The 72,089-nt window shown below is 40.8% G+C and overlaps 1 protein-coding gene across 3 annotated transcripts; it reads right to left on the reverse strand.

Annotated features, from left to right (window-relative positions):
* Positions 1–200: 200 nt before the first annotated feature.
* On the reverse strand, positions 201–34,133 carry Fbxo33 (F-box protein 33). 3 transcript variants are annotated; one of them, NM_001399654.1, is made up of 4 exons: positions 31,311–31,919; positions 6,134–6,244; positions 4,263–4,948; positions 201–2,224 (listed from the first exon to the last, which is right to left on the reverse strand). In NM_001399654.1, exons 1-4 carry the CDS (start codon positions 31,748–31,750, stop codon positions 1,953–1,955), a joined length of 1,509 nt encoding a protein of 502 aa, NP_001386583.1. In that variant the 5' UTR covers positions 31,751–31,919; the 3' UTR covers positions 201–1,952. The 3 variants fall into 3 exon arrangements, with proteins under 3 accessions (NP_001386583.1, XP_038968165.1, XP_038968166.1); XM_039112237.2 differs by lacking the exon at positions 31,311–31,919 and adding an exon at positions 33,675–34,133 and having other exon boundaries at positions 203–2,224; XM_039112238.2 differs by lacking the exon at positions 4,263–4,948 and having other exon boundaries at positions 203–2,224; positions 31,311–32,074.
* Between the last annotated feature and the right edge of the window lie 37,956 nt (positions 34,134–72,089).

Genomic DNA, 72,089 nt, shown 5'->3' on the forward strand with positions numbered 1-72,089 from the left:
CTGAACTTCTGATCTTCCTATGTCTACTTTCCAAGAGCTGGGATTACAGGAGTGTACCACAGTGCTTGGGTCAGCATCTGTTTTTAAGCTTGCCTTTTCTAAAAGTGAAAGAGAATAAAAATCTCTAAGCTATGCAGCCTAAGCTTTTTACTTAAACATAAACACTTTGAGCGTTTTGTATACAATAAAATACATCATAATGCCCATTTTTTAATGCTTTATTCATTGATTAAAAGAATATACATTTAACATAAACCATACAACATCAGTCATCAGGTCAAACATTCAGCTGGTTTCCTTACAGTTTCTGTCAGGAGTTATTTTATCTGATCACATATACAAGATAAAATCTCACCACATCTGGCATTTACACACACTGTGCCAGTGGATTCACACTACTGATGTACATATAAAATCCGCATGGTATGTGCTCACTGGAGACAAAACAGTGCACACCTGTCAAAAGGTCATTTAATATAAGATGGTAAAACCATTTGTAAAACATATAAACTTTTTCCATAAATAGAATCATATCTGGACATCTGTTGCATAAATTGTGTTTCCAAAGCGTACAATAGAGCAGCCAGGTCTCAGCACTGCTGGGCACCCACGCTGGCTACTTACTTATTATTGCAGACTGTCCTTAACATTAAATGCACAACATTCGTACCACTTAAAACTTGGGTCAGGTGGAAGTCTCACAGAGACCACGTCTGTACCGCGGTTGCCCTGAAACAGTTAAGTTGGCTTTTAAAGCCTCTCAGATATAACAAGGTTTTAAAACATACTCCATGGAATGTTCTTCATGAATCATAGCAGCTCATACCTGTGATGGAACAAGCTTTTGGTTTTCCTTTCTTTCCTTTACATTCACTATTCACAGTGAAACAGGTGCATGTTTTTTTTCTTTTTTTTTCTTTTTTATGTTTTTTTCAGAGTTCTGAGGTTGCTGACTGAGCACAGCACAGCTGTGTACCACAGGTCGAAACTCGACCTTAAATATTACAATCTAGCAGTGTCTGCTGGCCGGAGCCGGCCAGCCCCTGCCAGCATGTGGGCACTTCTTCATGTAAGTCTATTCTTTGGCAGCTGACACTTGCGCTGACAGAGAGAATCCAGTGACGTGTTAGGGATTTCACGACTAATGTTGGCTTGCAGGCCTGTGCGTTTACAGTTCTGGACTCTGACTTGGCCTCAGAGGTTTCCCTGGAATGCGGTTCCTTTCCTCCTTTACTATTCTGAAATCTGGGCTAAACAAGCTAACTTGAATGTAACAGATGAAAAAAATTATGTCAGATATATTTAAAAAATCCAGCAATTTGAGTGTTCATGTCTATGTAAATACATTTAAAAGGGGATTAAGCAATGTCTAACTTATACTATATGAAATTCAGAATGGTAATTGGCAATATCAATTATTATATAGGTAATAAAAGTTAAACTCAGCTTTCTGTTAAAGATAACTCATTTGGGATACTATCTTTCTTTCTATTTCAAACAAAAATCAATGAGATGCTATCAGAATACATAGATGCAGTGCATTGCATACAAATCCACCAGGCTTATGGATATTTATATATATATATATATACGTATAAAAATATTTGGCTCCTGAGCTCTGGATTCTGACAAACAAAGAATAAAAATGTCAAAAAGGCAGAGTAACTCAGTGAAAAACAGTTAGCCAGTAACCTCAGATAATCATTGGCTGTATGTCCTTAAGATTTGCTAACAATCCCATTAACCGTGAAAGCCCTATACAGTGTCACTTTGAACTTCTAAAACCAATACCCGACTACGTTCTTTGATCAAGAAGTAGAATATACATTTATAATTCTATAAAGCTAATACTGATTAAACACAGCACAAAAGGATTAGTTTCCACTAATGAAAAAAACATAATGGGACCCTACTTGCATATGTAGCCACAGGAATTATACATTTTAAAAAAGCTAAATGTCTTCGCTGAAGCTTTGCATCTCTCTGTAAAAATGACGATTTGGTTCAGTGAAGACACTGAGTGATTCGATGTCCAAGACTGCGTGCCAAGACTGACCAAGGCCCAGGGATACCTGCTCAAGAAGGTTATGTACGGGATCCACATCCTGGTCGGCTAGTTCACCTTGGTCAAAATCAATGCTTTCTTCGGTGACTTCAAGCACTTTTAGGTCAGAGCCACGAAGACGAGCAATGGCAATGAGGTTGTGTGCCCACACGGTGTAACCTTAAAGAGAAGCAAAAGGCAACTCTGTCATTCTCTTCTGTCTCACTCTGTCTCTGTAAGTTAGTCTTTCCTCAGTAAGTAGTTCTTGTGAAGTCTCACATTTGTATTAACCTGTTGGGTCTTTTCCCCTTAGAACACACTGAGAATAAAGAAACACAATTACCTAGGAGAGTGTACTATCTTTAAAAACACCATGGAATTGTGACCTGTTAAGTGGTGTAGAATCTTATTCTGGTATTTCATTCAGCAAAACAGAAGACATTTAAAGTATATAAATAATAACTTTGGATAATGACCTATTACAAGGAACAAATTTCATTTCCAACAAAAGTCTCTATTAACAATATATAGTAGCCTGCAGTTTTTATTGTAAAAATCATTCTTTATGGTTTTTCATAGTCGCAAGTTCATGACACTTGAAACTTTAAAGTTACTGTTCATTGTCAGAAGTTATAGAAATACCTCAGAACAGAGGTCGGCTCTAAGAAAGGGTAAGGGAGACAGATGATAGGTAAGCTTTATGTATCTAACATCTTGAAAGAAGAAAAAAAATGTAATAAAAGGGCTGGTTTAAATTAACATTTAAATGACTTGATATATGCTGAACCCCATTTTATTTCATACCTTTTTTTGTGTGTACTGATTGTATAAGTGTGTATGCATGTAAATGTGCTCACATGTATGTGGATTCATGTGAATAGACCTGCCTGTGGAGGCCCCAAGATGATACTGGATATCTTCCCTGGTTGTTCTCTATACTTTATTCGTTGAGGAAGGATCTTGAAATCAAGCCAGAGCTCAACTGGCTAGTCTAGATAGCTTGATCCAGGGATTCTCCCTGCCTGAGTATGGGATTTGAGGTTCCCACCAAGCATGGCTGGCTCTATGTGGCTGAACTCTGGTCCTACATTTGCACAGTAAGCATTTAATTCACTGAACCATTTCCCCCAAGAGCCCCTTATACTTTTAATATGGACCTGTTTTTTGGTACTACCTGTTATGCACAGCCCAAATATGAGGATGTGAAAATCAAAACTGTAGGCTAAGAAAATGGTTTAAAAAACAACGTAATATGAACAACAAGGCCAACCAACCAGAGGTTCCAGGGACTAAGCCACTACCCAAAGTCTATACATGGACTGACCCTGGACTCTGACCTCATAGGTAGCAATGAATAGCCTAGTAAGAGCACCAGTGGAAGGGGAAGCCCTTGGTCCTGCCAAGACTGAACCCCCAGTGAACGTGATTGTTGGGGGGAGGGCGGTAATGGGGGGAGGATGGGGAGGGGCACACCCATATAGAAGGGGAGGGGGAGGTGTTGGGGAAACCGGGAAAGGGGAATAACAATCGAAATGTAAATAAGAAATACTCAAGTTAATAAAGATGGAAAAAAATAAATAGAAAACAACATAAGAGATAACAGAGTTTAAGATATTCTTTGCTTGTTTTGTTATTATTTTTAAAAATGTTCTCATTCTGTGTAGCTCAGGCAGGGTTAGAACTGACTTATGTAGCCCCAGGCTGGCCTTTCACACTCATGACAATCCTACACCAGTCTCTCAAAAAGTAAGATGATGATGTGTGATAGCATGCTGGTTAAGTAATTTTCATAGATAATTTTTGTAACTGTTTTTGAAATAAAACATTGTCTTAGTTTATCAGAATAGCAACTCCATTCAAATGAGAACAGTTTACACTCTAAGATGAATGCCTAAGAAATAACACGTACCTAACCAATAGTTACTTCAACAATACAGTAAATACACCAATGCTAGAATCTAAACGATGAGTCTGTAAATAAAAAAGCCATACTTTCCCTCTTCTGTGCTAAGTAGTTTAGTATCTTCTGACTGCAACGAATACACCCATGGCAGGTAGACACAATCTATTTACTTAGTCGTACAGAAAAAGCATTAGAGGAGTGCTCGGACAGAGCACTCAGGGTTGAGATACAACTTTCTACTTGTGATATATTTACTAGCATAAAATATTTTAGGCATGGTGTTAATATCAAACTATAGTGAACAAAAGCACATACCATGAATTGCCAAAAGAGTGAGCTTTGTGCACCGCCATGCCAATAAAACCAATGGATCTTCATTTCGGTTGTCACTAAGATCCGGAAAACCAGACGTATCAATCATATCATTCATCAATATAAAATGGGTGAGGAACTTGTCATACTGCCTGGATATAAGATCAACAATAGCCCCTGAGACACAAGTGACGTAGCTGTCAAAGTGAACCCTCTCAAGTGGTATACTGGGTTTCAGAATCTTTAGCATGTCTTCACTTTTAACATCAAAAGCCATTAGATAGACCCGGAGGCTGGAGCTCTTTCGTGACAGGGCCTTCCAGTGCTCATCGTTTGGCATGTTGTCTAATGACTTGAGCATCACTGAAGCATTGTGGACCAGAAGAGACAGTCGCTGCAAAGGCACATGGTTGCTGTCGGTCAGGACTCTCGCCATCTCAGCTGTAAAGTCACAGAAATCCAGGGCAAGTGAGCGCAGATTTACAAAGCGCTCTAGTTCGACTGCGGTGATGAGCGTGCTGTTACCAGGAATGTTGTTGTCCAGTAAACTCAGGTGTTCCATGGTGTTGGCAATGGAGTTAGACAGAGACGACAGTGATGATGGGGTTACTATTTCCAGCATAAACCCACAGGACAGCCATTTTAGTTGCCTACTATTGCTCAGTATTTCTTCAAACAGCTGCTGAATTCTACAAGGAAAATGTCACAATTTTGTCACTAGCACTCAGCATCAAATTTTTAATGGTGACTTTAAAAAATGGGCAATACATGGCATTCAATGTTGAAATACATTTTCCCTCAATAGTTGATTTCTATCCAACCTACAAATGCAATTAAAATTCACATTACAATATAATAAATAAGATATATACATTAAATATGTAGAAATGCTTCTTAAGAAAATTTAGTTTTTGGGCTGGAGAGATGGCTCAGCGGTTAAGAGCACTGACTGCTCTTCCAGAGGTCCTGAGTTCAAATCCCAGCAACCACATGGTGGCTCACAACCATCTGTAATGGGATCTGATGCCCTCTTCTGGTGTGTCTAAAGACAGCTACAGCATACTTATATATAATACATAAATAAATCTTAAAAAAAATTTAGTTTTTACTAAATATCATGGAAGGAAAGACTGATATGACTTATTTTATAACAAAGTCAAATGAAAAATTAACACCTCTTAATGTTAAGGGACTGTGTGCAAGAGAACTTTCTGCTGCAGGGAATCCACGTCTATTCTCTAGTTCACAACACCCGCGACTCTATTTCCAGGGGATCTAACTCCCTCTTCTGGGAGTTCCTTTGTGGGAACCAGACATATATGTGGTGTATATATACACAGTCAGGTAAAACACTCAAACACAAAGTAAAATATTAAGAATTTATACTCCAATAATTACCCAGCAAGCTATATGATTTATCATAAAAGGCTTATGCCATGGTGTCATATAACCATCACTAAATGTATGGTTAAGGCATTTCTAGGACATATAGTTTATCCCAACTCCTTCCCTCCCTCCCATGCTTCCTCCCACGTTCTCTCCCTTCCTCCCTGTAAGTTCGTCTGAGGGTCTCTCAATCAGACCAGAGCTTGCAGAATGTATTTACTGTATTGCTGAAGGACTGCTGGTCGGCTTTCACTGGGGATTTCTGGTCTCTCAGTGATTCCATTCCATTCAGTGTTAGAAAGACAGGTGTCTGCCCTGCCCATGTGACATTCACATGGAGGGTTCTTTACGATTATGGGTTAAGCGCTTAACTGCCAAGCCCCATATATTTTCAGAGAACAAAAATAATTCTTGATTGTGTCTTGTGATTTTCAGAAAGGAGCTAGATTAATTAACACAAGCCTCTGTAAGCTTACTGTATAACTTACTGCTTAATCTTCTTGCCGTCAGGGTCTACTCTGCTGAGGTATGTGCTGGACAGACTTCCTTGCTGCTGAACGACACTTATATCTCCAAAAAGACTAAACTTCTGGAGGTTCCTATAGGAGAAAATGGTTAAAATGATTTTCTAAATGTTTAATAATACATATACATACTAAAATATGTAGAAAAAACATTCTAGAAGGGTTTACACTTTCTAACTTGCTTAGAATCCAAATAAGCTTCAGACTGCTATACATATTCAGCCACACAGTATGGAGAAACAGCATATGTGTTAAAGGAAGTGGACCAGGTACAAAACTTGTACTCAAACTTTACTGACTGTGAAAAACAGTGACTGAAACCAATACTGAGCTCACAGGCTTTAGGTGCAAACAATGTGCAACACTGGGAACAGAAACACTTTAAGTCAATCATAAGAAATCAAATAAGCGGGAGGTGGTGGCAAACACCTTTGAACCCAACTCTAGAGAGGCAGAGGCAGGCTGTGCATTCAAGGCCAGCTTGGTCTTCAAAGCTAGTCCTAGGACAGCAACCAGGACTGTTACATGGAGAAACTCTATCTTGAGAAGCAAAAAAATCTAAACCAAGCAAGCAAGCAAGCAACCAAAACTTCTCAAACAGGAATGTAGGTAGGGATGGCCTCCACAAGCTCATGTATTTGAATATTTGGTCATTAGGGAGGAGAGTTGCGTGACAGGGATTGGGTGTGGCCTTCCTGGAGTAAGTGTAAGGAGGGTGGGCTTTGGAGCTTTAGTAGCCCACACCAGAACTAGTCAGTCTCTCTTCCTGGTGCCTGCTGGTTCAGATGGAGAACTCTCAGCTCCTCCCCAGCACCATGTGTGCCTGCAGGCTGCCATGCTCCTATGAGGATAATGGACTCAAGCTAGGAAACTGTAAGCCACCCCAATAAAGTGTTTTCCTTTATAAGAGTTGCTCTGGTCATGGTGTCTCTTCACTACTAACTTAGCTAAAAAAAAAATGGGGCTTTCTTTTTTTTTTTTGGGGGGGGGGTAAGAAATACACTTTAGATATATAAAGGAAACCTTCCCCAGTACTGTGACCACATTTGGGTAAGTCAAAGGCTATTTTTAAAAAATTATGTAAAAATCTTTAAAGTTTAAATTTCAGCTATAAAATACTTTTCTAACCACAAACTCTAAATACGATACTAGAAAACAAATAGTTAAGATACAAACTACTGGGGTTGGGGATTTAGCTCAGTGGTAGAGCGCTTGCCTAGGAAGCGCAAGGCCCTGGGTTTGGTCCCCAGCTCCGGAAAAAAAAAAAGAACCAAAAAAAAAAAAAAAAAAGATACAAACTCCTAAGTGGTAGTAGTAATCAGAAATTTCCTTAATAACATAAATAGGATAACTTTAATGATAACTGTTCAATCCATAAAAATGATTAAAACTAACAGTAGAACAATGACAAGGAAAATGTTTGCAAGATTAATAAAGAAAATACAGTTTTGTCTTTAAAAGTTTCAAATCAATCTTTCTAGTAACTCACAACAGCATCTCAGCGAAGGCTAGCATTTTATACTTAAAAAGTTCAAAGAAAATCATGAAGTAAAGACCCCAACATTGTCTCACATTAACAAAGGCTACAGAAAGCTGCACTTGCCAGAGGGCAGAGCTAGGCAGAGATGGTCTATACAGTGAGCACTATAATAGCCAGGACTACATACAAGAGCTTGTCTAAAAACAAAACAAAACCCCTAAAAAGGGAAATAAAGCAACAGAATGACATCCCAACCAAATCAAAACCGCAGAAACCAAAGGCAAAACCAAAGACCGAAGCAACCGGACAATGAGGAAAGTTACTCTAGGGGCCATCTCAAGGCTGCTGCCTGAAAACGGGATGTGCTCTTCCATCCCGGCTGTCTTGTTTGGCCTCAATGGGGTGGGGGTGGGGGTGGTAGGGGTTGGGGGAGGGGAGATGCCCAGGGTTGGGGACACCTGATCTAAGAAGGGGTGGGGGATGGGAAAAGGACTGTGGAAGGCGGTGACCTGGAAGTGGGCAGTGAGAGGGATATAGTGCATAAGTTAAAAAAAAAATTTCCTTTGAGAACAACTTCAGAGGGGCCCAATGAGTGTCACTGTATTTGTGTTAGCTCTGAAAGAATGTTCCAGTTTGTCATTTTTGTATTCTAATTTATCATAGATGGAATTTTAAAATGTTAATTTTTTAAAAGAAAAAACTTAAGTACTTATAAAAGAGAAAGTGTTTAGAGGATGAGATTTTTTTTTAAAGATTTATTTATTTATTATATATAAGCACACTGTAGCTGTCTTCAGACGCACCAGGAGAGGGCATCAGATCTCATTACAGATGGTTGTGAGCCACCATGTGGTTGCTGGGATTTGAACTCAGGACCTCTGGAAGAGCAGTCAGTGCTCTTAACCTCTGAGCCATCTCTCCAGCCCGAGGATGAGATTTTATGAAGTAAAAATTCTATCACTTTCCATTTCTGCTAGAGGAGTTCCACAATTGCAGCATTTCCCTCTTCCGGCCAACTTCCACTGTGACTATTATAGGCCCACAGGTGTGGGCAGGAAAGCGCACAGGCAAGAGATGTATACCTTTGCCAAGGCAAAATAGAAAGGACAGGAACTGTTTTTAAAACATGTATGTAAAAGACTGTGATTCAAAAATCTTTTAAACAGATGTGGTGGTACATGCTTGAAATTCCAGCATCTGGGAGACTAAAGGGACTGCCACAAACCCAAGGCCAAACTGCTCCACAGTGAATTCCAGGACAGCCTATCTCAGAAAAAGAAAAACAGGCAGACAAAAACAAAGCCAATAAAATACATATATATATCAGGTTTGAAGGAACATTGCAACTAACACAGATGAAAGATGAATTGCATATGAAAAGATTTTCATCATTATAATTTATCAGGGAGGAAGTTAAAGCCACAGTAAAAATGTAGTTTTACCCTGGAATGTCTAAAATTACAAGAATCACAACACCAAGTGTGGGCAAAGATATGGAACAACTAGATCTCACACCCAGCGTGCACATTTCACTCAAAGTGCAAAACGATACGCTCTGAAAATAGTCCATCAATTTACTAAAGACTTAAGATACAGGTCAATAATTCCAACTGAAAGAACTTACCCAAGAGAGATAAAAGCATGTATTCATATAAAGAATCAGATTCAAAAGCCCATAGCAACTTTATTCATAGTAAAAGAAAATTAGAAACAATTTAAATATTATCCAGCTGGTGAGTAAACACATCATTAACAAATTCATGCAATGGAATAACAATAAAAATGCTTGTATATACTATAATATGGACATAAAGCAAAAGTATAACAATTATATTTATTGTATTATCCTATTTATATGAAATTCTAGAACAATCAAACAGTAGGGCCAGGTCATTGTTTCCTTAGGGCTAAAGATAGTGAACAGAGTAAAATTTCTTTGCTAAAAAAAGTTCTACAAGTTGAATTTGGTAGTCATACAGCAGAATTAATCTTTAAACACCTCTTCAATTATACTCTTAAAAATGAGTAAGACGGGACCCTCACTCTTTCTGGTTTGCACTGGTGCCCGGAGCAGAGCCTCTGCTCTGGATCCCCTCCCACTCACCCAACACCCCAGTTGCACCTCCCCAGGTGTTCTGACACATTCAGGATCACAGGATCACCAGCTCACAGGAGGGATAGGCTCCAGTCAGAGACAGCAAAGGCAGTTAACATTAGAGATAACACAGGCTTACAGGAGGGTCAAGCCACTGTCAGATCCAGCAAGACAAGCTAACACCAGAGACAACCTGATGGCAAGAGGCAAGCGCAAGACCATAAGCAACAGAAACCAAGACTACTTGGCATCATGAGAACCCAGTTCTTCCACCACAGCAAATACTGAATATCCAAACATACCTGAAAAGCAAGAATCAGATATAAAATCACATCTCATGAAGATGATAGAGGGCTTTAAGAAGGATATAAATAACTTCCTTAAAAAAATACAGGAGAGCACAGATAAACAAGTAGAAGCCCTTAAAGCGGAAACACATAAATCCCTTAAATACAGGAAACACAATCAAACAGGTAAAGGAATTTAACAAAACCATCCAGGATCTAAAAATGGAAATAGAAACATTAAAGAAAACACAAAGGGAGACAACTCTGGAGACAGAAAAAACTAGGAAAGAGAGCAGGAGTCACAGATGCAAGCATCACCAACAGAATCCAAAAGGATAGAAGAGAGACTCTATAGAAGATATAATAGAAGACACTGACACAATAGTCAAGGAAAATACAAAAGCAAAACATTCAAGATATCCACAACAAAATGAAAAGACCAAACCTAAGAATAATATGTATAGAAGAAAGTAAAGGTTCCCAACTCAAAGGGCCAGCAAACATCTTCAACAAAATTATAGAAGAAAACTTCCCTAACCTAAAGAGATGCCCATAAACATAAGAAGCTTACAGAACTCCAAATAGATTGGAGCAGAAGAGAAATTCCTCCCGTCACATAATAGTCAAAACAACAAATGCACAAAACAAAGAATATTAAAAGCAGTAAGGAAAAAGGTCAAGTAACATATAAAGGCAGACCTATCAGAATCACACCAGATTTCTCACCAGAGAGTAGGAAAGCCAGAAGATCCTGGACAGATGTCACACAGATCCTAAGAAAACACAAATGCTAGCCCAGGCTACTACATCCAGCAAAACTCTCAATTACCATAGAGGGAGAAACCAGGTATTCCATGATAAAACCAAATTTAAACAGTATTTGTCCACAAATCCAGCTGTATAGAGAATAATAGAAGAAAAAGTCCATCACAAGGAGGGAAACTATATATCCCAGAAAAAGTAAGAAAGTAATCTTTCAACAAACCCAAAAGAAGATAGCCACACAAAAATAATTCCACCTCTAACAACAAAAATAACAGGAAGCAACAATCATTGGTCCCCAATATCTCTCAACATCAATGGACTGAATTCCCCAGTAAAAAGACAGACTAACATTCTATATACATAAACAGAACCCAGCATTTTGCTGCATATAGGAAATGTACCTCAGTGACAAAGACAAACAGTACTTCAAAGTAAAAGGCTGGAAGACAATTTTCCAAGCAAATGGTCCCAAGAAACAAGCTGGAGTAGCCATTCTACTATAATGTAAAATAAGACTTTCAACGAAAAATTATCAAAAAGATGGGGAAGGACACTACATAATCAAAGGAAAAATCCACCAAGATGAACTCTTAATTCTGAACATTTATGCCCCAAAAGCAAGGGCACCCACATTTGTAAAAGAAATGTTACTGAAGCTCAAAGCATAAATTGAACCTCACACAATAATAGAAGATTTCAACACCCCAGTCTCACCAATGGACAGATCACAGAAACAGAAATTAACCAGAAACAGAGTGAAACTAACAGAAGTTATGAACCAAATGGATTTAACAGATATCTATAGAATATTTCACCCTAAAACAAAAGAATATACCTTCTTCTCAGTACCTCATGGTAGCTTCTCAAAAATTGAGCATATAATCAGACATTAAACAAACCTCAACAGGTACAAGGACATTGAATTAATCCAATGTATAATACTGGACCACTATGGACTAAGGTTGGTCTTTAATAAAAACAAAATCAACAGAAAGTCCACATGGAAGCTGAACAACTATCTACACACTTTTAACTTGGTCAGGGAAGAAATAAAGAAATTGAAGACTTTTTAGCATTTACTGAAAACGAAGGCACAACAGACCCAAAGTTATGGGACACAATGAAAGCAGTGCTAAGAGGAAAGCTCATAGCTCTGAGTGGCTCCAAAAAGAAATTGGAGAGAGCATACACTAGCAGCTTGACAGCATACTTGAAGGCTCTAGAACAAAAGGAAGCAAATACACCCAAGAGGAGTGGACTGCAGGAAAGAATAAAACTCAGGGCTGAAATCAATCAAGTAGAAATAAAGAGAACTATACAAAGAATCAACAAAACCAGTTCTTTGCGAAAAATCAACAAGATAAACTCTTACCCGAACTAAGTAGAGGGCACGGAGATAGTATCCAAATGAACAAAATCAGGAATGAAAAGGGAGACATAACAACAGAAACTGAGGAAATTAAAAAAAAAAAAAATCAGATCCTACTACAAAATTCTATAGTCAACAAATCTGGAAAATCAAGATAAAATGGATGATTTTCTAGACAGATACCAGGTACTGAAGATAATCATCTAAACAGTGCCACAATCCCTAAGGAAATATAAGCAGTCATTATAAGTTTCCCAACCAAAACCAGTCTGGGGCCAGATGGTTTTAGTGCAGAATTCTATCAGACCTTCAAAGAAGACCTAATACCAATTTTTCTCAAACTATTTCACAAAATAGAAACAGAAGGAACACTACCCAATTCATTCTATGAGGCCACAGTTACACTGATACTTAAACCACAAAAGACCAACAAAGAAAGAGAACTTTAGACCAATTTCCCTTATGAATATTGATGCAAAAATACTCAATAAAATTCTTGCAAACTGAACCTAAGGACACATAAAAAACAATCATCCATTATGATCAAGTACGCTTCATCCCAGGTAGGCAGGGATGGTTCAATATACAGAAATCCATCAATGTAATCCATTATATAAACAAACTCAAAGATAAGAACCACATGATCATTTCATTAGATGTGGAGAAAGTATTTGACAAAATTCAATACCCCTTCATGATAAAAGTCCTGAAAAGATCAGGAATTCAAGGCCCATAACTAAACATAAACTCTCTCTTAACCAATATAGTACTCGAAGTCCTAGCCAGAGCAATCAGACAATGAAAGGAGGTCAAAGGATTACGAATTGGAAAGGAAGAAATAAAAATATCACTATTTGCAGATGATATGATGGTATACTTAAGTGACCCCAAAAGTTCCACCAGAGAGTTACTTAACCTGATAAAAAGCTACAGCAAACCAGTAGCTAACATCAAATTAAATGGAGAGAAACTTGAAGCAATCCCACTAAAATCAGGGACTAGACAAGGCTGCCCACTCTTTCTCTACTTAATTAATATAGTACTTACTCCTAGGCAGAGCAATTAGACAACAAAAGGAGGTCAAAGGGATACAAACTGGAAAAGAAGAAGTCAAATTATCACTAATTGCAGATATGATAGTATACTTAAGTGACCCCAAAAATTCCACCAGAGAACTCTAGCTGATAAACAACTTGAGCAAAGTGACTGGATATAAAATTAACTCAAACAAATCAGTAGCCTTCCTCTACTCAAAGGATAAACAGGCTGAGAAAGAAATTAGGGAAATGATACCCTTCATAATAGTCACAAATAACATAAAATACCTCAGTGTAACTCTAACCAAGCAACTGAAATATTGGTATGACAAGAACTTCAAGACTCTGAAGGAAAAAATTGAGGAAGATCTCAGAAGATGGAAAGATCTCCTGTGCTTATGGATTGGCAGGATTAATACAGCAAAAATGGACATTTTGCCAAAATCAATCTACAGATTAAATGCAATCCCCATCAAAATTTCCAACTCAATTCTTCATAGAGTTAGAAAGAACAATTTGCAAATTCATTTGGAATAACAAAAAACCCAGAATAGCAAAAACTATTCTCAACAATAAAAGAACTTCTGGGGGAATCACCATCCCTGACCTCAAGCTGTTTTACAGAGAGATACTGATTAAAAACTGCATGGTATTGGTACAGAGACAGACAGATAGATCAGTGGAAAGGAATTGAAGACCCAGAAATGTACCCACACACTTATTGTCACTTGATCTTTGACAATGGAGCTAAAACCATCCAATGGAAAAAAGACAGCATTTTCAACAAATCGTGCTGGTTCAATGGGCAGTCAGCATGTAGAAGAATACAAGTTGATCCATTCTTTTTTTTTTTTTTTTTTTTCAGAGCTGGGGACCGAACCCAGGGCCTTGCGCTCGCTAGGCAAGCGCTCTACCACTGAGCTAAATCCCCAACCCAAGTTGATCCATTCTTAAGTTCTTGTACAAAACTCAAGTAAAAGTAGATGAAGGACCTTCACATAAAGCCAGATACACTCAAACTAATAGATGAAAAAGGGGGGAAGAGTCTCAAACACATGGGCACTGGGGAAAATTTCCTGAACAGAACACAACGAGTTATGCTCTAAAACAAGAATCAACAAATGGGACCTCATAAAACTGCAAAGCTTTTGTAAAGCAAAGGATGCTGTCTTTAGGACAAAACAGTGACTAACAGATTGGGAAAAGATCTATACCAACCCCATATCCGGTAGAGGGCTAATATACAAAATATACAAAGAACTCAAGTAGTTAAACTCCAGAGAGCAAAATAACCCTATTAAAAAATGGAGTACAGAGCTAATCAAAGGTTTCTCAGCCGAGGAATGTCAAATGGCTGAGAAGCACCTAAAGAAATGTTCAACAGGGGTTGGGGATTTAGCTCAGTGGTAGAGCACTTGTTTAGCAAGCACAAGGTCCTGGGTTCAGTCCCCAGCTCCGGGGAAAAAAAAATGTTCAACATCCTTAGCCATCAGGGAAATGCAAATCAAAACAACCCTGAGATTTCACCTCACACCACTGAGAATGGCTAAGATCAAAAACTCAGGTTTCAACAGATGCTGGCGAGGATGTGGAGAAAGAGGAACACTCCTCCATTGTTGGTGGGATTGCAGACTGGTACAACCACTCTGGAAATCAGTCTGGAGGTTCCTCAGAAAATTGGACATTCCACTACCTGAGGACCCAGCTATACCTCTCCTGGGCATGTACCCAAAACATGCCCCAATATATAACAAAGACACGTGCTCCACTATTTTCATAGAAGCCTTATTTATAATAGCCAGAAGCTGGAAAGAACCCTGATACCCTTCAACAGAGGAATGGATACAGAAAATGTCGTACATCTACACAATGGAGTACTACTCAGTTATCAAAAACAATGACTTTATGAAATTCATAGGCAAATGGATGGAACTAGAAAATATCATCCTGAGTGAGGTAACCCAATCACAGAAAAAAACACATGGTATGCACTCATTGAATAGTGGGTATTAGCCCCAAAGCTGGAATTACCCAAGATGCAATCCATTTAGATTGTTATTCCCTTTCCCGGTTTCTGGGCCAACATCCCCCTAACCCCTCCCCTCCCCTTCTATATGCGTGTTCCCCTCCCCATCCTCCCCCCATTACCGCCCTCCCCCCAACAATTACGTTCACTCAGGGTTCAGTCTTGGCAGGACCAAGGGCTTCCCCTTCCACTGGTGCTCTTACTGGGCCATTCATTGCTACCTATGAGGTTGGAGCCCAGGGTCAGTCCATGTATAGTCTTTGCGTAGTGGCTGAGTCCCTGGAACCTCTGGTTGGTTGGCATTGTTGATACACCTTCTTCTTACCACCTCATGGAACCTTCTCCAAAACTGACCATATAATCAGTCACAAACCAGGCCTCAACAGATACAGGAAGATAGAAATAATCCCATGCATCCTATCAGATCACCATGGACTAAGGCTGATCTTCAATAACAATAAGGGAAGAACACCTAAATACACATGGAAATTGAACAATGCTCTACTCAATGACAACTTGCTCAAGGAAGAAATAAAGAAATTAAAGACTTCTTAGAATTTAATGAAAATGAAGATACAACATATCCAAACATACGGGACACAATGAAAGCTGTGCTAAGAGGAAAATTCATAGCTCTGAGTGCCTGCAAAAAGAAACAGGATAGAGCATATATCAGCAACTTGACAGCATACCTAAAAGCTCTAGAACAAAAAGAAGCAAATACATCCAAGAGGAGTAGAAGGCAGGGAATAATCAAATTCAGAGCTGAAATCAACCAAGTAGAAACAAGAAGGACTATACAAAGAATCAACAAAACCAGGAGCTGGTTCATTGAGAAAATCAACAAGATAGATAAACCCTCAGACAAACTAACCAGAGGGCACAGAGAATGTGTCCAAATTAACAAAATCAGAAATGAAAGGGAGACATAACAACAGAATCTGAGGAAATTCAAAAAAATCATCAGATCCTACTACAAAAGCGAAACTGGAAAATCTGGAGGAAATGGACAATTTTCTGGACAAATACCAGGTACCAAAGTTAAATCAGGAACAGATAAACCATTTAAACAACCCCATAACTCCTAAAGAAATAGAAGCAGTCATTAAAGGTCTCCCAACCAAAGAGCCGTGGTCTAGACATTGAGTGCAGAATTCTATCAGACCTTCATAGAAGACCTCATACCAATACTCTCCAAACTATTCCACAAACTAGAAACAGACGGAGCACTACCTAATTCCTTCTATGAAGCCACAATTACTCTTACTCTCCAAACTATTCCACAAACTAGAAACAGACGGAGCACTACCTAATTCCTTCTATGAAGCCACAATTACTCTTATACCTAAACCACACAAAGACCCAACAAAGAGAACTTCAGACCAATTTCCCTTATGAATATTGATGCAAAAATACTCAATAAAATTCTTGTAAACCAAATCCAAGAACACATCAAAATGATCATCCATTATGATCAAGTAGCCTTCATCCCAGGGATGCAGGGATGGTTTAATATGCGGAAATCCATCAATGTAATCCACTATATAAACAAACTCAAAGATAAGAACCACATGATCATTTCATTAGATGCTGAGAATGCATTTGACAAAATTCAATACCCCTTCATGATAAAAGTCTTGGAAAGATCAGGAATTTAAGGCCAATATCTAAACATAGTAAAAGCAATATACAGCAAACCAGTAGCTAACATCAAACTAAATGGAGAGAAACTTGAAGCAATCCCACTAAAATCAGTGGGAGAAGGCTGCCCACTCTCTCCCTACTTATTCAATATAGTTCTCTAAGTCCTAGCCAGAGCAATCAGGCAACAAAAGGAGGTCAAAGGGATACAAAAGGGAAGGGAAGAAGTCAAAATATCACTATTTGTAGATGATATGATAGTGCACTTAAGTGATCTCAAAAGTTCCACCAGAGAACTACTAAGTCTGATAAAGAACTTCGGAAAAGTGGCTGGGTATAAAATTGACTCAAATCAGTAGCCTTCCTCTACTCAAAGGATAAACAGGCTGAGAAAGAAATTAGGGACATGACAACCTTCACAATAGTCCCAAATAATATAAAATACCTCAGTGTGACTTTAACCAAGCAAGTGAAAGATCTGTATGACAAGAACTTCAAGTCTCTGAAGAAAGAAATTGAAGAAGATCTCAGAAGATGGAAAGACCTCCCATGCTCATGGACTGGCAGGATTAATACAGTAAAAATGGACATTTTGCCAAAATCAATCTACAGATTAAATGTAATCCCCATCAAAATTCCTATTCAATTTTTCATAGAAATAGAAAGAGCAATTTACAAATTTATTTGGAATAACAAAAAACCCAGGACAGCTAAAACTACTCTCAACAAGAAAAGAACTTCTGGGGGAATCACCATCCCTGACCTCAAGCAGTATTACAGAGCAATAGTGATAACAACTGTGTGGTATTGGTACAGAGACAGGCAGGTAGATCAGTGTAATAGAATTGAAGATCTAAAAATGAACCCACACACCTATGGTCACTTGAACTTTGACAAAGGACCTAAAACCATCCAATGGAACAAAAGACAGCATTTCCAACAAATGATGCTAGTTCAACTGGAGGTCAGTCAGCATGTAGAAGAATGCAAATTGATCCATTGTTATTGCCCCGTACAAAGCTTAAGTCCAAGTGAATCAAGGACTTCCACATCAAACCAGATACACTCAAACTAATAGAAGAATTTCTTTTCTGGCCCAGTCTATTTGGAGTTAGTTCTGTAGGCTTCTTGTATGTTTATGGGTCTCTCTTTTTTTAGGTTAGGGAAGTTTTCTTCTATAATTTTGTTGAAGATATTTACTGGCCCTTTAAGTTGGGGGTCTTCACTTTCTTCTATGCCTATTATCCTTAGGTTTGATCTTCTCATTTTGTATTGGATTTCCTTTGTGTTTTGGGCTAGGAGCTTTCTGCATTTTACATTATCTTTGAGGGTTGTGTCAATGTTTTCTATGGTATCTTCTGCCTCTGAGATTCTCTCTTTTATCTCTTGTATTCTGTTGGTGCTGCTTGCAGCTATGACTTCTGATTTCTTCCCTAGGTTTTCTATCTCCAGGGTTGTCTCCCTTTGTGCTTTCTTTATTGTTTCCATTTCCATTTTTAATTTCTGGACGGTTTTGTTCAATTCCTTCACCTATTTGGTTGTTTTTTCCTGTAATTCTTTAAGGGATTTTTGTGTTTCCTCTTTAAGGACTTCTACTTGTTTACTTGTGTTGTCCTGTATTTCTTTTAGGGAGTTATTTATGTCTCTTTTAAAATCCTCCATCATATCATAAAATGTGATTTTAAATCTAAATCTTGCTTTTCTGGTGTGTTTGGATATCTAGTATTTGCTTTGGAGGGAGAACTGCGCTCTGATGATGCCAAGTAGTTTTGGTTTCTGTTGCTTAGGTTCCGGCACTTGCCTCTTGCCATCAGGTTGTTTCTGGTGTTAGTCTGTCTTGCTGTTTTTGAGAGTGACTTGACCCTCCTGAAGGCCTCTGTGTCAGCACTCCTGAAGGCCTCTGTGTCAGGACTCCTGTAGAGCTGTTTTCCTGTTTTCTTTCAGCTGTTTCTGGGAACAGGTGTTCTGCTCTCAGGTGTGTAGGCCCTTCTGGTGACAGTCTTTCAGCTCTTGGTGCAGGCAGGGATCAGAAGGTCCCCGCCCTCCCTAGTCGATTTCCCTCCTGGGTCAAGAATGTGGGTAGCGGGCAGTCTCTGAGGGTCCAGCTCTCTCCCCCACGGGATCTGGGTTCAGTGAGTTGTTTGACCGGTTCAGTTTAGTTCCGGCACAGACTGGAACCACAGTTACCTGCTGCTAACTGCTCCTACATTCCTGTGTCCAGAGGCACTATGCCGTTTCCTCTTGGGCCAGGGACGTGGGCAAAGGTGGGCAGGGGTGGCAGTCTGTCCTGTGGTCTCAGGATAGTCCACACTTCTGGGTGTTCACCCCTCTCCCCTATGGGATTTGGGAGCAGGGAGCTATGGGATGGGATCAGTTCAGTTTTGGGCACAGCCAGAAACCGGAAGTGCCCTGTCCCAGAGTATTTCTGCCTTTGTGTGTCCTGAGTCCACCAGGCAGGTCACTTGGAGCAGAAAAGCTGGTCTCTCGGGTGTGTAGGCACTCCTGGTGACTGTCTTTCAGCTCTTGGCATAGGAAGGGATCAGAAGGGTCCTGCCCCTGACTGCTCCTAGGTCCTTGTGCCCAGGGAGCACAGTTGGCACTAGGAGATTCCTTCTTGTGTTGGGAATGTGGGCAGAGGGTAGTCTCCTCTGATTTCTCAGGAGTGTTCGAATTTCTGAGGGTTAATCTCTCTCCCACATGGGATTTGGCTGCAGGACAGTGTGATTTTTCAAGCTAGCTAGTTCCTGTCTCTTTTTCTTTCAAAAGCTATTAGTGCCAACATAGTTTACATTTATGATTTACTAAATTCTAATGACTTGGCAATGGCCCTACTTTCAAATTCACATGAATCTGAGAATTAAGCTTTCTTTTTCTAAAAAATTGTGATTCACTTGCTACAATTGTTTTAAAAAATTATTCATCTTTAATTTTTTTTGTCATAGATTTATTTCTATTATTTTGTGTGTATGAGTGTTTTTCCATCTGTATATCAATTGTGTGTCTGGTGCCCAAGGAAGCAGTGAGCCTCTATATGGGTGCTACGTTTTGAACCTGGATCCATTAGCAAGAACAAGTGCTCTAGACCTCTGAGCCAATTCTCTAGCACCTAAGCTTTCTTTTTTTGAGGAGGATCCTAACACCCACAACGTGATTCACAATTGCCTGTTAACTCTAGTTCTAGGGGGAATCCAACATCCTGTCTGGCCTTTGCAGGCACTGAATGCACATGGTGCATAGGCAAAACATCCAAAATACCCACACATATGTGACAGAATGAGACTAAAAAGAAGACCTACACTGCAGCTTAAAAGGGAGGATGTGAAGGCAGTGCTGGGGAGGGGTAAGTAGGTTATGTGAAGGCAGTGCTGGGGAGGGGTAAGTAGGTTATGTGAAGGCAGTGCTGGGGAGGGGATAACTAGGTTATGTGAAGGCAGTGCTGGGGAGGGGTAACTAGGCTATCTTAAAAAGGAGGATGTGAAAGGCAGTGCTGGGGAAGGGGTAACTAGGCTATCTTAAAAAGGATGTGAAAGGCAGTGTGGGGAAGGGCAACTAGGTTATGTGAAGGCAGTGCTGGGGAAGGATAACTAGGTTATGTGAAGGCAGTGCTGGGGAGGGGTAACTAGGTTATCTTTGGTGCTCAGTTGTCTCACTAGAGGTGTTTACAGTCAAACTTCACCTCCAACAAGAGCAGTAGTCTCTGAATTTTTATATCCACAAGCCCCGAAGGTCTCTTCCTTCCATCAATTGACAACTCTGAGTCAGAGTGTGTCCAGGGAACTGCTTATGTCCCGGATCCTAATTCATAGACACGAGTCTATGTCAGGACAGTGTGGGGCTCTATGGCACAGAGGTACGGAAGACCTTCACAGGATCGAGACCAACATGCTGGGTACGACTGACCACTTTAAGTGTCTGGGCCTGCACAGACTGGCAACACAGACTGCCTTGGCACTGCTGCTTTCTATGTCTTCAAAGTCTGAGAGGCAATTGGTAGAAATTAAGCGGCTTTGCAGGCATTTTCCATGACCATGCCCACATTAGCACTGAGAGCCCCTCGTATGAGAAGACATTTACCACAGTTGTTGTCTGTCTGTCTGTCTTTCCTTTTGGAAACTTTGGAAATGAAAATGCTCAACAAAGCTTAAAACAAATTTTCTTAAAACAAATTTAGCTTAGTGGATAGTATATCCTGAGCCTAGGGGTTAACACACTAGATCAAGTAGAAGAAACAATATCAAGGATTAAAGCAAGGTTAAGATTTTACTATATTCAGACATCAATAAAGAAAATGTCATTATGGCTGTGACCTTCAAGAACTGTAATATATAATCTAAAGACTAATGCTGTTTAACAATCCTTGAACTAGAAGGTGCTGAGGCTCAAACCAAAGGCATTAGGGAAACAAACACATCCCTCCCCATGAACACATTCAATGAAATTAGAGCAGGAAAGTCCCCTAACCCAGGGGAAGTTGGAGACATCCAGAATTAGGAAGAATCTTAGAACTCCAAATATGATTAGAAAAGAACCTCTCCATGTGAAGAGTTCAGAACAAAGAAAGAATACTCAAGGCTGCAAAGAAAAGAGCCTAGTTACTTACAAAGGCTTTACCCCATCAGCATTACATCACACCTCTCAGCAGAAATGCTAAAGGCCAAGAAAGAACAGGAGGATGTGCTTCAAGCCTTGACAATAACTAACTGCAAGCCAGGGTCTCTATACCTAGCAATGTTATTCGTTGCCTCTTAAATGTCTGGAATAAACAAAGACTCCAAAACTAAGCAATTCTTCACCTCTAAGCCAGCACCAAACAAACAAACAAACAAACAAAACAAAAACAACAACAACAAGAACAACAACAAAAAAACAAAACCCAACCAACCAACCAAACAAACAAAAACATAGAACAGGAAAATTAAATATTTTATAGTCAGTATGCCAGCAAACCTTTAAAATTAAGAAGGGAGAAAGATAAGGTGCAAGATAACACAGGGGTTTGTATAGTTTTGAAAGAAAATGTCTTGTATAGTTACATAATAGATTTTATGACATTTTATAAATTTACATGTTTTGTTCATATTCACACCCATTATTCTGTTCTTCCCTTCCTCTTCCCAACTAATCCCCCTCTACCCTTTCTGAAATAATGTAATGAGTTTCATTAATGTTGCTTACAGTAACATGGCTGAGGGCTGTTTAGAGTTATATCGGTACCTTACTAGTGGCTACTATTAAATGCACACAAACCCTCAGGGTGAAATGGGGCCAGCAGTTCTTCTCCCTTTCATGACAGGGTGCTGGCAGGTCCCGTCTTGTGCAGGTAGCTGTGTGTTCAGGAGTAAAATGGCAAGGTAATGCCCAGTGGTACATACTCACCTGCTCCTCTAGCCCTTGAGTTCTTTTAATCCCTTCTTTGACAACCTGGAGACTTAGAGGGGGTGATAGAGTGTGTGTGTGTGTGTGTATGTGTGTGTGTGTGTGTGTGTGTGTGTGTGTGTGTGTGTGTGTGTGTGTTTTAATGGCTGAGCACTCGACAGTCACTTATTCTCATCATTTTGACTAGTTACAAGCCTCAGCCACCACTACAAACAGAAGCTTCTCATACCAAAGCCTGCAGAAGCACTAACCTATAGACATAAACACAGTAATCTGAACAACAATAAACAGCAAAGAAAGAGCAGCCACTATTTTTACCCACTGAGCCATCTCTTCAGCCCTGTCCACTATTCTTGACTTTACAGTATGGTTGGCTCAGAGTTTACCTGTCCTTCCACCTTTTATGCCTTGGTGCTTTCACTCTTATCGAAGTGTATTCTAATTGTAATGATCAATCTTGATTATCAACATGAGATTTATAATCACTAAAGAAACATACCTCTGGGTGTGTGTCTATCAAAGTATTTCTGGGAAGATTTAATTGATCAAGGAAGCTCCATCCTGCGTGGGGGAGCAGCCCTAGGCTGAATACAAAGGAAAAACTGAGATGACACCAGTGTTCATTTCTCTGCTCTTTGACAGAGAAATGTGATGAGCAGCTGCTTCATACTCTTGTCACGCCTCTGCTGCTATCCTGAACTTTCTGCTTTTAAACCAAAGTCAAACACACACCTTCTCTTAAGTTGTTTTTGTCAGGCACTTAATAACAGCAACGAATAAAGTAACTAATACAGGCATCTTCGGTCACTGAAAGATCGGCTTGGCCTGAATTCTTTCTCTTTAATTGGTATCTTCATTTTGTCAGGAATGTGGCAAAAACCTATTCACTGGCAGGCACAGTTTATCCTGCAACTGATATTTTTCAGTTCAAATCTATTCTAAATCTAAGTGTTCCTAGTCAATGGCTTCTTTAAAATAGGGCACTCTTCGATCAAATCTTTAATGCTTTCCAATGTTACCTTGGTACAAGCTTTTGGTTCCTGGCTTCCATTTATAAGTTTATTTCTTTATTCCTTTTTATTTTTACTAGGCACTTATCATGTACAATGGTCGTAACTTCTGCAGTATGAGGTACTTAAAGACTAAAGCAATTTTTTCTTCCTTCACAACTTCAGAGAATAGTTCTGTTTGTAGTATAGATCCAACCAACCTCAGTATGATTATTTTTTTTCCTGAAGGTTTCCTAAGTGAAACCTTTTCACTTAATTCCAGCACTTGAGGGGAGGCAGAACTGGTAATCTCTGTGAGCTCAAGGCCAGTCTGGTTTACAAAACAGTTCCAGGGCATCGAGGGTACACAGCTGAGACCCTGTTTCAAAAAAAACCAAAAGAACTTATTATCTTTTCACTTAAAGAATTTTAGAGGTTTTCTGTGGCATAGCTGACCTGCTGGTTTCAGTACTCGTGTGCTTGGTGTTATTACTAAGTAAAGTATGGGTTACTTAGACTTCAGCACAGTGGTGCTTTATCAGTCAATCTCTGAAGTGAAGTGTCTATTAGTGAGTAATCGGTAGACAGCATAGACACTACAGATACACTGGGCAGAGGGATGAGTCAAGTCTTAGGGCCAGATGCGGTAATATAACTTTTCACTATTCTACTGGAAATGATCTGATTTAAAACATGTTTGACTTTTTCCATACAGTATTTTTGGGTCATGGTTGATGGGTAACTGAAATACCAGATAGCAAAGTAATGCATAAGGAGCGACCTTACCATGCTGGTGTCTGTGGATTTAAAGAAACAGTACTTTTACTCCAACCTCAGATTACTGGAGATGTTTACCCTTCTCTGGTGTAGGTGTCCTGGCATCTAGGCTCTAGTGGCTTTCTGTACTCACTATGAAGGAAGACAGAAACCGGTCATTTTGGGACTACACTGAAGTAGGGTACACGGCCTACTTCATCTCTCCCCTTCTCTCCAGAAGGGAAAGTCCAGGTCTAAGCTCTTCTGAGTCTTGTGGAACTGTCAGCTGTAAGAGGAAGGTCACTTTTGTTGCTCTTTGTTGTCTGAGGGTCTGTGGTAGTATGAGGCAAGATAGAAATGGGTCCTTAGGGTGAAGATAAAAGGCTTCTTACAAAAACCAGATGGCCAGGAATATCATCCACTGTATCCTTCACTACCACAGAAGGCCTAGGAGGCAAGCGAAGGAAAAAGCTACTGTGTTCTTACCCACAGGAGCATGGATTTCTCAGGTTTGGCCTTGTCTATGGTGATATAACTTCTTAAATGGGTTCTAGCCTTTTACTATACATACTTTTTTTTTTTTTTTGGGTTCTTTTTTTCGGAGCTGGGGACTGAACCCAGGGCCTTGTGCTTCCTAGGCAAGCGCTCTACCACTGAGCTAAATCCCCAACCCCTTACTATACATACTTTATTTGAATATTATTTTAATGTTTCTGCAGGAAAACAATTGTTTGACTTATTTAAGTCAACTTGCTCTTATAACAAAATTTTTCATGTGATAAAAATGCACATATTGATGAAAAAGATAAAAATTATAAAGCACTACAATTTTGCAGAAAGATGTATACATTTACTGGTGACGCTATCTGCTGAGGTTATTTTTTTCTGTATCTTCCAATTTTTCTATTTTTATAAACACATTTCTTGGGAATTCAGAAAGAAATTAAAATAACTGTATAGTTTTGAGTTTATAAGAATTTAATTAACAATCATAATAAAATTTACCTAGTTAATATACTGAGATGCTTTGGAAGATTTCTAGTTTCAGGTTTAGGGCATATTTCCAATGTCCAAGCACTAAATGGCAATGGAATAAAAATGTTTTCTAATTGTGACAATAAACCGTTAACCATCTTTTAATAGTAGAGCCAACAATATACGCATAAACTGGCTGGTTATGGATAGGAGAGACTCACAAGTTATGTGGAACCATCCACGCCAGGAAAACATTATCATGCACAGACTAGAGTTACCTGCAGCCACAGTCATCAAAAAAGCATGAATTAAATGACAGCTCAGTCAGTAAGTAAAATACTTACAACACAAGCATGAAGACCTAATGTAGACAGATGCCCAGCTCCCACTTTTACAAACAGATCCCTGGTGCTCCTAAACAGTCAGCCTTGTCTGTTCTCGGAATTCAGGTCAACTGAGACCTTATTTCAAAAAGCAAAGTAGATGGTCCCTAAAGAACACCACCTGATGAACTGTTTGAGGAGTAAGAGGAAGAATAGGCCTGGCCTTGTTAGAGGAGGTATGTTGCTAGGGGTGGGCTTTGAGGTTTCAAAAGCTGGAGTCAGTCCCAGTGTCTCTGTCTGCATGCTGTCTACCTATCAGCATATAAAACTCTCAGGCACTGCTCCCGTACCTTGCCTGTCTGCCATGATGATAATGGACTAGCCCTCTGATACTAAGCCAGCTCCAATTAAATGCTTTCCTTTATAAGAGTTGCCTTGCTTGTGGTATCTTTTTGCAGCAACAAGTGAATAAGACAGTTGTACACGCTTCTATAGCTCCATCTTTCTTCCCCTTTGGCTCCCAGAACTTTTCCTGACATGGCTCAGTTATTCATTTGCCTTGGTCATCACTCTTTCCAGACCAAAAATCGTGCCAAGTTCAGGCCTCAGGTCTGCTCTGTACTTGGAATGTTATTTGCTCTGAGACACACAGGGCAACTCTAGTCATTCACCACACAGCTCTAAAAGACTTTTCCAAAGACGTCTTTGTGAACCACTCTATCTACTGTTCCAACTTAAGTCACTACTATAATCTCCTTTTATCTACTGTGCAAATGAGTCCCTGAATGTATGTGGATGTCAGGGTATGGACGGTGGCCGCATTGCTTAGGTTATCTCACTGAGACCTGTGGCCAGAGAGCCAGGGAGCCTGACTCCATCTCCCTAACATTAGGATTACAGTGTGAGTCACCATTCCTGATTTTTTATGTGGGTGCTGGGAACTGAACTCAGGAGGTCTTCATGCATGTGTGGCAAGGACTTAACCAACTGAGCTCTTTCCTCAGCCCATACTCTTTTTATTATCTGACTTTCATTTATACAACTTGAAGAGACCTTTTATTTGAGTATTGTCTTCCTAGAAAGTAGATGTCACAAGAACAAGGGATTTGTCTACATTCTCTGGCATATAGTAGGCTCTCAGTGTTCAGAAACTAAAAACCATAACCATATTTTTTTAATTATCACTTTAGGTCTCAAGTTAGGAAAACTCTTCCAAGGCTGTCTCAAGAATAACACTACATTAAGATGGATTTAATTACTTTATTCAGGTTTCTCAGTGGTTTGAGTCTTATTTTTTTTTTTTGTGTCCCTTTGCGTCTTATTTCTTATTCTCAATAAACATAAAACTGTACCATGCATTAGAAACTCCAATCCCTCTCATGGTAGCTCTCCAGTGAGTTTGATCAGCCTCTATTCACAGTGATCTTAACTGATCATAAGGCTATCTTGGGGAACTCCATTACCATATCATTTTAACGTATGGAGTTGTTGGTTATTCACAAACTTACCTATTGTCTCCATCAGCAATACTTCTTGGGCAGTATGAATTGGTCAATCACCACATATTATATGTATTTTATAATGAGCTGTTTAAACCAAGTAATAATCAGTGAGCTCATCAAATGAAAGCTGTCTCACGCAGTATTTGTTAGTTGCTGGAGCATTTTCTTTTAAGAAAAGTAAGGCTCAAGTCTGTTGAATTAATGGACTTGTTTGAGATAGTGCTGAAATTGGGATATGGATTATGCTCAAAGTTCATGGCTAAGGTAGGCTTGAATTTAAAATCTAAATAAACTTATGTGGCTAGTGGCACTGTATTGGGTAGACAGAACAATATTAGAGCCAACAAACAGGTCAACAGACTGAAACCTTCAAAACAGTAAGCAAAATTATTATTTTTTTGATAGGCTCTCTTTATGTAGCTCTGACTGTCCTGGAAGTCACTTTGTAGACCAGGCTGGTTTCAAACTCACAGAGATTCACATGCCTCCACTTTTCAAGTGGTGGGATTAAAAGACACTCACCACCACTTTTAACATCTCTCTTTTCATCAGTTAATAATTTAACTGAAACATATGTTACAGGAATAAAAAAGCTAACTGACACACAGGATAATGAAGTAGAAGTAACCATAAAGTAGCCAGTCTACAAACTAGGAAAGAGAAGCAAAGCCTTGAATTGTAAAGAAGAAAACCAATCCCACATTTAACTTCTCTGGCCTGGTTCAATGTTTCATCTTAAAAAAAAAAAAAAAAAAGCACCATTCCAATTCAGAAAAGCTTATATACAGTACACAGAGACGATAAACATCAATTAGACAATATTATTACGTCAACATCTACTGCTAGAAAACTGCATCTGCCTAGGATACATGAGATTCAGGGAATGCTCCTAAAGAGAATACTTTTTAATGAGTGAGTCTATTATATATTATCCCAAATTTTTCTGATAACAAAATTTCATTTTTCTTAAGTATGAAACACAGCATTTCAAGACTAAATATGACTGATGCCTTAGCTGAAAGTTACAAATGTATTTCTGAACTTGTTTTGAATGTGGTAGAATTTCTTTTCTTTTTTCCCCCCATCTTTATTAAATTGGGTATTTCTTACTTACATTTCAAATGTTATTCCCTTTCCCAGTTTCCATGCCAACACCCCCACCCCCTCCCCTTCCCATTCTATATGGGTGTTCCCCTCCCAATCCTCCCAGAATTTCTTATAGAACCACTGCAGAGTAAATTTAACCCATTTAACACGCATTTTAAGTTGTAGGTGATGGGGCACACATTTAACCCCAGCACTCAAACTCTGTTTGAGTTTGAAGTCAGCATGGCCTATAGAGTGAGCTCCAGTACAGCCAAAGCTACAGAGAGAAACAAAAACAAAGAAAAAATTACCACCAACAAAAAAATCCAAATTAAAAAACAAAAACAAACAAAACATTTTAGTGAGCTTTTACTGCAGTTCGAGACAAGGCAGGAGGTCTTGCCTCCTTTAAAGAAATATTTCTGAAACCCTGTGTTTTATTGGCAAAGATGTATTCTTTATTGTTTATGATCATCTGTTCTTAACACATTCGATACCAGTATGGCAGCCATAATCACTCTGACAGTATAAATAATTCAACTCAAAACAGACAGACAGTTATTCTCTCAGAAGATCAGTAACACTGATTATACCCCACAACTCTAGGTCAACATTTTGGTTCTTTTCCTGTAAGGCATGGCCATACTTGGAAGAAAATCAAAGTAACTATGACTTGTGTAAGGCATTCAGCACAAGGCTGGGAAGTGGAATGTCTGGTACAGTATAATTCATACTTTTATGTTTAAAAATGGCAGAAATCATAAAGTAAGAGCGTTATAAATTAAAAGAATATATAATGTTTATTTCTTATTACTAAGTTCTGGCATACAGGAAGCACTGGGTTCAGTTCCCAGCAGCACTTAAATTGGCAGTGGTAGAACACACAGTACTTCAACACTAGAAAAACCATCAAAAAACCACTAAGTGACATTGTTAATACACTGTTTTAGGTTTGTAGTTTTTAATCACAGAATCACAAGTGACACTGAAAGTTTACAAAAAAAAAGAAGGCCACAGGCTTCACTGAAGTTAGTGAATAAGATAGTTAGCTTAAAATGTTTTTAATTTGTTAAAGCTTTAAGGAAAAGTCTCATTTATATTTTTATCATTTGAGTACTTCCAGTATCAGAGTATTTAGACAGTTCCAAAAATAAAAATGACATTATCTCCAAACATATAAACATAACTTTTTTTGGGAAAAAAAAAAAAAGGGTCTCGTGTATTCCTTTAAACTAGCTATATAGACAAGGCTGACCTTGAACCTTGGATCTTTCTGCTTCTTCCGAGTGTTGAAGGACAAGTGTGTGTGCTACCACTGTCAAAATAAGTGGTGCTAGGGACTGAACCTAGCCACAACTTCCTGTATACCAGAAAAGCACCTACCAACTAAGCTACACCCCAGTCTGACAGGATTTAATTTTAAGAGAGATAGCATTAGTACAAATAATATAAACATACATAATGAACACGCTACCAAAGCATCAGTGTACTCACTATAGCAGATGGAAGGAAAAACTCACAATCACGGACAACTGACAGTTGTTAGCAGAGAAGTGATAGCAGACTCAGAAGAGCAGACACACAGAACTTCACAAACAAGTACATTAGGACAGAGACTTAAATGGTAAAGATGAAAGGAAAAGAACTAAAGATAAAATGTAGTACCGTACTATTGTGTATACATGCTACAGATCCACCCATAGTTTATTAAAAACACTGAGAAAAGCTAGGCACTGTGGAAAGTTCTTACTTGAATCAAAGGCACTATGCTCCCGCCCCACCCCACCCCCAACCTCTTTTTGCAGGGGCTGGATGACTCAGAACATATCAGCTGGTCTCTAGCTATGCTCAAATCTTGAGAGAAAGCCCCCAACCTGGTTAAGAAAAATTTTAGCCTTAGTTAATTCTGACAAATAAATTAAAGCAAGAAAGTGGAATGGCTTCATGTGAAAAGCTTATGAAACAGGGCCCTGGAAAAAAGTTCCCATAAACAATTTTTTTTGTATTGTTTTGTTTCTTGAGACAGGAGTTCACAAAGCTCATGCTGGCCTTGGACTTGCTATGCAGAAGATGATGGATGACCTTGAACTCCTAAGTTCCCTGCTTCTAGCTCCCACATATTGGGATTCCAGATCTGTATCATCCTGGCATCCATATACAATATGATGCTATAATATAGCTTAACCTACTTGAAGCAGGGTTTCTCTGTGTAACCCTGGCTGTCCTGAAACTCACTCTGTAGACCAGGCTGTCCTCGAAGTCAGAGATTCCCCTGCTTCTGCCCCCCAAAGTGCTAGGATTAAAGGCAAATGCCACCACCACCCTTGCTTAAACTCTTGATTTAATTATAGATCATGGAAAAAAAATGTAGTCTATACATAAGACATATTTGGCTTAGCATTAATCACAATCCATTCTCAACCCTATTTAACACAAAGTGAAAGGAAGGACACTGCTTAGAGAAAAACAGTGCCATATAACATTGTACATCACTTGTCCTACTAAGCACCCATTTCTGGTCTGCAAAGTGGGACAATATTTTCTGCCTTGACCCTAGCAATGTTGGAATGTCAAACCACTAAATTATTTGTGCTGCACTTATTTTTCTTCCGAATTAGGAGTGCCACTGTAAGGTTGGAATAAATATTCAGATACAGAAAATATAAGTATGGTTGGACAGGCACTAGACTTTCATGGGACAAAAGAGAAATACTGATAGGATATGGAGTCTGCCCTGGAGTCCGAATATGGGTTATGAGCTCTAGGTGGAATTATAATAAAAGTCCTGATTCGAAATGACAGTTTTATACTTACCTCCACCCCCAGTCTGCCCAGCTCCTTTACTCCATCCCAAGTTATGTTGCATTACTTTTGTGTTAATCATTGGGAGTAAGTTCAGTTTGATGGTGCATGGGCTGAAGCTTCAAGTCTGACAATTTTCTCCCTCAATGATTTTAACTAGCACTCTTCCCAGTTTTGGGCATGGTCCAGGCTAATAGAACTATTTCAGGTAGGGAAAGGACTGTTAAAGATTTCTTATGATTCTTGTAGTCAGGGACATCAGCAGGAAAATTACTCACCTCGTCACTATGAATTACCTATCGCCAATGGTCAAATTCAGAATCAGAAAACTGTCTTATTTTTTGTAGACGCCTCACAACTTTCCCACGCATAAGATAATGACATTGCCCAGTAGCTCTATCCCATTGCCAAGAACGGATGAATGAAACCATGCCTGAGAGGCTCTAGGAACATCGTTTGATAAAGTGTCTCGCCAAGTCCCATTATCATCTCTTGTCTCCGGAAACAGTCCGGTCAGGACCGATAGTTGCACCGACACAAGGCCACCCTGAAGCCGGCCGGCACACCCCCACGGGATCTTCCCAAGGCGAGAGGAAGGGGAGACGACCCTCGTGGTCTCCACGCAAGCCTACCTGTTGTTCCGGATGCTGAGCAGCACGCACAACACCAGCTCCAAGTAGATGCGCAGCACTTCTAGCCAGCGGGAGGAGAGTTGCAGGGCCTCACTTTCTTCCCCTCCGTTGCCCGTGTCGGTGCCCCCGCCGCTTCCGCCACCGTCGCCCGGGCCGCCGCCTCCGCTCAGATAATTCTCCGCGGCGAACTCAACCCGTAGCTCCCGTACGAACCAGCCGCACTTGCGCATGAGAAACTCGAGCCGCGGCTGCTCCGCTGGCGAGACGCGGAGGCAGATGCGGAGCTGGGGCCACAGGGCTGGGTAGAAGAGGCACTCCCGCCAGTGCGAGCAGGAGGCCGAGGCCCGCAGCCGGTCGGGCGCCGGCAGAAAGGAGAAGATGTGCACGATGAGTTCGCTGGGCAGCGACGCGGCGCCGGCCGCCTGCCCGCACAGAGCCATCCGGCTCCGCCGCCGGCCGCTCGTCCCCGACCGCCCGCGCAGTCCTCGCAGCAGCCCCCGCAGCCGGCGCAGCTGCCGCAGCCGCAGCCGCTGCCGCCGCCGCCACCGCACCACCCGGGCGGCCCCGGCTCGGGTTCGCGCTCCCGGCGGTCGGGGCTGCGGCACTGACAAGAACAACAACATCAATGACAAGGAAGAAGGGGGCGGAACCGTCGTGCGCTTCGGCGGAACCAAGTGCACCACGAGTGGCTGAGAGGGGGAAAGGCTTGGGCGGGAAGGCCTGCGCGCCTCCGGCTTTCTGTACCGCACGCAAGTGTTCCCCGGCCAGCCAGTCAACAACCTCAAAATCCTCGCTCGAACGGACCGGGGGCCCGGAAGCGGCCGCGCTGCTTCGGAGGAAACCGCGGCTCTCCCCGTACTCGGACGCGGAGGCACCGTAGTGGTAGGGACTGAGCGTGACGTCGGCGGCGACGGGCGGAGCCTGGCCCGACTTCCGGAACCGGGGAGCTCCTGGTTGCCTGGATCTCGTGGCACGTGATCCAGGACGTCAGCAAACCGGAGGGCGTGGCTAGGGCGTGGGGGGCGGAACCACTCAGAGCGTCCCTCGCGGGGTAGGTCTGGCCCTTCCAGCGTGCTCGTGGCGGAACCCCGGCGTGCTGCGCGAAGACCCGACGCTTTTTCATTCGCTGAACTGAGGTCGCGGCTCCCGAGGGCCGGCACGCAGCATCTTTTCCCATCTTACTTGTTCAGAGTAGGACAAAATCGGCTACCGAAAGGCGGGTCGTGGCGGCACGCGGACCGACGTGCAGAGGCCGACGTGCAGAGGCCGCCCACTCCCCAATGAGGAACGAGTGACGACAACGCCACCCTTCGCGTTTAGAGGGGCAGGGAAAAAAATGGCTAACGATTTTCGTCTTTAAGGCTGGTACCCAGGCATAAAGGCTCTCTGAACCCTTGTCTGCAGAAGTTCTGTGTAATTAGTGTGTTTTATTACTAGCTAACGATCATTTAGAGGTAACATCAAATTAGGAAGTTAAGACAGGTTTTAATTTTCAGTTTCATAAAATCATTTAAGTGTTTTTGAAGAGAGCTGTAGACACAGATGGTCAGTGCACCAGTGTACATTCACCTCTGTAACAACACGCCCCTGAATACAAAAGTAACATGAATTAAAGTAAATATTTTAGTATTTTCTGATACTCCTAAAAACAAGTCGGAGAGAACCCTTTGTTTAGTTTGGTGATCCCAAAGAAAGGGATTTTTAAAACAACCCTGTGAGTTCTCAGCATGAGAAGTAGCTCACTCAAGTTGTAGGAAGCAGCGATATCGGAAAGGGTTAAGAGATTTTATGTCTACTGCTTCAAATTGTTGGAACAATCTCTTACACTAAGCAACTACCTATTCTAGATGTTTTTAGCCCTATGATATGACAGCGGACCTTTCCGTTCTCGTTTCTTTTATACATTTTGGTGTCATGAACCTAGTAAGATAATAATAGTATCCCTTTACCTTTAAATTTACGTCAGCTCAGTTGGTACTTTGAATAAAAAATGTATTCCAGGTAGGTCACTTCTTTGAACCCTCGCCTGTAAATTTCGATGTAATTACTGTTTTATAAGCATTCAGTGAACATTAAGTGGCAACAGTAAATTAGGAAAATAAGGCTTGGATTTGAATTTCCGCTTCAAAGTCATTGAAGTGTTTTGAAGAGAGACAGACTTTGGAGCTTCGCTTTAGTGTACACCTGTTACAGCTATTTTTGGATGCCAATTTGACTCTTATCTGGAGTGAACTACGATCCAGAAATGGAGGGCACACTTGTGAAAGTGTGGCTTGGTTTGAAGTGGGTAAATTCACTTCTAGTTGGGACCTTTGAGGTAGGAAGACAAACCTCTGATTTGGATCTTGAGGGTGAAAGACATACCTTTAATCTGGGCCACAACTTCGGCTGGAAGTCTATATTACATGGAAGAAGGCAGTTTTGCTCTTTGCCTGAATGCCCTCTCTTGCTAGCACATTCATTCCTTCACTGGCTTTGGAGCCTACTTTGGAATTCCAGAATATACAGAAGACCAACGGGCACAGCTGCCCATTGTTGGGTTAGTTATACTGCAGTCATCCCTGTAAGTTCCATATGTATATGGAATTTTAATAAGTTCTGTGATGCTAGAGAAACCCCGACTAATACAACCTCCATAAAAACAGATTGCAAAGATGACATTACAGGTGGCAAAAATATTTGAATATTTACTAACATTCCATATTTAAATTACAATTATTTCCCAAAATAGGTTTTATAGCTGCTTTGTATAAACTAGGATCCAATTAAGGGCCACACTTGTATTTCTTTATGTAATTTTAAATTTTGTTTTCCTCCATTATGTAATCTGGGAAGCATTTTGGTTTGTTTTCTTAAATGTCCTCCTCTTCCTCTAGCCATACACTTAGTAGGTCTGACAACAATTCATAATTCTTGCCTAAATCACGTTAAAATGGTGGTTAACTTCCTTTTCCATTATTGTATCTACAGTTATTTGTATTATTCTGTAGACTTAAGAAGCTTTCTTTAAAAAAGAACTAGTAACATGGAAGATGTCAGATGGATTTTTCTTGGATTTGTTTTTTCTGCAAATTACTATTTAATCATGAATGTTTTATATATTTGAATCATTGCTTCTCTAATTCTGGTACTTGCAGAATCCTATTTCAAATAAATTTTTCTATAGTTTTTTTTTTTAATTTTTAAAAAGTTTTCTCTATCTTACCCTTGAAAACTGATGGATTCTGGGGGAGGAACAGTTATTGTTTTCAGTTGTATTACAGGCAGGGGGCGCTCTCCGGGCTACAGTGATCACAAAACAAAACCAAAAAGCATGAATTTTGGAAGAGCATCTGTGAAGAGTGGGAGGGATTATGGAGAAAGAAAAGGTGGGGGAGAAAAAAGAGTAAACAATGCATTAAAATATGTACGAAAGAACATTTGATCCATAAGGTGTAAATTAAAAAAAATCACTAAGCCATTTTAGTAAAATGAGTGGAAAGGTGAAACTGAGCTTCAGTCCTTTTCTGCGTTTGCTGTTGTGATGGAGCCGGGAGAACTTTAAACGTGTTGCGTGACGTGTTTGCTCTCTGCTTTCTCATCGGGGAAGGGATTTCTGCAGCCCTGGTCTTTGGCTCTTAAAAAGACACAGCTACCTTTTCATTGAGATGTATTTTACATGCCACAAAACTTTCTGTTCCAAACGTGTAACTGGATGATCTTTAGTAATTTTGTCGAATGATGCAGCCATCACAATAAATCAGATTCAGAACATTTTCAGTCCACAAATAAGGTTCCATATTTGGCTAATCCTCACTTCAACCATTTCCCAGACCATTGTGTATATTTTTGTCTGCATTGCCTATTTTGGGCATTTCAGATGAAATTATACAATATATGACTCTCCAGTTTCTTTTACTTATAATGTTTTGAGGTTCGTTTATAATATGTTACATGTTTCTTTATGTTGAAAATATTCCATTCTGCATTTTTTTTGGTTATGTCCAATCAGTAATTGATAGATGTCTAGATTGTTTTCAGTTCAGGTTGTTATAAATGTGCTCTTCTTTAATTCAAACTAACAACTGAGTGAAAGGAAATTCAGAAGTAGCAGCATGATATCATTGGCAGTCTATTAGATGCACATCACCAAAATGCATCAAAAAATTGTGAACATGGCCGTTGGTGATACATACCTTCAATTCCAGCTCTCAGGAGGCAGAGACAGCCAGATCTTGAGTTGGAGACCAGCCTGGTCTACAGAACAGTTAGGACTACAGAGAAAAACCCTGTCTCAATCAATCAATAAATAAATAATAAATAAAAAAATAAATAAAATATATAAAAATAAAGAGAAAAAATTGTGAAATTGTGATTTGTAACTGATATTTTTTCCTTAGTGTTTTACTACCAATATGATGCCTTTTTGGGCTAGGCTTTAATAATTAAGAATGTTACTTAAATAAAAGATATTTTACTTAAAGGTGTTTCTAAGAGTTATGTTTCAATTTTTACTTTCTTATTAGAGATAGGAATACTGTTACCTATAACTATAAGCTAAGAAATGAATTAATAAGAAACGATCATGCCCAAGTACAATAAGAAAACAGCAGTTTCCAATAGTGCCACAGAACTTTAAGGCACTTAACATTAATTGTCCATTGAGTATGTGCACTTAACGTGTTAAGTGAACTAGATTTTTTTTTGACATTTATGTACTCATATTGCTAAAGGAACATTGTTGACTTACAAAAGTCAGTATGAAATCAGATTTGATGAAGTTATAAAGCCTGAGCTATGATTCAGAGTGTGGGAGGAGGCACTGGTGTTATGAAGCTCATAAATACCTAGTACTACTGAGTTCCAGGTTCCAAAAGAGGCATATTGTCACCATGGCAACCACCATGCCTATTTTTTGAAACCCAGGCAACCGTTGGTGGTTGTTAGGGCTGCCTTATCCAGGTGGATGGATTGGATTGAATTGCCTACCTGTTGACAGGCAGTGGGTCTGTTTTTTTCTCATAACTCTATTGTAGAGATGTATTAGTTCATTGTTTTGTCTTATTTTTCCAAAAGACAATTTTAAGTATTCTGTGTTTTTATATGGTTCTTTTTAAAACATGCTAAGTTTAGTGCTTTTCTCCCAGTTAGGTAATTAGAATTTTCTCCCCATTATTGCTTAGATTTGGCAACTTGTTTTGAGCTAAATATAATTTTTATAATACTGAATCATGGGCAATTTTGTAACAGAAAAAATGGCTGTGGCAGAATTCATTTTATGGTACTTAGGGCTACTGATAAAACAATTCCCTAAATTCAAACAGTTTTTGAAAAAGTTATTTTTTCCCCCTGAGCAAATCTATCATCTTAGATGATGTTGGCAAGTAAAGACAACATAACTCTCTTCCAAATTATCTTTTAGTGCAACATTTACCCAGAGGTAACCAGGCATATATCCAGTTGAGGCACAGGGCCATCCATCAGTCTTTAAAATTTTTGACCCAGAATTGTTCCTGTCTAAAGGAAACGCAGGGACAAAAATGGAGCAGAGACTGAAGGAAAGGCCATCCAGTGACATCTTGGGATCTATCCCATGCATAGGCACCAAACTCTGACACTATCACTGATGCCAACATTGTGCTTGCAGACAGGAGCCTAGCATGGCTGTCCTCTGAGAGGATCTACCAACAGCTAACTGAGACAGACACAAATACTTAGAGCTAACCATTGGATTGAGGCCGGGGACCCCTATGGAAGAGTTAGGGGAAGGATTGAAGGAGCTAAAGGGGATTGCAACCCCATAGGAAGAACAATGATATCAACCAACCAGACCCCTCAGAGCTCCCAGAGACTAAGCTACCAACCAAAGAGCATACATGGGCTGGTCCATGGCCCCTGTCACATATGTAACAAGGACTGCCTTGTCTGGCCTCAGTGGGAGAGGATGTGCTTAATCCTGCAGAAACTTGATGCCCTGGGAAGGGAGATGCTAGTGGGGGTGAGGCAGGGTTGGGTGGGTGTTGGGGGAGCACTCTTTCAGAAGCAAAGGGGAGGGTGGATGGGGTGAAAAACTCAGAAAGTGGGAAAACAGGAAGAGGGGCAACATTTGAAATGTAAATAAAATAATTAGTTAATTAAAAAAGAATTTTAGCACTTGGAGGCAGATAGAACTCTAAGTTTGAAGCCAGCATAGCTCAGCATTAGGCTGACCAGGACTAACTATGTAGTGAGACCCTGCCCAATTGTAAGACACACGTACACTTCTGTGTATGTGAAAATAGATCTTACAATTTGAATATTCCTTCTTTCTTCCCTAGACGGTAAGGTGGAAGCAGTTCTTAGTAGGATTTTATTACAGGAAAAATAAACGAAGGATTGAAGAGAACTTGCCTTTATAGAGTGGTTAGCTAAATAGATCAAATGACCTGTAGTTGGTGTCTTAGGGTTACTATGGCTGTGATGAAGCCCTCTGACCAAGGTAACTCTTAGAAAGCTTTTGATTCAGGGCTTGCTTACAGTTTTAGAGGGTGAGTCTATGATTATGGTGGAAAGCTTATAAGCATGGTGCTAGAGAATAGAGAAGTAGCTGAAAGCTTTGTATTTGATGCACAGGCAGCAGGGAGAGACAGAGAAGGAGAAGGAGAGGGGGAGAGGGAGAGGGAGAGAGAGGCAGAGACAGAGACACAGAGACAGAGAGATAGAGACAGAGAAACAGCGACAGAGAGGCAGACAGAGAAAGAGATAGAGATAGAAAGAGACAGAGACACATACAGAGAGAGGCTCAAAGCTCACTCCTAGTGGCACACCTCTTCTAACAAGTCCTTGATTTCTGATCCTTCTTAAACAATTCCACTCCCTAGTGACTAAGCATTTGAATATATGGACCTATGGGGGCCATTCTCATTTTCATTCAAAGTCCCATAGCTTGTGTTTTGGTTTGGGTATAGTGAATTGCTGGTTGATGTTATATATCTGAGCCTGCCCTGTATAAACCACTTATAAGTTGGTTGTACACATTTGGAAATTGGAAGGTCTACATCGACAAAACAGGGATTGGTATCTCGTATCCCAAGAAAATCTGGTCAGGAGCATTGAGAAAACTGGGTCCTGTATGGTGAGATAGGATGTGGGGCTGTTGCTTTCTAGAAGGGACTTTTACTAGAAGTGAGGCAACCTCTGTGTTCCCAGGTGTCATAGTTAGGGCTTATATTGTTGTGAAGAGATACCATGATCAAGGCAACTCTTATAAAGGAAAACATTTCATTGGCTGGCTTACAGTTCAGAGGTTTAGCCCATTATGGAAGGAAGCTGGTGGCATGCAGGCAAACATGGTACTGGAGTTCTACATCTGCATCTGCAGGCAGTAGGAACAGACAGTGAGCCGCTCTCAAAGCCTTCCTGCAATGACACAAATCCTCCAACAAGGCTATGCCTACTCCTCAAGGCCACAACTCCTAATAGTTCCACTCACTATGGGCCAGTGGGAGCCATTTTTATTCAAACCACAATGCCAGATTTCATAGTTCTTGAGGAGTAATTAACAATTTTTAAAGTGATGAAATCTCTTGATTGATGCTTGATTGACATTAAAAGTATTCTGCAGACATAAAAGACAAGAGTTGGTCTTTAGGACACTGAATTACAAATTCCTAGTGTTGTGAAGCCTGAGGGTGGCATGCCTTTTCATTCTTCTGTCTGGGCTTGCTAACTTATTCCTGACATTTAAGTTCACTCCAGAGGTACTGTTTCCACCTTCCCCACTCCATTTAAAGAAAAAGAAAAAAAGTTTATCTTGTATGACTATTTTAAAATATGTTGATTTTTGGCCTTTTGCTGAGAAGGATACTTTCAGAGGTATATTTTACTGATTAAATAGAAATTGTTATTATATTATAATTAAAATCCAAATATCACTATTTTTAAGATCTTTTATTTAACCACAAAGAATTTTTGATACATAATTAAAAATTAACGATTTGATGATTTTGATGATTTTGGTTAACAAGGGTCAGTCTCAGAGTAGTGACTTCAGTTTGGTTTCTTTGGTTGCTAAGCGAGTTGAAGCATTGAAAATATTCCCTCCCTCCCCTCAGTGCTCACCCTTTCCTCTTTCTTTTTTCCCTAGATATAGTAGGAAGCTTGGAGAACATCCACATGCTTGTAACTCACTGAAGTTCACAGCAACCACTCCCCACCTCTCGGTGTGCCAGAGTCTCTCTGTTTCCTCTTCAGACATTTTAGCTAATTTACTTTACGTAGGACTCTTAGCTGCTGGTCCAACTCCAACTCTCTAAGACCTAGCTACAGTTTCTAATTTCATGAACAGATTTCTTCTGTGTCTTTGGTTGAAATCCCTGAGGTAATCTGCTCTGGTTATCTTAGGGACATACATAGGTCACAAATCGTTTGATTGGATACTTTAGATCTATGTATCTCTGTTTTTGTCTAATGAATTTAGAGCATTTGACCATTGTGTGATTCTTTGGACAAATGGATGTAGAAATAAAGATTAAGGACAAAGAGCATTTCCCCCCAGAACTGATACTGTAAGGCCTTGCAATCACTCTGAAATCCATCTTGCACAGTATATACCATGGCTCAGTTCTTTTTTAAGCAAAGATGTCTATAATGATTCTACATTGAACAAAAGTGGTCTTAACTGGATACTCTGGGGCAGATCATCTTGTCAGACCTGGATTGGCGCCTGTGTTGTTTTACTAATTTCAACTTGACAGATTCTTGAATCCCTGGAGATGGGCTTCTGGACATGTCTCTGGGGGGAATTATCATAATTACAATAACTGAAGTGGGAAGACCTGTCCACTCTGGGTGGCATCATTCCCTGGCTTGACTCCTGGACTACATAAAATGGAGGACGCAAACTGAGCACTGGCAAGCGTTCTTTGCTTTATTTCTTGATCGATGGATACAATGATTAGCTGCTTCAAGCTTTTGTTGCCTTGTCTTCTGCACTATAATGGACTATACTTTGAACTGTACCTTAAGGTACAGTTCCCATAAAGAAAGAAACTAAATCACTTCCTTTGGGCAAATCAGTGATTAATAACTTCTTCTGGACCACCTTGCAGGACCTGAGTTAATATAGTAAAAGTGAGGACCACACCTTGACCAGGACTATTTAATTATGCATTCTCTCTCCCACCCTATTTCTTTTTCTATTTAAGACCAAAGTTTGTGCAAATACCCTGAAGACAAAGTTGGACTTACTGGACCCTTATGCTTGCTCCTCTTACCAACATACATTTAATCTTCTTTCTTTGCTCTTTTTCCTCGTTCTCTTTTAAATACTTGCCATATCCTGGGCATGCTTTATTGGACCCTCTGGCATTTCTCACTCTGCTTCCAAATTCCCCTTTCCCATTCTCAGTTTCTGCCATTCGGTAATTGGCCTGACTCCATTGCTAACATCCACACCTAGCTCAAAAGGCGTTTCCTCTTTTCTCCCTCTCATCCTCAGGCAGCTGCTGAGCTATCCCTGTAGTTTTTATTTTTAACTTTAATAAGATTTTCTCAAGCTTCCTTCTGAATCTGTTTTTAAATTATTTTATTAAGAAGAGTAGAAATCCTAAGAAGGAACCCCAAATTTCCTGTAACATGAGCACCCTAGGTGAAAGTCCCTGGTAATTTCCAACAATAGTACTATGTTGAGGAAGATTTGGAGGTGTTTTTTTCTCCTTATTGTCTTTGACTTGTAATGTCTGTGATGGTTGTAAAAAAAAAACTTAGTGATATGAATGACATGTATTTTTTTAATCCCTAGTTAGCTTAATAGTCATTTTATGAGACAATATATTAGTACTTGTTTTCTACTATTGTTGAACATATACGCCTAGCCCATATCCATTCCTAAGTGTCATCTCTGGTTATCCAGAATCATATTTACTGGAACCCACAGTGCCACCACCTATCAGAATCTTGGAAGAATTTCTTATCAGGCAACACACAGCCACCATACTCTCCAGAGGAAACAGAAACCAAGGAACAAAACACCCACACAACAAAGACAAGGTCAGATACCAGTACCTAGAATGATTATCTCAGGACCAGATGCCTAGATATCAGCACTCAATAGCAGCCAGAGCAATGTCTCCATTAAGTCCTGAGTATTGCGACACAGTACAAGACAACGGCCTTAAACCAGCCTTCATGAATATGATCGAGGTCCTCAAAGAGGAAATCTCTGAAAACTAAGTGGAAAGAAATGAATAAAACAGTTAAAGACCAGATGAACTGAAGAGAAAACAAATTATATCAAAGACCTTCTTTCTTCAGCCTGGAGGGAAAAGTCTTTCTACATCTAGCCATTCAGAGATAAATGTCACATTTCTCAAAATTGTGCCAGCCTCTGAGAACATATCTGTCTTAGTTAGGGTTTTACTGCTGTGAACAAATACCAGATCAATATAAGTCTTATAAAGGACAACATTTAATTGGGGCTGGCTTACAGGTTCAGAGGTTCAGTCCATTATCATCAAGGCGGGAACATGGCAGCATCCAGGCAGGAATGATGCAGGAGGAGCTGAGTTCTACATCTTCACCCGAAGGAAGCCAGAAACAGATTGAGCATTGTCAGGCAGCTAGGAGGGGGTCTCCAAGCCCACCCCCACAGTGACACACTTCCTCCAACAAGGTCACACCATCTAATAGTGCCACTCCCTGGGCCAAGCATATGCAAACCATCACACCTAATAGTGCCACTCCCTTGGCCAGGCATATGTAAACCATCACAGTATCCACATGAATTTCACAAAAGTTCATCTTTAATTACTTTGACAGTTTGCTTGGAAGCTCTTCCCCACACATCTACTGCACTCTTCATTCATGGTTTCACTTAAACGCCACTTGTGCAGAAGAATTTGTCTGCACTACCTTATCCAGACTCTCAACCTCCCTACAACCTATGCTTTGAGCATCTGAGGTGCTGGAGACAAAATCCAGTAGCTTGTACATCCTAGGTCGGCTCTCTACCTCCAGCTACATCCCCTGAACCTCATCCTCTTTCTTCATTTTTCTTTCGTAGTTGTCATCACTTAGAACACCATTTTTTTTGTCAATTATGATTCCTCTGCTTCACAAGAATATAGGCAAGCAGAATCATAACTTTGTTGATTATTATATCCTTAATGTCAAGAGGTCTTGACGTGTAATAAGCACTCAAATATTTGCTTAATGATAAAAGAACCTGGCAGTGTTGTCCAAAGTACATAGACATAAAGGAGATTATGTTTAAAATATTATTATTGTGCTGTGGGGGAAAGAGAACAGCTTCACCTTTTAGAATTAGTGTTAATCAATTAACAGTCCTTTATTGTTGTTTTTCTGTTTCAGATAAGGCCTTCTTGAGGCAAACTAGAAGAACTTTAAAACAGCTCCCAAACTCATTCCTTCTTGGCAATCTATAGTAAACTTTACTCATATTATCACTGGGATGCTCCATTCTATTGCCATGGGGCAGTTCTGCCCTCTATTTTTGAAAAATCTATGTAGGGTTTAGCATGACTTCCAGCTGTGTGTACTGAGGAATATGCCTCTATATCATGTGATGTCTTTCTCATGTGATCATGTATGAGATCTCTATATCATGTGATGTCTTTCTCATGTGATCATGTATGAGATCTCTATATCATGTGATGTCTTTCTCATGTGATCATGTATGAGATCTCTATATCATGTGATGTCTTTCTCATGTGATCATGTATGAGATCTCTATATCATGTGATGTCTTTCTCATGTGATCATGTATGAGATCTCTATATCATGTGATGTCTTTCTCATGTGATCATGTATGAGATCTCTATATCATGTGATGTCTTTCTCATGTGATCATGTATGAGATCTCTATATCATGTGATGTCTTTCTCATGTGATCATGTATGAGATCTCTATATCATGTGATGTCTTTCTCATGTGATCATGTATGAGATCTCTAATAAAAGCTCTTTGCTTTCATTGTTATAGGGGAGGCTTTGCTTTGAGAACTCTCCTAAATGCTGTTTCTACTATTGTCTTCTGGCTGTAACGAGCAACTTTTTACTTGCCATTGCAAAGGGACGGATGTTCTGGAAATGGACAAAAAAAGGTCTTGGTGACCCTTTGACTAGAAAGAGAATTGCCATGAAGTGTAAAACGTGGATAATGACAAGGAGCCTTATTGAAGGGGGCAGTCCCAGGAGCTCAGTGGTTAGAGAGCATATGCTTAGGGTGTGCCAGGCTCTGATCCTATCCTGAGATTAGTCAACCAACTCATCCACTCATCCATCTGTCTTAGCTAGGATTTCTACTGCTGTGACAAAACACCAAGAGCAAGCTGGGGAAGGAAAGGTTTATTCAACTGCTGTGACAAAACACCAAGAGCAAGCTGGGGAGGAAAGGGTTTATTCAACTGCTGTGACGAAACACCAAGAGCAAGCTGGGGAGGAAAGGGTTTATTCAACTGCTGTGACGAAACACCAAGAGCAAGCTGGGGAGGAAAGGGTTTATTCAACTGCTGTGACAAAACACCAAGAGCAAGCTGGGGAGGGAAGGGTTTATTCAACTGCTGTGACGAAACACCAAGAGCAAGCTGGGGAAGGAAGGGTTTATTCAACTGCTGTGACAAAACACCAAGAGCAAGCTGGGGAGGAAAGGGTTTATTCAACTGCTGTGACGAAACACCAAGAGCAAGCTGGGGAGGGAAGGGTTTATTCAACTGCTGTGACGAAACACCAAGAGCAAGCTGGGGAGGAAAGGGTTTATTCAACTGCTGTGACAAAACACCAAGAGCAAGCTGGGGAGGGAAGGGTTTATTCAACTGCTGTGACGAAACACCAAGAGCAAGCTGGGGAGGAAAGGGTTATTCAACTGCTGTGACGAAACACCAAGAGCAAGCTGGGGAGGGAAGGGTTATTCAACTGCTGTGACGAAACACCAAGAGCAAGCTGGGGAGGAAAGGGTTTATTCAACTGCTGTGACGAAACACCAAGAGCAAGCTGGGGAGGGAAGGGTTATTCGGCTCACACTTCCACATTGCTGTTCATCATCAGAGGAAGTCAGGACAGGACCTCACACAGGGCAGGAACCCGGGGGCAGGAGCTGATGAAGAGTCATGAAAGTGCACTGCTTACTGTCTTGCTCCCCGTGGCTAGAACCCAGGGATAGCACCACTCACAATGGGCATGGCCTTTCCCATTAATCACTAATTAAGAAAAATGTCTTACAGTTGGATCTTATGGAGGCATTTCCTCAGTTGAGGTTCCTTCTTTCTCGATAACTCTAGTTTGTGTGTCCATTTGACATAAGACTAGCCAGCACACCACCATCATCATCATCAGTCAGTGGATGGGGTGGCACAGAGTTAATGGAAAAATAATTGAGTCCGATAATAAACATTTTGTTTAAGGTAATAGTAGATCACATCTGCAGATCTTTTCAAACGCAGAATTGTGAGTTAAAAACTAAGAAATATTGACTTATAAAGATATTTTCCCCCCACAGAGAGATAATTGAAACAGGAAAAAGTGAGATTTTCAAGCCAAAGAGTAATGGAGAAAACCATAGGAAACTTGTGAACTTCCAGGTCAGGGGAAGAGAGAAGTATAATGAACATGACAGAGAAGACAGAAAGAAATAAAAGCAGAACAGTTCTAAGTAGATACAGCCATAAGAATTTATCCAGGTTTTAAGAATAATCAAGCTACCGTCACTTTCATATTTAATAAATTCTCAAATATGTTCATCTAAGTCCTTAAAATCTGAGATGAAATGAAAGAAAGCAGCATTTCATTTCAATCTTTATTTTAAATTGTCAGACTGACATATTTTTCCAATAACCTCTGAGATGAAAATACAGCTTGTGTCCTTTTGCACATTTAATTGGAATTTGGATGAAAGATAAAACATATGATGCAACAAGACTCTGTCACTCAGGAAACCAACTAATATCATGGAGAATCGTGCAGGCTTCTTTATAAATATGCGTCAACCCTGCTTGGCTTCTGGGCTAGTTCCATATATAAAAGGAACATCCAGTCCATATTTATTTACCCTGGTAGCAAATTAAGTAAGTTAGAAAATTTAGAAATAGGTAACTTAACAACAATTTTTTGGAAGGGACAGCTTTTAAGTAATTAGTTCATGGCGGAGAGGGGAAGGAGGTTTGGTATTTGGCTCATGCCGCTCCGTTTCAGTTTGGGAAAATGCACAGGTTACTATCAGTAGTGCTGGTCCAGAGAACACCTACAGGTTTGTCCAGTGCACTTGCAATAGTTAAAACAGTAGTCTTGTGTATTCTTTGTCACAGTTAAAACATTACTTCAATTAACAGGTTATAGTGTAAAATAAGAGTTAATTCCCAGGAACAACGACTGTATCAATTTTATTTTAATCCCAGGTCTCTGAATTCATGCTTGAAATTTAGTAATGAGGTGGGGAAAGTGGGTTAAGCCTAAAATGATACTGACAAGGGAAAATAGAGAACAGGATAAAGTCAGGTCTTTTTTTTAAATTATTCTCTATTGTATTTTTATCTAATTTAGTTTCTTATTAAGGACTAAGCATAATAGCCAGAAAACTAATTTTGAAAGCTAAATTTTAAAACCAGAATCGCAACTGTTCAATTTGACCAATGAAGACTCAGGAGTCAGTTGCTGGGGTGAAGCCGGCTGGTTCAGAGAGGAGAGAGAGCACCCAGTTGACTTTGCTTTTCTCTCACACAGGCTCAAGAAACCTTCCAACTACGTCTGAAGTGAACTACTTAAAGTCAGGGTAATTTGTCTTGGCTAATGTTCTTTTGCTGTTTCTATTCGTTATGACATGGAAGGAAGGAAATGCATCTCACATCATGACATCTGCGAACCAGAAGGAAGGCAAGCCTCCACACTAACTTCATTTGTTAATTGATTAATCTTCTAGGCTTCACGCCTGAAGAGTGACGCTATCCATGGTCATGGTCATGACACATTTCGTGCCTTACTTAATCTTTCCTGAAATTACCTTACAGGAAATATATATACATACATATATATGTTTTTATGTTTTTGTGTTTTCTTAGATAACTCTCAGGTGAATTAAGTTGATTATCTCTATTAACCATTACAGATACCCTATTACCTGGTAAATGAAAGTTTACAGCTTGCAATGTATGACATAACGTTAAATATTGAATGGGGTTAAATGTACCCCCATCGTATAAAAAAGAAAGAAAGAACGAAAGAAGGCATGATAGATCAGTGGTTCAAAATAGAGGGTCAGCCATATGTGATATTCACGGCATCTTTGTGATTGCTCCTCTAGTTTTTGATGTATCTATTTAAAATATGCGTCATATTTTATTAATGTGCATGTGTATCGATGTGCACATATATACAGATGCCAGAAGAGTTATTGGTCTCCCTAAAACTGGAATTGTCCAGTATGTGCACTGAGAAAAATGTGAAGAAACTCAGGTTCTGTGTGAGAGCAGTATGCACTCGTAAGTGCTGAGGCAGTGTATGTAGTCCCTTGATAGCATTTGGTATCAACGTCCCTCTTAGAAACATTTTTGATGAACCCCTAAGGTTTTGTTATATTATGCTTTCCTCTTGGTTGTTGTTATTTTGGATAACAAGAATTGTTTCTACAATTAAAATTGTTTTAGAAAGAGGAACATTCCTCCCTTGTTGACAGGACTGCAGACTGGTACAACCATTCTGGAAATCAGTCTGGAGGTTCCTCAGAAAATTGGACATTGAACTACCTAAGGACCCAGCTATGCCTCTCTTGGGCATATACCCAAAAGAAGCCCCAACATATAACAAAGACATGTGCTCCACTATGTTCATAGCAGCCTTATTCATAATAGCCGAAGCTGGAAAGAACCCAGATGCCCTTCAACAGAGGAATGGATACAGAAAATGTGGTACATCTACACAATGGAATACTACTCAACTATCAAAAAACAATGACCTTATGAAATTCGTAGGCAAATGGATGGAACTGAAAACATCATCCTGAGTGAGGTAACCCAATCACAGAAAAACACACATGGTATGCACTCATTGATAAGTGGATATTAGCCCAAATGCTCGAATTACCCTAGATGCACAGAACACATGAAACTCAAGATGGATAACCAAAATGTGGATGCTTCACTTCTTCTTTAAAAGGGGAACAAGAATACCCTTGGCAGGGAATAGGGAGGCAGTGTTTAGAACAGTGGCTGTAGGAACGCCCATTCAGAGCCTGCCCCACATGTGGCCCATACATATACAGCCACCAAACTAGATAAGATGGATGAAGTAAAGAAGTGCAGGCTGACAGGAACCGGATGTAGATCTCTCCTGAGAGACATAGCCAGAATACAGCAAATACATAAGTGAGTGCCAGCAGCAAACCACTGAACTGAGAACAGGACCCCCTGTTGAAGGAATCAGAGAAAGGACTGAAAGAGCTGAAGGGGCTTGAGACCCCATATGAACAACAATGTCAACCAACCAGAGCTTCCAGGGACTAAGCCACTACCCAAAGACTGTACATGGACTGACTCTGGGTTCCAACTACATAGATAGCAATGAATAGCCTACTAAGGGCACCAGTAGAAGGGGAAGCCCTTGGTCCTGCCAAGGCTATACCCCAGTGAATGGGATTCTTGGGGTGAGGGCGGTAATGGGGGGAGGGTGGGGAGAGGAACACTCATGTAGAAGGAAGGGGAAGGGGTTAGGGGGATGTTGGCCTGAAAACCAGGAAAGGGAATAACATTTGAAATGTAAATAAGAAATACCCAAGTTAATAAAGATGGGGGAAAAAAAGAAAATGCTCTTGTTCTTCCATTGGATGGTTTTGGCTCCTTTGTCAAAAAATCAAGTGACCATAGGTGTGTGGGTTCATTTCTGGGTCTTCAATTCTGTTCCACTGATCTATCTGTCTGTCTCTGTACCAATACCACACAGTTTTTTATCACTATTGCTCTGTAATACTGCTTGAGTTCAGGGATAGTGATTCCCCCTGAAGTCCTTTTATTGTTGAGGATAGTTTTAGCTATCCTGGGTTTTTTGTTATTCCAGGTGGATTTACAAATTGTTCTGTCTCACTCTCGGAAGAATTGGATTGGAATTTTGATGGGGATTGCATTGAATCTGTAGATCGCTTTTGTTAAACTGGCCATTTTTACTATGTTAATCCTTAGACTATCCTTCTTAAAGACTGTGTAATCTCCCAACACAGCATCACTAGCTGGGCACTAAGCATTTTAACATGAGCCTATGGGGGCCATTACATTTTCAAACCATGACAAGCTCTGTATTAAGCTGGAACTCACTGAGTCACAGAGTGAGACAAAGTGGACCTCCTTTCTGCTGCTGACCATTACTCCAGAGGAGTCACTGTCTCACCAGAAAAAAAAAATCTGGATTTGAGGCTTATGAGAACGCAGGGTTGGAACTAGCATTATCACTACAACAAGCCTTAAACAAACCCTTCCATAACAAGGTTTTACATTTTTATTTAAAAAGTATCTCATATGAAGCTACTGAAATAAAGAGTAAAAATATGGTTCTTCACATTTCACAATAGCCTAATGAAGCAAATTGAGAAGTAGGACTTTCCTGTTTCCTCGGATTCTGGACTCAGGTCTCTGAGAGTCTAAAGAGGAACGCTGCTCCTTCTGTGTGAAGCTCATGGTGGCCTTATAAATGGTGGTCCTGTGCAACTCCATGGCACTCGCTGCGGATCCTCAGAGAAGTACAGATTATGGGATGTGTTCTCGCATTCTAGCTGCAGTCAGGTCATTTACCCACGGAAAGCTTCCTTGTGGTCCACTAGACTCAGTGGCCATTTCATCAACATCGAGATCCTTTCTCACAAGTTGTTGTCTTGGAGAAGGTACAGCAAGAGAGCAGGCGCTTGAATTCAGGAACAAAAATTAGAAAAACAGTAACAAATAACAGTCATGTCAGTCTTGAAACTCTGAACAAGAGAGCCACCGATTTTTTTCACCAACAAATGCTGTTGGCTTGTATATTCTCTGTCAAGGATGTGGCACTATTAGAAGGTGTGGCCTTGCTGGAGTAGACGTGTCACTGTAGGTGTGGCTTTAAGACCCTCATTGTAGCTGCCTGGAAGTCAATCTTCCACTAGCAGCCTTCAGATGAAGATGAACTCCCAGGTCTGCCTGCACCATGCCTGCCTAGATGCTGCCCAGCTCCCACATTGATGATAATGGACTGAACCTCTGAACCTGCAAGCCAGCCTCAGTTAAATGTTGTTCTTTATAAGACTTGCCTTGGTCATGGTATCTGTTGACAGCAGTAAAACCCTAACTAAGACAGTAGCTTAAACCCAAAGCAAATCAAATTATGTTCAAGTTTCATTAAGATTGGTTTTAGATATGAGCAAGGTTTATGTGGTTGGGAATAATGTTTGGGGTTTGTTTGTTCTTGAGAAAAATGTTATTTCCCTCCAATTATCTATGCATGTATCTGCTTGAAATCCTCTCTGTGCGTCTTCGGTTGTGCACCAGTGATTCTTTTGGAAGTTTGAGTCATAGTGACTGACAGCACATTCTGTCACCAGTGTGACTCTTACATACCCAGGAGTCTCATTAGATTTATCTGACTGCAAAGAAAGACTTGGTATAGAAATTTATTTTACCAAGTAACAATCTTTCCTTAAATGTTGTCTCAATCACTTCTAAAAAGTGCTGATATGAAATAAAGTTCCTTTAAGAGGAAAACATGTAGTAGTTTTAATACTGAGGTCATACTGTTGGCTTTTGATATTTTATACTAAGAGATTAATGTATGTTTAAGAGAGGAGGAATGGAGAGAGGGAGAGGAGAGGAAAGAAAGAGAGACAGGCAGAGAGAGAGAGAGAGAGAGAGAGAGAGAGAGAGAGAGAGAGAGAAAGAGAGACGGAGAGACAGAGACAGAGAGACAGGCAGAGAGACAGGCAGAGAGACAGAGATTGAGTGCTTTTGTCCACCATTCCAATCTCTTCACACAACTGCAGTCCTCACTGAGTTTTAGTAGAGTCCTAGAGGGAGTCTGTATGGAAATTTTACATTGGCTACCACCTGCACCAGCTATGTAGACAGTAGAGACAATCCTTCTCCCATCTAAGGTATGGCTGTGAGTTAGAAATACAGAATGCGGGGTTGGGGATTTAGCTCAGCGGTAGAGCACTTGCCTAGCAAGCACAAGGCCCTGGGTTCGGTCCCCAGCTCCGAAAAAAAAAAAGAAAAAAAGAAAAAAAAAGAAATACAGAATGCCTGGGGACCTTCCTCTGGCTGTTCCCAGTGATAGCCTTTCCAGCCATGCACGTTCATTCACTTCTCTTAGGATCATACGAAACATTCATTCCTTTGCACTTTAAAAAACAAACAACTAGGGGCTGGAGAGATGGCTCAGTGGTTAAGAGCACTGGTTGCTCTTCCTGAGGTCATGAGTTCAATTCTTAGCAAGCACACTGTGGCTCACAACCATCTGTAATACCCGATGCCATCTTCTGGTGTGTCAGCAACAGTGTGCTCATATGCATAAATAAGTAAATCTTAAAAAACCAAACCAACCAACCAACCAACCAACCAACCAAACAAACAAACAAACAAAAAAAACAAAACAGCTAACCCTCCCTCAGGTCCTTTCCTATTGCAATTTATAGATGTTTGTTGGTTGTCTTTTCTTTTTTTTTAAATGTTCAATGCAAGCATAGGACCTGGCAGGTAAGAATTGTTGGCTAGCAGCTGGGTAGCTTAGTCTGCTTTTACAACCCTTTGTAAATGAGAGCTTTTATCAGGTCCTGCCAGACCATATAGGGCAACTGCAGTAGAGCAAGCAAGCAGAATTTTAACTTTGCATGTATTGGATACCTAATGCAGGTGCTAGTTATGATTCCAAGTACAGCATAAGCATAGTCCCCGGTCTACAGGAGTATACAAGTTGGTGGATGTGACTGAAATTTAGCTCCTCAAACACAGGGAAGGAGAAATTATGTAAGGTGTTTCTGGATGTCCTGATTTTGAACTGGTCTTTGACACCTGCAGGAATGTGATCCTGGGCTGAGGTGTGGGAGAGGAATGAGCGTTACCTCACTCGGAGCTGCAGGAGCAGAAGGAAGGGTGGTTACATGGAGCAAGGGGCATGGCCAGGAGCCAGAGCAGCACAGCCCAGCTCTGTCTGTGTTTAGTGACTGGAAAGACAACATGGGAGCATTGCTCAAAGGCTTTGAATGCTAAACAGCATCTTGTACACCTTTGAAAGCCATCACAACATTCCAAGCAAGAAAATGATATTTGGTAGTACTTTGTAATAGAGTAATTATTATTTGGTGTGTGTATGAGGATCGTCTGCCAACCTCGTAGGATATAACCATTCTGGGTTCTCATTCAGATTGGATGACTTAGCATTTATGGGCTGGCACATGGCTGTGTGGGTTTTCACTTCCACAGGTCATTAAGAATACCTGGAGTGGTAGAGAAGTGGTGGTCAGAGCACTGGGTGACTTAATCCGTTTGAATTCAACTGATATATCTCTAAAAATTGACTGATAAGGCCTTGACAGCTACTTCTTTGTGTTTTTGTGAAGATCATATGGGAAAAAGTATGAAACTGTTTGATGAACAGTGATAAATGTACAAGGAGAAAGAGGGATTGTGTTCACACTTGCATTTCAGTTCTGAGACATATACTCACAAAGACAGATTATCCAGTCATAGGGAAGAGAATCCTGGTCTTTACAGCAGAATGAAAAGCCTGGAAGACATTATATCAGGTGGAATAAACCAGGCAGGGAATAATAAGAATTGCAACTTTTTTTTTTCTCATATGGGTAGGAAAAGTCAGCATAATGTAAGCAATTCCTAAAGATCGGGAAAGTATATGTGTGCTGAGGAGAATGGACAAAAGGAAGCAGAACTGGATTAGTGCACTGTGTATTACACTATTGCAGTAGACATCACCAACATGCAACATAATCCATTAATCATAAAGAACATCATTTTCAAAGGAGGTAAGTCATGGGTTTATAGTGAGAACACTCCAAGAGCAATAAATAGGGATGGACGCAGGGGCATTATGGGCTCCATGTTTGAAAGACTGTGTCCTTGTGGTTCACATCCCAGTCATCTTTTTTAGCTTTTAGAACTTCTCTCTCTCTTCTTTTAAAGACAGCGAGTTAATGAGTGTCTAACACATAGACGTCTTTGCTCTCCCACAGTGTCGTTCCACTGAGAGTCGATAGAAAGCAAATGCATGGGAGGAACCAATATGCTGTAAGGGGAACACGGTAGATGCTTAGAGGTTGGCTGCTTATTTGGGAAGCATGGTTAGGGAAGTCCCCTCTAATACAACTTACACAGAAGCTGAAGGAAGAAAGAGCTATGGGTTATCCATTAGAGGATATATAAGCTCATTCCATTAGACGGGAGTCGGGAGGTTGAGGATGGGTCTGGTGGGAAGTTGTGTTTCATTTACGTTTTGTGCATCTGCTGGTATTGATTTGTCTTTCAGTTTTAACTTCTGCTCTATTTGGTTGTTTTGTTTCCTGTGAGTCTTTCCACAGGGATATCTTGTGAAGTTCATCTGTGGAGAATGGTGAAGTTCATCACTGATTCTGTGGTGGGGGTGATCCAATGTTGGCTAGGTGACCCTGGGGTCATAAGCAGAGCCACACACTAATCATCAAGGGAACTTGTGGAGTCAAACCCCAGTAACATGTTGAACTTTGTGTACTGGCTGGGGCTGGAGTCAGAACTCTAGTCCTTTGGAAAACTCTGGGCCATTCGAGTCAAAACTTCAGTTGCTTCATGAACTCTGCGATCCCTCTGGTCCAAGCTCTAGGCCTGTTGTGGGATCTAGGGCTGCTGCAGTCACAACTCTGGTCCTGAAGTGGACTTTTAGACCACAAGAGTACCGAAATTTCAGAGACTCTACCAAAATAAGTAGGACTTCTTTGAGCTACAGTCATGGTTTGAATATGAAATGTCTCTCTTGGGCTCATGGGTCTGAACACTCGTTCCCCAGATATTTTGCTGCTTGGAAAAGTTATTAGACATTTGGCAGATGAGGCCTAGAAGGTGGCGACAGGTCACTTGGGTCCTTGAAGCTTCTAGCTTGCTTCCTCTGCTTCCTCCATGTGGTAATGTGGATAAGCCTTCTTTTACATGCTTCCTGCCATCCACCACCCATAACCATGGCTTCTCTATGTGTTTCTCGTACCATAATGGACCTTATGAAACCATTAGACAAATAAACCTTTTCTCTCAACTCTTAAAAGGTGTTACTTTTTATTTTTGTGAGGCCCTGCATGTTTGTTTGTATACAATGTTTGTTTCTGGTGTCCACAGAAACTAAAAGAGGGCATTGGATTTCCTGGAACTGCAGTTACAGGTGGTTGTGAGCCATTGTGTAGGTGCTGGGAACAGAACCTGGTATTCTGAAAGGGCAGTGTATGCTCTTAACTGCTGAGCCATCTCTCCCGCACCACCTCTACCCTCCTAAGTTGTTTCTGTCAGGTATTTTGACCACAAGGATGTGAAAAGTGACTACTGCAACGATTAAATTTTGGAAGAAAAAATTTCACATAGTCATAGAAACTGAAGTAGATGTCGCTCTCTAAAATTGGAGTGCTCTGTGTTGGAATGCCTGAAGTTGAGGCAGGCTGAGGCTAGACTGGACATGGCAAGAGAGTGGACAGAAGTGAAGTGGCTTTAGGGAGACTGGGAACTTGAGAGCCCTTGGGGAGGCTTTCGAAGAGGCCTGGAACGAAGTGGAGAGAAGTGTATGAGGGAGCTGGAGAAAAGCAAGTGACTATGCCGAAACAGAAGGCTCAGCGACATTCCCACCAGGGTGATGTGGCAACTAGGGCATGGTTATAATAAATCTCTGTAAGGTGTTTTCCAGGGAGAGAGTGTAAGGGGTCTGACTTCTTGCTGCTTACAGAAAAATATAGGAGAGTGATGAGCTGAGGAAGAAAGGGATGAGTTAAAAAGGAATTGTTAAATATAAAGGAGCTAGGACTTGGTGGGATTTGAAAATAAAACTTTCTATTTTCCAGTTCCTCCAGATGGCAAGACAATTCTAAAATTAAGAAGAGGCTGTGGAAGATCTAATCTATAGTCTTGTCAGGAAATTATGGCATAATAGGAAGCTGAGAGGGCGATTGTAAGTCCTTAGTGAAGACCTCACCCAGACGTGAGAGGATGTTTCGGGAGGGGCTGGAGTGGTGACTCGGATGTGAAGAGCATGCATTGCTCTTTCAGAGGACCCTAGTTTGGTTCTCAGAACCTAGGTCAGGTGACTCATAACTACGAGGTACCTGAAGCTCCAGCAGACTCCAACACCTCTGGCTTCTGTGGTTACCTGCATTTAAGTACACACACACACACACACACACACACACACACACACACACACACACACACACACATACACACACGTACACATACACACACAGAGACACACACACACATACACACACATACACACACACACACATACACACACACACACACACCACAGCACAGACACATACACACTTAAAAATAACAAAAATAAATCTTGAAAATAGATGTTTAGGGAATAACATGTGTGATGGCTAATCTTGGTTGTCAACTTGACAAGTCTGGACAGAGGGAGGCTCAACTGAAGAATTACCTCCATCAAAGAAGCCTGTGGGCAAGTCTGTGGGTGCATTTTCTTAATTGTTAATTGACATAGGAGGGCCCAGACTTACATCCAAGCAGATAGGTCTGGAGTGTTTAGACAAGTAGTTGATGTGATGATGCCTATGAGTGACCAGGAAGGCAAGACATCCCCAAAGGTGCAGAAGCGTCAGTGTACTGGCAGTGGCCAACAGCTCTCTAAGTGGACTTAAGGCCTTTTCAATAAGAGGGAAATTGTACCTGATACTGGAAACCTAGCCAACTACCCAGGGTTAGGGAGCTCACAGTCTTAGAGGAGGACCTACTGCCACCACTTTTCCTAAGCCAATACAATGCCTAACTGTTCCCTAAATTAGCCTTATACCCACAGCTAATTGTAGTTCTCAACCCACACCCTGAAACTTCTCTTTGTAACAGACTGAGGCCATTGCAGAAAACCACAACTGGTTAAAGTGCAGAGAGGAACTGATGGTTGGCTTCCCAGCCCTACTTGGTACATCTACACCACCTAAGGCTCAGTGAACATAGATGAAGGTGGGAAAGAAAGATTTTAAGAGCTAGAGGACATGGAAATTTGCTGTACGACTGTGTCTTCTAAAATGATGAGGAAGATTTACTCATGATACCTCTACAATATGGCTGCCTAGAGGACATGATCAAATACAACACCAACTGACATGCCAATACAGAAGGGGAAATCTCACAGGACCCCACTCCTAAACAAAGTAACTATAGACTGCCGAGAGCAGGAGAAAGTCTCCCCTATATCAATAGTGATGAGCCCCCTAGTTGGTTATCCAATACCGATTGTTTAGACCTAAAATCACATACATAGAAACACAGTAAATAGATTAAGTAGCAGACGCACATGTACACACACATACACATACACACACACACACACACCACACAACACACATACACATGTGTGTGTGGTGTGTGTGTATATACACATTTATATATGTGTGACAATAACAATAAAAGATAAAGAAGATATAAATTTGAAAGGGAACAAGCTGGGACATGAAAGGAATTGGAAGAAGAAAAGAAAAGGGGAGAAATGACGAGAGTACATCTTGATTTAAAGGAGAAAGGAAAAGAACGTGAGCCTTGGAGCAAGCAGGGAGCAGCACAACCTATGGCCTCTGCTTCATTTCCTGCCTCTAGGTTCCTGTCTTGAGCTCTTGACCTGGCTTCCCTGATGATGGAGTGTAAATTGCAAGATGAAATAAACTCCTTCCCAAGGATGCTTATTGCAGGACTAGAGAACCAAACTAGTATAGACCTTCTATTAAATTAAAGGCCTTCTAAGAATTTATGAATATTATCCATAAGCATTCTAACAGGATCTATCTTGAGATTACAAGACTTATCTGGACATTTATAGGTTGGCTTTTGTCTAATGAAGTGGATTAAGTTGAGTCATAAGAAAGCTTCACAGTTGTGACAGCATATGCTTGGCCCAGGGAGTGGCGCTCTTAGGATGTGTGGCCTTGTTGGAGTAGGTGTGCCTCAGACTAGCTCCCTGGAAGTCAGTATTTTGCTAGCAGCCTTCAGATGAAGATGTAAAACTCTCATCCCTTCCTGCACCATGCCTACCTAGATGCTGCCATGCTTCATGCCTCCTGCCTTGATGATTATGGACTGAACCTCTGAACCTGTAAGCCCACCTTAATTAAATGTTGTCCTTATAAGAATTGTCTTGGTCATGGTGTCTGTTCACAGCAGTAAAACATTAATTTCCTTTAGAAACCTTTAAAATTACATTTATTTATATATGTGTATGTGTGTTGGGGGGAAATTCACATGACATGGCATGTATGTGGAGATTAAAGGAAAACTAGCAGGAGTCAGGTCTTTCCTTCTACCATGAATTCCAGGAATTAAATTCAGATCGTCAGGCTTGATGGCAAGTTCACTCTTCAAATTTTGTAATTTTATTCCTTAATAAAAAACATCTGGACAGAACGCTCTGCAGTGTTAGTGATTTTGTTTCATACTGTAAGGGTTTAGGATTTTTGTCTAATAATCTGTTGCTCTTAGGAGTAGCATCCTCTAACAGGAAGAATCTTCTCTCTCTCTCTCTCTCTCTCTCTCTCTCTCTCTCTCTCCCTCCCTCCTTCCCTTTCTCCCTTCTCCCCTCCCTCCTTCCCTCCCCCCCTCAACAATTTTAATTGGCTTACAAAGTAGCAGATTTCCATATCGCTTTTTTACAACCCCCCATCCATTTTGGTTAGCTGTTCTTCCCTGTCCCCCTTATCTTTCTCATCTCCCCACCTCCACCTCTGCCTTAACCCAGACTCCATTTCCCATTCCTTGGCCTGTCACCTATGTTCTCTATACCCCTTATTCATGGCACCCCTCCAGATAACTGTTTTCTAGTGTTTTATTATATTTGTTTGTTTACTTTTTGGTGTCTATAGGTGCTTCCTGTTAAACACATGCCTTTTAGGATTCAAAGTTAGGTTCCACTAAAGAGAGAACACATGTGACATTCATTTCTGCTATTGTCTTTCCTTGCTCATATAATTTTTTTCTAGTTCTATCCATTTACCTACAAAGAACAGTTTAGGTTTAAGAACATTTAGGCTTTAAGCTCAACAAAGCTGAGCTTAAAAACAGATAGTTCCTAATATACCCCATGACCTCATTTTCCCCAGAGTTCCATAATATCCATAGTACTCACTTGAGCAATGGGTTTTCTTATATAGACATGTCATCACACCAAGCCCACAGGGTTTGCACTTGACAACTACAAATGATTTCACTATTTCCATATTTGGCATTTCCAAGAGTACTTGGCATCATGCTCTGATCAGTCTTTCAGCAAGATGTGCTTAGTTTTCCTCCTTGTCTTTTCATGACTTTATAGCTTTTCTTTTTAACAGAGTTATATCCCACTGCTTATGTATGTGGAGCATCTTAGTTAGGATTTCCACCACTGTAATAAAACTCCGTGACCAAAAGCAACTTGATGGGGAAAGGGTTTATTTCATCTTGTAGCTTGTAGTCCATTACTGAAGGAAGTCAGGGAAGGAAGTCAAGGAAGGGACCTGGAGACAAGAACTGATGATTATGGAGGAACACTGCTCACTGCAGTGGTTCTCATCGTATGCTTACAACCCCTTTGGAACTAAATGACCCTTCCACAGGGGTCACCTAAGAGACACAGTTATTTACATTATGATTCATAATTGTAGCAAAATTGCAGCTAAGAATTTATGGTTAGAAAATAATGTTGTGCTTGTGCATCACCACAACACAAGGAATGGTATTAAAGGGTTCCAGCATTAGGAAGATTGAGAACCACTGACTTACTGGATTGCTTCCCAAGGCTTAATCAGCTTGCTTCCTTCTATCTCTCAGGACCACCAGTCATGGGGGGGCACCACCCATAATGGGCAGAACCCTCCCACCTCAATTATTAATCAAGAGAATATCCTACAGTCTTGCCTACAGGACAATTTTATGGGGACATTTTCTCAATTAAGATTTCCTCTTCTGAATTCACAGCTGAGGAATGCCGAATGGCTGAGAAACACCTAAAGAAATGTTCAACATCTTTAGTCATAAGGGAAATGCAAATCAAAACAACCCTGAGATTTCACCTCACACCAGTGAGAATGGCTAAGATCAAAAACTCAGGTGACAGCAGATGCTGGCGAGGATGCGGAGAAAGAGGAACACTCCTCCATTGTTGGTGGGATTGCAGACTGGTACAACCATTCTGGAAATCAGTCTGGAGGTTCCTCAGAAAATTGGACATTCCACTACCTGAGGACCCAGCTATACCTCTCCTGGGCATATACCCAAAAGATGCCCCAACATATAACAAAGACACGTGCTCCACTATGTTCATAGTAGCCTTATTTATAATAGCCAGAAGCTGGAAAGAACCCAGATGCCCTTCAACAGAGGAATGGATACAGAAAATGTGGTACATCTACACAATGGAATACTACTCAGCTATCAAAAACAATGACTTTATGAAATTCATGGGCAAATGGATGGAACTGGAAAATATCATCCTGAGTGAGGTAACCCAATCACAGAAAAACACATGGTAGGCACTCATTGATAAGTGGATATTAGCTCAAATGCTTGAATTACCCTAGATGCATAGAACAAATGAAACTCAAGACGGATGACCAAAATGCGAATGCTTCACCCCTCCTTTAAAAGGGGAACAAGAATACCCTTGGCAGGGAATAGGGAGGCAAAGTTTAGAACAGAGGCAGAAGGAACACCCATTCAGAGCCTGCCCCACATGTGGCCCATACATATACAGCCACCAAACTAGATAAGATGGATGAAGCAAAGAAGTGCAGGCTGACAGGAACTAGATGTAGATCTCTCCTGAGAGAACAGCCAGAATACAGCAAATACATAGGCGAATGCCAGCAGCAATCGAGAACTGAGAACAGGACCCCCGTTGAAGGAATCAGAGAAAGAACTGGAAGAGCTTGAAGGGGCTCGAGACCCCATATGAACAACAATGTCAACCAACCAGAGCTTCCAGGGACTAAGCCACTACCCAAAGACTATACATGGACTGACCCTGGGCTCCAACTTCATAGGTAGCAATGAATAGCCTAGTAAGAGCACCAGTGGAAGGGGAAGCCCTTGGTCCTGCCAAGACTGAACCCCCAGTGAACGTGATTGTTGTGGGGAGGGTGGTAATGGGGGGAGGATGGGGAGGGGAAGCCCATGTAGAAAGGGAGGGGGAGGGGTTGGGGGATGTTGGCCTGGAAACCAGGAAGGTGAATAACAATCAAAATGTAAATAAGAAATACTCAAGTTAATAAAGATTAAAAAAAAAGATTTCCTCTTCTGGGGCTGGAGAGATGGCTTAGTGGTTAAGAGCACCTTCCAGAGGTCCTGAGTTCAAGTCCCAGCAACCCCATGGTTTCTCACAATCATCTGTAATGAGATCTGATGCCCTCTTTTGGTGTTTCTGAAGACAGCTACCATGTACTCATACACATAAAAATAAATAAATCTTAAATAAAAAAGAGTTCCTCTTCCTAGATATATCTAGGTTTGTGTTAAGTTGACAAAAAATTAAACTAAAACATGTAATTGCATTTTTAAGGTTTATTCTTCTTTAATGCTTGTTAGAAAGTTTATACTGGCTTCATTAAATGAATTTGTAAGTATTTTACTTTTTTATTTGGCAAAGAATACTTTAAGTAATATATCACTTTACGTCATATTATATATCCTCTAAACCAGTGGTGCATGCCTGTAATCTCGTCACTCAGGAGGTTGAAGCATAATGATTTTAAGAGTGTCAAAAAAAGAAAAAAAAATCAAACCAAGGCACTGGATAGATAACCCAGTGATAAGAGCTCTTGATGCTGCTTGAGAAGATCAGAGTTAAGTTGCTAGCACCTATGTGGGGTGGCTCGCAACTACCTGTAACTCCAGCTCTAGGGATTAAACATCCTCTTCTGGTCTCTTTGGGCACTAGTACAAATGTGTGTGTGTGTGTGTGTGTGTGTGTGTGTGTGTACACAAATAAAAATACAACGTCAAAAAAGACAAAGGTAGAACTGAAGTTTAAGGGTTTTTGAGTATATTATTATTGCTTTCAGAAAATCATCTTTCCATTCTCTTTTTGTTTTTTTGTTTTTAAAATGAGTTGTTAAAAAGATGCAACTATTCTAACAGGATATATATTTTTAACCATTTCTCTGTTCATGAAGGCTCACAAATGAGCAACACTCCTCACTGAGGAAAACAAAAAGTTGTTGTCGACAAGCACACACACATAAACAAAAAGAACTGTGTAAAAATAACTGTTCCCATATTTTTGAGGTTGTTTTACAATGGGATGCTAGACACATGGTCTAGCTGCGAACATGACACACAGCCTTTAACACATGTAGTCTAGAGACAGACAGTTCAGGAGCTGCCAAGTCTAGACAACATAGCTCTATCATTCTCTTCTTTTGTGATTGGCAATTTTTTGATTTGTTCTTGGCTCATTTGGCTTATTTATTCCAGCTAATGCAGCAGCCTATCTCAGTTCACAAAGGAGCAAAAAAAATTTAAAAAAAGCAAACAAGCAAGCAAACAAACAAAAAACAACCACCAAAACTAAGACAACAAAAAAACCCAACGAAAAAAATCTTTCAAGTCATTTACCAATTGTTTATTCATTAAATTAAAATATAGTCAGTGATTATGGTCTGTTAAATGTTTATTTAAAAATATGTATTATGAGCAGCTCTCTGCTCCCAGACCCGGTGAGAGAGAGACCCAACCGCCTGGTCAGGTGGGCACTCCTGAGGCTGCAGAGCGGAAGAGACCACCAACACTGCTCACCCCTGCCCACATCCCTGGCCCAAGAGGAAACTGTATAAGGCCTCTGGGCTCCCGTGGGGGAGGGCCCAGGAGCGGCAGGACCCCTGCCGGAGACACCGCCGGACCCTGAAGGAAACAGACCGGATAAACAGTTCTCTGCACCCAAATCCCGTGGGAGGGAGAGCTAAACCTTCAGAGAGGCAGACAGGCCTGGGAAACCAGAAGAGACTGCTCCCTGCACACACATCTCGGACGCCAGAGGAAAAAGCCAAAGACCATCTGGAACCCTGGTGCACTGAAGCTCCCGGAAGGGGCGGCACAGGTCTTCCTGGTTGCTGCCGCTGCAGAGAGCCCCTGGGCAGCACCCCACGAGCGAACTTGAGCCTCGGGACCACAGGTAAGACCAAATTTTCTGCTGCAAGAAAGCTGCCTGGTGAGCTTGGGACACACGGAAGCAGAATTTCTCTAGAACCGGGCACGTTCTGTGTTTACCGGAAGTCCCACACCCGCGGATCCCGGCCCGCAGCAGCTCTCTGCTCCCAGACCCGGTGAGAGAGAGACCCAACCGCCTGGTCAGGTGGGCACTCCTGAGGCTGCAGAGCGGAAGAGACCACCAACACTGCTCACCCCTGCCCACATCCCTGGCCCAAGAGGAAACTGTATAAGGCCTCTGGGCTCCCGTGGGGGAGGGCCCAGGAGCGGCAGGACCCCTGCCGGAGACACCGCCGGACCCTGAAGGAAACAGACCGGATAAAAAGTTCTCTGCACCCAAATCCCGTGGGAGGGAGAGCTAAACCTTCAGAGAGGCAGACAGGCCTGGGAAACCAGAAGAGACTGCTCCCTGCACACACATCTCGGACGCCAGAGGAAAAAGCCAAAGACCATCTGGAACCCTGGTGCACTGAAGCTCCCGGAAGGGGCGGCACAGGTCTTCCTGGTTGCTGCCGCTGCAGAGAGCCCCTGGACAGCACCCCACGAGCAAACCTGAGCCTCGGGACCACAGGTAAGACCAAATTTTCTGCTGCAAGAAAGCTGCCTGGTGAACTCAAGACACAGGCCCACAGGAACAGCTGAAGACCTGTAGAGAGGAAAAACTACACTCCCGAAAGCAGAACACTCTGTCCCCATAACTGACTGAAAGAGAGGAAAACAGGTATACAGCACTCCTGACACACAGGCTTATAGGACAGTCTAGCCACTGTCAGAAATAGCAGAACAAAGTAACACTAGAGATAATCTGATGGCGAGAGGCAAGCGCAGGAACCCAAGCAACAGAAACCAAGACTACATGCCATCATCGGAGCCCAATTCTCCCACCAAAACAAACATGGAATATCCAAACACACCAGAAAAGCAAGATCTAGTTTCAAAATCATATTTGATCATGATGCTGGAGGACTTCAGGAAAGACCTGAACACACTTAGGGAAGCACAGGAAAACATTAATAAACAAGTAAAAGCCTACAGAGAGGAATCGCAAAAATCCCTGAAAGAATTCCAGGAAAACACAATCAAACAGTTGAAGGAATTAAAAATGGAAATAGAAGCAATCAAGAAAGAACACATGGAAACAACCCTGGATATAGAAAACCAAAAGAAGAGACAAGGAGCTGTAGATACAAGCTTCACCAACAGAATACAAGAGATGGAAGAGAGAATCTCAGGAGCAGAAGATTCCATAGAAATCATTGACTCAACTGTCAAAGATAATGTAAAGCGGAAAAAGCTACTGGTCCAAAACATACAGGAAATCCAGGACTCAATGAGAAGATCAAACCTAAGGATAATAGGTATAGAAGAGAGTGAAGACTCCCAGCTCAAAGGACCAGTAAATATCTTCAACAAAATCATAGAAGAAAACTTCCCTAACCTAAAAAAAGAGATACCCATAGACATACAGGAAGCCTACAGAACTCCAAATAGATTGGACCAGAAAAGAAACACCTCCCGTCACATAATTGTCAAAACACCAAACGCACAAAATAAAGAAAGAATATTAAAAGCAGTAAGGGAAAAAGGTCAAGTAACATATAAAGGGAGACCTATCAGAATCACACCAGACTTTTCGCCAGAAACTATGAAGGCCAGAAGATCCTGGACTGATGTTATACAGACCCTAAGAGAACACAAATGCCAGCCCAGATTACTGTATCCAGCAAAACTCTCAATTAACATTGATGGAGAAACCAAGATATTCCATGACAAAACCAAATTTACACAATATCTTTCTACAAATCCAGCACTACAAAGGATAATAAATGGTAAAGCCCAACATAAGGAGGCAAGCTATACCCTAGAAGAAGCAAGAAACTAATCGTCTTGGCAACAAAACAAAGAGAATGAAAGCACACAAACATAACCTCACATCAAATATGAATATAACGGGAAGCAATAATCACTATTCCTTAATATCTCTCAATATCAATGGCCTCAACTCCCCAATAAAAAGACATAGATTAACAAACTGGATACGCAACGAGGACCCTGCATTCTGCTGCCTACAGGAAACACACCTCAGAGACAAAGACAGACACTACCTCAGAGTGAAAGGCTGGAAAACAACTTTCCAAGCAAATGGTCAGAAGAAGCAAGCTGGAGTAGCCATTCTAATATCAAATAAAATCAATTTCCAACTAAAAGTCATCAAAAAAGATAAGGAAGGACACTTCATATTCATCAAAGGAAAAATCAACCAAGATGAACTCTCAATCCTAAATATCTATGCCCCAAATACAAGGGCACCTACATATGTAAAAGAAACCTTACTAAAGCTCAAAACACACATTGCACCTCACACAATAATAGTGGGAGATTTCAACACCCCACTCTCATCAATGGACAGATCATGGAAACAGAAATTAAACAGTGATGTAGACAGACTAAGAGAAGTCATGAGCCAAATGGACTTAACGGATATTTATAGAACATTCTATCCTAAAGCAAAAGGATATACCTTCTTCTCAGCTCCTCATGGTACTTTCTCCAAAATTGACCATATAATTGGTCAAAAAACGGGCCTCAACAGGTACAGAAAGATAGAAATAATCCCATGCGTGCTATCGGACCACCACGGCCTAAAACTGGTCTTCAATAACAATAAGGGAAGAATGCCCACATATACGTGGAAATTGAACAATGCTCTACTCAATGATAACCTGGTCAAGGAAGAAATAAAGAAAGAAATTAAAAACTTTTTAGAATTTAATGAAAATGAAGATACAACATACTCAAACTTATGGGACACAATGAAAGCTGTGCTAAGAGGAAAACTCATAGCGCTGAGTGCCTGCAGAAAGAAACAGGAAAGAGCATATGTCAGCAGCTTGACAGCACACCTAAAAGCTCTAGAACAAAAAGAAGCAAATACACCCAGGAGGAGTAGAAGGCAGGAAATAATCAAACTCAGAGCTGAAATCAACCAAGTAGAAACAAAAAGGACCATAGAAAGAATCAACAGAACCAAAAGTTGGTTCTTTGAGAAAATCAACAAGATAGATAAACCCTTAGCCAGACTAACGAGAGGACACAGAGAGTGTGTCCAAATTAACAAAATCAGAAATGAAAAGGGAGACATAACTACAGATTCGGAGGAAATTCAAAAAATCATCAGATCTTACTATAAAAACCTATATTCAACAAAATTTGAAAATCTTCAGGAAATGGACAATTTCCTAGACAGATACCAGGTATCGAAGTTAAATCAGGAACAGATAAACCAGTTAAACAACCCCATAACTCCTAAGGAAATAGAAGCAGTCATTAAAGGTCTCCCAACCAAAAAGAGCCCAGGTCCAGACGGGTTTAGTGCAGAATTCTATCAAACCTTCATAGAAGACCTCATACCAATATTATCCAAACTATTCCACAAAATTGAAACAGATGGAGCCCTACCGAATTCCTTCTACGAAGCCACAATTACTCTTATACCTAAACCACACAAAGACACAACAAAGAAAGAGAACTTCAGACCAATTTCCCTTATGAATATCGACGCAAAAATACTCAATAAAATTCTGGCAAACCGAATTCAAGAGCACATCAAAACAATCATCCACCATGATCAAGTAGGCTTCATCCCAGGCATGCAGGGATGGTTTAATATACGGAAAACCATCAACGTGATCCATTATATAAACAAACTGAAAGAACAGAACCACATGATCATTTCATTAGATGCTGAGAAAGCATTTGACAAAATTCAACACCCCTTCATGATAAAAGTCCTGGAAAGAATAGGAATTCAAGGCCCATACCTAAACATAGTAAAAGCCATATACAGCAAACCAGTTGCTAACATTAAACTAAATGGAGAGAAACTTGAAGCAATCCCACTAAAATCAGGGACTAGACAAGGCTGCCCACTCTCTCCCTACTTATTCAATATAGTTCTTGAAGTTCTAGCCAGAGCAATCAGACAACAAAAGGAGATCAAAGGGATACAGATCGGAAAAGAAGAGGTCAAAATATCACTATTTGCAGATGACATGATAGTATATTTAAGTGATCCCAAAAGTTCCACCAGAGAACTACTAAAGCTGATAAACAACTTCAGCAAAGTGGCTGGGTATAAAATTAACTCAAATAAATCAGTTGCCTTCCTCTATACAAAAGAGAAACAAGCCGAGAAAGAAATTAGGGAAACGACACCCTTCATAATAGACCCAAATAATATAAAGTACCTCGGTGTGACTTTAACCAAGCAAGTAAAAGATCTGTACAATAAGAACTTCAAGACACTGAGGAAAGAAATTGAAGAAGACCTCAGAAGATGGAAAGATCTCCCATGCTCATGGATTGGCAGGATTAATATGGTAAAAATGGCCATTTTACCAAAAGCAATCTACAGATTCAATGCAATCCCCATCAAAATACCAATCCAATTCTTCAAAGAGTTAGACAGAACAATTTGCAAATTCATCTGGAATAACAAAAAACCCAGGATAGCTAAAGCTATCCTCAACAATAAAAAGACTTCAGGGGGAATCACTATCCCTGAACTCAAGCAGTATTACAGAGCAATAGTGATAAAAACTGCATGGTATTGGTACAGAGACAGACAGATAGACCAATGGAATAGAATTGAAGACCCAGAAATGAACCCACACACCTATGGTCACTTGATTTTTGACAAAGGAGCCAAAACCATCCAATGGAAAAAAGATAGTATTTTCAGCAAATGGTGCTGGTTCAACTGGAGGGCAACATGTAGAAGAATGCAGATCGATCCATCCTTATCACCCTGTACAAAGCTTAAGTCCAAGTGGATCAAGGACCTCCACATCAAACCAGACACACTCAAACTAATAGAAGAAAAACTAGGGAAGCATCTGGAACACATGGGCACTGGAAAAAATTTCCTGAACAAAACACCAATGGCTTATGCTCTAAGATCAAGAATCGACAAATGGGATCTCATAAAACTGCAAAGCTTCTGTAAGGCAAAGGACACTGTGGTTAGGACAAAACGGCAACCAACAGATTGGGAAAAGATCTTTACCAATCCTACAACAGATAGAGGCCTTATTTCCAAAATATACAAAGAACTCAAGAAGTTAGACCGCAGGGAAACAAATAACCCTATTAAAAAATGGGGTTCAGAGCTAAACAAAGAATTCACAGCTGAGGAATGCCGAATGGCTGAGAAACACCTAAAGAAATGTTCAACATCTTTAGTCATAAGGGAAATGCAAATCAAAACAACCCTGAGATTTCACCTCACACCAGTGCGATTGGCTAAGATCAAAAACTCAGGTGACAGCAGATGCTGGCGAGGATGTGGAGAAAGAGGAACACTCCTCCATTGTTGGTGGGATTGCAGACTGGTAAAACCATTCTGGAAATCAGTCTGGAGGTTCCTCAGAAAATTGGACATTGAACTGCCTGATGATCCAGCTATACCTCTCTTGGGCATATACCCAAAAGATGCCTCAACATATAAAAGAGACACGTGCTCCACTATGTTCATCGCAGCCTTATTTATAATAGCCAGAAGCTGGAAAGAACCCAGATGCCCTTCAACAGAGGAATGGATACAGAAAATGTGGTACATCTACACAATGGAATATTACTCAGCTATCAAAAACAACGAGTTTATGAAATTCGTAGGCAAATGGTTGGAACTGGAAAATATCATCCTGAGTGAGCTAACCCAATCACAGAAAGACATACATGGTATGCACTCATTGATAAGTGGCTATTAGCCCAAATGCTTGAATTACCCTAGATCCCTAGAACAAACGAAACTCAAGACGGATGATCAAAATGTGAATGCTTCACTCCTTCTTTAAATGAGGAAAAAGAATACCCTTGGCAGGGAAGGGAGAGGCAAAGATTAAAACAGAGACTGAAGGAACACCCATTCAGAGCCTGCCCCACATGTGGCCCATACATATACAGCCACCCAATTAGACAAGATGGATGAAGCAAAGAAGTGCAGACCGACAGGAGCCGGATGTAGATCGCTCCTGAGAGACACAGCCAGAATACAGCAAATATAGAGGCGAATGCCAGCAGCAAGCCACTGAACTGAGAATAGGTCCCCTATGGAAGGAATCAGAGAAAGAACTGGAAGAGCTTGAAGGGGCTCGAGACCCCAAAAGTACAACAATGCCAAGCAACCAGAGCTTCCAGGGACTAAGCCACTACCTAAAGACTATACATGGACTGACACTGGACTCTGACCTCATAGGTAGCAATGAATATCCTAGTAAGAGCACCAGTGGAAGGGGAAGCCCTGGGTCCTGCTAAGACTGAACCCCCAGTGAACTAGTCTATGGGGGGAGGGCGGCAATGGGGGGAGGGTTGGGAGGGGAACACCCATAAGGAAGGGGAGGGGGGAGGGGGATGTTTGCCCGGAAACCGGGAAAGGGAATAACACTCGAAATGTATATAAGAAATACTCAAGTTAATAAAAAAAAAAAAAAGATACACATTCATACAAAAAAAATATGTATTATGATTTGCTTTATAAATACCTTTTTTTGTCTTCGAACTTACGAGTCTACACCTAGATCAAAACATCACTGAAGATAAACTTACAAAACACGCAGTCTGGAAACATGTCTGAATTCATGGGTAGGAGAAACCAGAAGGAAGAAATGCCTAAAAGCTAAGAACAAGTGCAGAGAGAAACAAATTACACAACAGCTATTTAATAAAGAATTCATTTTCCACATCTATTCTGTGGAAGTTTCCAGAGCTTACATATCCTCAAAATAACGGCATAAACCAAGAAAGCAGCACACAGAACTAGGGAAATGGAAACAGCAGAAAGAGAACTAAGAAAAGGAACTGCAGGCTTGGCAGCCAGCCAACCCACACAGGAACATGTAGGCAGACTCGTGGAGAGCCACTAGGAAGATAAGGCTGGGGGAACACCTACTGGGGCTGAGAGTATTAAGAATAGATTTACGTACACTTTGGAGTATTTAGGGGATAAATTAATTTAAACACATAGAAAAAATATGAAAAGACACTTCTCAAGACTGGAGACATAGCCACAATAAGCACACATTTAATAATTTTCATAGTTACCACAAATAACAGGAACTGACCAAAATCATGCATATTGATTTACCACAACAAGAGAAAGTGATACTAGGCGATAAGAAAACCCGAGTGTGTACATGTGTGGTCAGACCGTGGTTATACGCTAAAGACAATGAAATAAAAGATCTTCATTCTTCAATAATGAGTGTAACTATGTTAGTAAAAATATAAAACTTTTTAATACTCTTTAGGCATTGAGGGCAAAATCCAATAGTTAGTAAAAAAGTTTCACAGAAGTTCAGGAGTAAGAAGTTTGCTCTGTGGGGGAGAATAATGTTTTTGTGACTAAGCCTTGTGATTTTAAATGATGCTTCCATGAAACTCTGCTAAAAAACAATAAGCCTGAATTATATTGAAACAGAAGTAAATAAATCATGAGTAGTGATTGAGACTTGGTGGATCCAAGAGCTATAATATTAATGCTAGGATATTAAACAAAGAAAGGGGGTTGGGAGACAGCTCAGTCACTGGAGTGTCTGCCTTACAAACACAAAGACCTAGTTAGAGTCCCAGAACCCACGTACAAAGTATGACATGGTAATGGACACTTGTAATTTCAGGTGGAGGCAGGCAGAGCCTGGCACATGCTGGTCAGCAGACTAGCTCTATTGGCAAGCTCCAGGTCCCACTGAGAGACTCTGTCTCAGAAAAAAGCAAGATAGCTTCTGAAGATCCACATTCTTACGCACACTTGTGCACACATGCCTGCACACACATATGCACTTCTTTTGTGTGTATGTGTACATGCACACACATACATTAAAAATAGAACGTTCTCATTAAAAGAAAGACACTGATCTGTAGCCTGAAGGGTTACCCAGCTCCTTCACTTAGTGGGAAAAAGCATTTAGTAGGAATATTCATCTAAAACTCCTAGGTTAATGGCAACACTTTAGTGTCCATGAGGTAACAATAAGTTACTTTCTCTTAGCAACTTTTGTCTTGGTAACAAAATGCTGGAGAAAGCGATCTAAGTGAGGGAGAATGTATTTGGCTCAGGGTTTCAGGCTGCAGTAAGTTGGCTCTGTTGCTTCTGGACTCGTGCAGGGTGAAGCAGAATATCATGGTTAGCAGGATGTGCTAAACAAAATAGCTCACCTCATAGCAGATAGGAGTCAGAGAGAGCCAGAGAGGAAAGGGGCTAGGGACAAGATACACCTTTAGAAGGCATAACCCAAGTGACTGGGTGGCTTACAACCAGGTGCCTCTTAGTCACAACAGTTGCAAAAGGCAGAAGAAATAGACTGATAATGAACTTGCTGTGTGCAGCTCTGGAGACTAGTGTGCTGGTCCAGTGGAGACGGTGTAATGGTGCCATGGACCAGAAAATTATACCATTGACTCCTATAACCAGGTTAAGCCACCATCACCTCTCAGAGACAATGTTATTTGTATATGTAATTCAGAATCATAGAAGTTTTGACAACATATGCTATCAGATGGGGTTAAGTAGTTAGTGTAAAATATATGAAGATAAAAGGAGGAAATAGTTGTAAATAAGAAGCTGGACAGTGTACACTGTTTTTAGTCTTTGGTTAATGATTTACTGCTAGCAAATATTTACTGCAAATTATAAAGAAGTAATTTTTTGAGCAACCAGGGGCAGGACACTTTGATTCTTGCCTGTGTCTAGAGCTGGAAGACAGTTTCCAGAAGCACCCACACACATGAGAGCAGAGGTAAGACCCACTTTTCTGCTACCAAGTCACCTGCCTGGTGGATTCAGGATACATGGAGGCAGAAGTCCTCTGGGTCATGGCACTTCCTGTTTCTGACTCTGCCCGGAATGAACTGATACCATCCTACAGTTCCCTGCACCCAAATCCTGTGGGGAAGAGAGCTGAACACCCCGGAGTGCAGACATCCTGAGACTGCAGGACAGATTGCCACCGGTACCTGTGGTTCTGGTCTATGCCCAGAACCGAACTGAAAGGGCCAAACAGCTCCCTGCACCCAAATCCCGTGGGGGAGAGAGTTGGACCCTCAAAAGTGTGGATACTCCTGAGAAGTCAGAGGAGACTACCTTCTGCCCACAATCCAGACCCAAGAGGGAATTGCCTAGTGCCAACTGTTCCCCCTGGGTGTAAGGACCTAGGAGCAATCAAGGGGAGGACCCTTTGATTCCTGCCGGCGCCTAGAGCTGGAAGACAGTCTCCAGCAGCACCAACATGCCTGAAATCAGAGCACCTGTTCTCAGAAAAGGCTGAAAGAAAACAGGAAAACAGTTCTACAGGAGTGCTGACACAGAGGCCTACAGCAGGGCCAAGTCACTCTCAGAAACAGCAAGACAAGCAAACACCAGAGACAACCCAATGGCTAGAGGCAAGCGCAGGAACCTGAGCAACAGAAACCAAGACTGCTTGGCACCATCAGAGCCCAGTTCTCCCACCAAAGAAAATACTGAATATCCAAACACACCAGAACAGCAAGACTTAGATTTAAAATCACATTTGAGGGGTTGGGGATTTAGCTCAGTGGTAGAGCGCTTGCCTAGCAAGCGCAAGGCCCTGGGTTCGGTCCCCAGCTCCAAAAAAAAGAAAAGAAAAAAAAGAATAAATCACATTTGATCATGATGATGGAGGACTTTAAGAAAGACATAAAGAACTCCCCTAAAGAAATGGAGGAAAACACAAGTAAACAAGTAAAAATCCTTAGAAGAGGAAACACAAAAATCCCTGAATTACAGGAAAACCCAACCCAACAGGTTAAGGAATTGAAAATGTAAATAGAAACAATAAAGAAAGCACAAAGAAAGGAAACCCTGGATATAGAAAACCTAAGGAAGAGACAAGGAGCTGTAGATACAAGCATCACCAACAGAATACAAAAGGTAGAAGAGAGAATCTCAGGGGCAGAAGATACCATAGAAAGCATCAACACAACTGTCAAAGATAATGGAAAAAGTCAAAAAGCTCCTAGTCCAAAACATACAGGAAATTCAGGACACAATGAGAAGATCAAACCTAAGGATAATAGGTATAGAAGAAAGTGAAGACTCCCAACTTAAAGGGCCAGTAAATATATTCAACAAAATTTTAGAGGAAAACTTCCCTCTCCTAAAGAAAGAGATGCCCATAAGCATACAAGAAGCCTACAGAACTCCAAATAGACTGGAGCAGAAGAGAAATTCCTCCTGTCATATAATAGTCAAAACACCAAATGCACAAAACAAAGAAAGAATATTAAAAGCAGTAAGGGAAAAAGGTCAAGTAACATATAAAGGCAGACCTATCAGAATCACACCAGATGTTGCGCCAGAAACTATGAAAGCCAGAAGATCCTGGACAGATGTCATACAGACCCTAAGAGAACAC

Source organism: Rattus norvegicus, chromosome 6, assembly GCF_036323735.1.
Source record: "Rattus norvegicus strain BN/NHsdMcwi chromosome 6, GRCr8, whole genome shotgun sequence".
NCBI lineage: Eukaryota > Metazoa > Chordata > Mammalia > Rodentia > Muridae > Rattus > Rattus norvegicus.

Coding starts and splice junctions, on each gene's coding strand:
- Fbxo33 (NM_001399654.1), bottom strand. CDS start 31,750: ATGGCTCTGTGCGGGCAGGCGGCCGGCGCCGCGTCGCTGCCCAGCGAA. Junction 4,949..6,133: donor GACGGCAAGAAGATTAAGCA/GTAAGTTATACA, acceptor TTTTCCTTGTAG/AATTCAGCAGCTGTTTGAAG. Junction 2,225..4,262: donor CACTCTTTTGGCAATTCATG/GTATGTGCTTTT, acceptor CTTCTCTTTAAG/GTTACACCGTGTGGGCACAC.